Below are 57,500 nucleotides of genomic sequence, written 5' to 3'. Positions count from 1 at the left end.
AGAGGGATAGATAGAGGGATGGATAGAGGGATAGAGGGATAGATAGAGAGATAGAGGGATAGATAGATAGAGGGATAGATAGATAGAGGGATAGATAGAGGGATGGATAGAGGGATAGAGGGATAGATAGAGAGATAGAGGGATAGATAGAGGGATAGATAGATAGATAGAGGGATAGATAATTGATGCTTCTCCGCATCGTGTTGAGGATCTGTGATTCTCTCCGTGGTTTGCTCTTTTCCTGTAGAGATAAATGTGGGGTGCAGGGAGCCCCCCATCCACGTCGCCCTCGTCTCCTCTCTCTTTTGTCCGCTCAGATTGCCGCTTGTCGCAGGATAATTTGCCGGCGTCTGCGGCTCATTGTCTCCGGTGTTCTATTGTCAGGGTCAGGGGCAGCACAGGTAGACCGCCTGTTCGGATGTGAGTGATGTGTCGGGGGCTTGCTGCTGCCACCTGGCATTGACCTGTGCCATCTCTGCATCTCTGTGTGTTGATTTCCACCATTTACATTGGCACCTACTGATTATATCCATTGTTCTGGAATATTCCGGTGTCAGGGCCGTCTGCTGGTGTCTTGCATGGAGCATTTAAAGGGGAACTCCACCAACTGTTGATGACAAAGTCACCATGTGCTGTCCATGCAGGAGGCATGCTGGGGGAGAGAGGAGCCCAATATAAAGGTTATCATCCTGCCAATCACCAGGCGCAGACTGGGCACATTTGCACTTTAGGACTCTTGAAAAGCTGCGTGACTGATGTGCTGAGGGACCGTGACCAGAAGAGCAGTCAGAGGGTCGTCTGTATCAGGCATCCAGGATCAGAAATAACAGACTGAGACATAAAATATAGCATGCAAGACAAGGCCATTCACAATTGGACGTAGGACAGGCGAGTACAATCTGTTACTTTCCCCAATAATGGCTGATAACAGGGAGTAATAGATTGTAGTCACCTTTCCTACAGTCTCCTCCCCCAGTAATGGCTGATAACAGGGAGTAATAGATTATACTCACCTGTCCTCCAGTCTCCTCACCCAGTAATGGCTGATAACAGGGACAAATAGATTATAGTCACCTGTCCTACAGTCTCCTCCCCCAGTAATGGCTGATAACAGGGAGTAATAGATTGTAGTCACCTGTCCTACAGTCTCCTCCCCCAGTAATTGCTGATAACAGGGAGTAATAGATTGTACTCACCTGTCCTAGTCTCCTCCACCAGTAATGGCTAATAACAGGGTGTAATAGATTATACTCACCTGTCCTACAGTCTCCTCCCCAGTAATGGCTGATAACAGGGAGTAATAGATTGTACTCACCTGTGCTACAGTCTCCTCCCCCAGTAATGGCTGATAACAGGGAGTAATAGATTGTATTCAACTGTCCTACAGTCTCCTCCCCCAGTAATGGCTGATAACAGGGAGTAATAGATTATAGTCACCTGTCCTACAGTCTCCTCCGCCAGTAATGGCTGATAACAGGGAGTAATAGATTATAGTCACCTGTCCTACAGTCTCCTCCCCCAGTAATGGCTGATAACAGGGAGTAATAGATTGTATTCACGGGTCCTACAGTCTCCTCCCCAGTAATGGCTGATAACAGGGAGTAATAGATTGTATTCACCTGTCCTACAGTCTCCTCCCCCAGTAATGGCTGATAACAGGGAGTAATAGATTTTACTCACCTGTCCTACAGTCTCCTCTCCCTATAATGGCTGATAACAGGGAGTAATAGATTGTACTCACCTGTCCTACAGTCTCCTCCCCAGTAATGGCTGATAACAGGGAGTAATAGATTGTACTCACCTGTCCTACAGTCTCCTCCCCAGTAATGGCTGATAACAGGGAGTAATAGATTATACTCACCTGTCCTACAGTCTCCTCCCCCAGTAATGGCTGATAACAGGGAGTAATAGATTATACTCACCTATCCTACAGTCTCCTCCCCCAGTAATGGCTGATAACAGGGAGTAATAGGCAGAGAAGACTATAGCTGCTCTTCCTCTTTAAATGCCCGTGTTGGTTTTCTCGGCGGATCGGTGGGATCGGCGTTTGATCACCGCTGGCGCTGCGGGACGATCGTTTTTGATGATTTTGTGTTCCTGAATCCTTTGATCGGGGATAATCTGTGCAAACATTAATATTCTCGGTTCTGTGTGAGTCGTGCGCGGTGATGTCAGGACGCCGGCGGTGGAAGGGCTGGAAGTAATTGTATGTCCATTGTATGTTCCCTTTATGTGGGACTGAATGACATTAACACGTAGGCAGTGTGCAGCGGTATTATGTAGTATGACACGATTATAGGTTTATTATATGGCAGCATTACATGGAGAAGATACAGCAGTGTTATCTGCAGAAGGCGTAGCTATGTGACAGTGAATGGCAGCACTATATAGGAGGTATAGCAGCATTACATGAGCACTGCGTTATAATACCGCCATACAGTGTTCACATATGAGTAGTGTTTAGCTGTTTTGTATCAGCTCTTTATGGCTGTGTTATATGTGTTGTGTATAGCAGTATTATATATAAGGTAGGTTTTTGTCATGTAAAGAATCCTACCAAGAAGAATATTTTCTGAACTCCCCCCTTAATGTCTCCAATAATCTGTACAAACTGAAATATGTTCTGGTGGAAAGATAAAAATAAAGAGATAGACAGCCCCCGAGTCCAGTGCTGCCTCCACCGGGCCTCACTGTGGGGAGGGGGGTCTCCTGTGTATAGATAGACAGCCCCCGAGCCCAGTGCTGCCTCCACCAGGCCTCACTGTGGGGAGGGGGGGGTCTCCTGTGTATAGATAGACAGCCCCCGAGCCCAGTGCTGCCCCCACCAGGCCTCACTGTGGGGAGGGGGGGGGTCTCCTGTGTATAGATAGACAGCCCCCGAGCCCAGTGCTGCCCCCACCAGGCCTCACTGTGGGGAGGGGGGGGGGTCTCCTGTGTATAGATAGACAGCCCCCGAGCCCAGTGCTGTCCCCACCAGGCCTCACTGTGGGGAGGGGGGGGTCTCCTGTGTATTGATAGACAGCCCCCGAGCCCAGTGCTGCCCCCACCAGGCCTCATTGTGTGGGGGGGTCTCTTGTGTATACATAGACAGCCCCCGAGCCCAGTGCTGTCCCCACCAGGCCTCACTGTGGGGAGGGGGGGGTCTCCTGTGTATAGATAGACAGCCCCCGAGCCCAGTGCTGCCTCCACCAGGCCTCACTGTGGGGAGGGGGGTCTCCTGTGTATTGATAGAGCCCCCGAGCCCAGTGCTGGCCCCACCAGGCCTCATTGTGTGGGGGGGTCTCTTGTGTATACATAGACAGCCCCCGAGCCCAGTGCTGTCCCCACCAGGCCTCACTGTGGGGAGGGGGGGGTCTCCTGTGTATAGATAGACAGCCCCCGAGCCCAGTGCTGCCTCCACCAGGCCTCACTGTGGGGAGGGGGGTCTCCTGTGTATTGATAGAGCCCCCGAGCCCAGTGCTGGCCCCACCAGGCCTCATTGTGGGGAGGGGGGTCTCCTGTGTATTGATAGACAATCCCCGAGCCCAGTGCTGCCCCCACCAGGCCTCATTGTGTGGGGGGGTCTCCTGTGTATAGATAGACAGCCCCCGAGCCCAGTGCTGTCCCCACCAGGCCTCACTGTGGGGAGGGGGGGGTCTCCTGTGTATAGATAGACAGCCCCCGAGCCCAGTGCTGTCCCCACCATGCCTCACTGTGGGGAGGGGGGGGTCTCCTGTGTATAGATAGACAGCCCCCAAGCCCAGTGCTGCCTCCACCAGGCCTCACTGTGGGGATGGGGGTCTCCTGTGTATTGATAGACAGCCCCCGAGCCCAGTGCTGCCTCCACGAGACCTCACTGTGGGGAGGGGGGTCTCCTGTGTATTGATAGACAGCCCCCGAGCCCATTGCTGCCCCCACCAGGCCTCACTGTGGGGAGGGGGGTCTCCTGTGTATTGATAGACAGCCCCTGAGCCCAGTGCTGCCTCCACCAAGCCTCACTGTGGGGGGGGGGGTCTCCTGTGTATAGATAGACAGCCCCCGAGCCCAGTGCTGCCTCCACCAGGCCTCACTGTGGGGAGGGGGGTCTCCTGTGTATTGATAGACAGGCCCTGAGCCTAGTGCTGCCCCCACCAGGCCTCACTGTGGGGAGGGGGGTCTCCTGTGTATTGATAGACAACCCCCGAGCCCAGTGCTGCCCCCACCAGGCCTCATTGTGGGAAGTGGGGGGTCTCCTGTGTATAGACAGCCCCCGAGCCCAGTGCTGCCCCCACCAGGCCTCACTGTGGGGAGGGGGGTTCTCCTGTGTATTGATAGACAGCTCCCGAGCTCAGTGCTGCCCCCACCAGGCCTCACTGTGGGGAGGGGGGGTCTCCTGTGTATTGATAGACAGCCCCCGAGCTCAGTGCTGCCCCCACCAGACCTCACTGTGGGGACGGGGGTCTCCAGTGTATAGATAAATGTCCCCGCCGAACCTAGTTCTGCCCCCACCAGGCCTCACTGTGGGGAGGGGGACCTCCTGTGTACAGATAGACAGCCTCCGAGCCCAGTGCTGCCCCCACCAGGCCTCACTGTGGGGAGGGGGGTCTCCTGGGGAGGTGCAGTGGAGCTTTTGCCCCTTTTGGAGCTATTGACAACGTCCCCCTCGGTCTCATCAGACAGAACACGTTCCCCACCTGCTTTTGGACGACCTGATGAAGGTTTTGGGACTTGTAGGTTTTCCTTTGAAAGTAAAGGCTCCTTCTTACCTTCCCCCACAGGCCAAACATATGACGCGTATGGGAGATTGTTGTCACATGCAGGACACGACCAGGACTGGCCAGAATTTCCTGCAGCTCCTTTAATGTTCCTGTCACCTCCTGGACCCCTTTTCTTGTCTTTTCTTCAGTATTGAGGGTGTCCTGTTCTCGGTGATGTCACTGTCCTGACAAATGTAAGCCCCTTCTGGATGACGTCCTCACAGGGTCCAGGGTAGATCTACCGTATTGCCTGGAAATGTTTTTGTCCCCGTCTCCTGACTGACAACTTTCCACAGTGACATCCTTTGCTTTGTTGTCAGCTGTTTATGGACCAGAAAATGTCAGGAAAATCCTCCGAGAGCAGCGACACTTTCTCTGGGGTTAATCAAAATCACTGTAAATGGCGACGGCCGATTCTGAACACAACCATATCCCCAATTATAGGAGGGTGTGAACACTTATGCAACCGCATTATTGTAGTTTTGTTATTTTTATTTCCCCCATCACAATGATTTCAGTTTGTTTCTTACTGGATTTGTACAGATTCTGGGCGACACTAAAGGGGGACAAGTCCGAAAATGATTATTCATGGTTGGATTTTTTTTTCTTGACAAAAACGTATATTTTTTGTGAGTTTGTAAATACTTTTTATATCCACTGTAGCTGTATTATATGTGTACGGCTGTAGTATAGGAGTAGTATACAGTACTATTATATGGGTAGTGTTATAGGAGTATTATAGGAATGGTGTATTGCAATATTGTATGAGCAGTGTATGGCTATATTATAGGAAGAGTATATAGCTATATTATAGGCGTAGTGTACAGCTGTATTATAGGAGTGGTGTATAGCTATATTATATGAGCAGTGTATGGCTGTATTATAGGAGTGGTATATAGCTATATTATATGAGCAGTGTATGGCTGTATTATAGGAAGAGTATATAGCTATATTATACGAGCAGTGTATGGCTGTATTATAGGAAGAGTATATAGCTATATTATAGGCATAATGTACAGCTGTATTATGGGAGTAGTGTATAGCTATATTATATGAGCATAGTATGGCTGTATTATAGGAGTGGTATATAGCTATATTATATGAGCAGTGTATGGCTGTATTATAGGAGTGGTATATATCTATATTTTATGAGCAGTGTATGGCTGTATTATAGGAAGAGTATATAGCTACTGTATATTATAGGCGTAGTGTACAGTTAGCTGTATTATAGGAGTGGTATATATCTATATTATATGAGCAGTGTATGGCTGTTTTATAGGAGTGGTATATATCTATATTATATGAGCAGTGTATGGCTGTATTATGGGAGTAGTGTATAGCTATATTATAGGCGTAGTGTACAGCTAGCTATATTATAAGAGTGGTATATAACTATATTATATGAGCAGTGTATGGCTGTATTATAGGAGTGGTAAGTAGCTATATTTTATGAGCAGTGTATGCCTGTATTATAGGAAGAGTATATAGCTATATTATACGAGCAGTGTATGGCTGTATTATAGGAAGAGTATATAGCTATATTATACGAGCAGTGTATGGCTGTATTATAGGAAGAGTATATAGCTATATTATAGGCATAATGTACAGCTGTATTATGGGAGTAGTGTATAGCTATATTATATGAGCATAGTATGGCTGTATTATAGGAGTGGTATATAGCTATATTATATGAGCAGTGTATGGCTGTATTATAGGAGTGGTATATATCTATATTTTATGAGCAGTGTATGGCTGTATTATAGGAGTGGTATATATCTATATTTTATGAGCAGTGTATGGCTGTATTATAGGAAGAGTATATAGCTACTTTATAGGCGTAGTGTACAGCTAGCTATATTATAAGAGTGGTATATAACTATATTATATGAGCAGTGTATGGCTGTATTATAGGAGTGGTATGTAGCTATATTTTATGAGCAGTGTATGGCTGCATTATAGGAGTGGTATATATCTATATTATATGAGCAGTGTATGGCTGTATTATGGGAGTAGTGTATAGCTATATTATAGGCGTAGTGTACAGCTAGCTATATTATAAGAGTGGTATATAACTATATTATATGAGCAGTGTATGGCTGTATTATAGGAGTGGTATGTAGCTATATTTTATGAGCAGTGTATGCCTGTATTATAGGAGTGGTATATATCTATATTATATGAGCAGTGTATGGCTGTATTATAGGAGTGGTGTATATCTATATTATATGAGCAGTGTATGGCTGTATTATAGGAGTGGTGTATATCTATATTATATGAGCAGTGTATGGCTGTATTATAGGAGTGGTATATATCTATATTTTATGAGCAGTGTATGCCTGTATTATGGGTAGTACGTGGTTTTGGTAGTTGAGCACCACATGGCACTATTATTTGGGCAGGATGAATATCTGTTTCTCAGATCTTTATTTCAGAAGGCTCCAAATCCTTGATGCTTCATATGAGAATCCGCCATAAAACCAGGAGGCGCCAATCTAGCTTAAAGCGGAGGCGCGCACGAAGCAGCATCCTCCATGCATATAATTACACTCTTCTATCTTCTCCCATCTATTTGATGTCAAGGGTAGGAACAAAGATGTCCTCTCATCTCGCAGATCTGATCCGTCCTCGTCTGTACTCTCTTCTCCTGCATCATTTGATGACGCCATTCGCCTTTTATACCGAGACAAGATACCAGGAAAATGCAAAGACGTGACCCAAACTGCAGCGTTCGGGGCGTCATGTGCGCCGGGGCCTGGTGGCAGCGCACAATCTGCACCACATCTGCATTGGACCACGCCATTGTACCAGTGGTGACCATGTTACACCAGGCACGACCACACGGAGGCACGAGGCACAAGGTGTCCCTTTACTGTAAAATGGAGCAACTGTGCCATATGGAGAACTCTATACACTCTAACTAGGCCGGAGCCTTTACACTTTACTGACAGTATCCCTGAAAACACTACATGGAGTATTGAGGCACGAGGCACCAGAAGTCTCATCTCCTCATAAATCGGCCAGACCAATAAAATTGAGCCAGACCACTTACTACTGCACGTGGGGTCTCTGCGGTGAGACACAAGGGGAAGTGTTATGTACTCTGCCACTTCTCATCCAGCACTATTCTGCCCACGCAGTTGTAGTTTTGGATGCTGATGTGCCTCAATGCAGTACGGAGCCACCAGGCCATGAAGGGAGATGACTAGATACGCCGCCACATACTGTATATACTACCGCAGAATATGTTCTTACTGGCGCTATACGTGATTTTGAGGCACGAGACGCCTCATTATTTATTTTATTGGAGGATTGCAATGTCAGGAAGTGCGGAGATGAAGGTGAGTGTCTTCTTAACGGTGCAGCGCACACCGCCGCTGTCTGCCGTCCTCCTCCTCCCGCCCGGCCACTGACAGCCTCCTTGACAAGCTTCGCCGTGTATTACTCCTTCACTTGGGCGCTTGATGCCTTTCCCGTTGCTTGGCTGATCGTCCGGCTCCTGTAATAACAGCTTTGCCCAGCATGTACCGCCTAATAGTCTCGGGGAGTGGCGTGATGGCGGTGTCAGGGAGCAGCGGGGGTCCGCCTTAACCCTTCACGCCCTGCCCGCTCCTGCAGCGCTAAAAGCTTCTAACATTTATCGAAGATAACAGTGCCGTGTCCATCTGCACCCAGTATGACCGCCGGGGGCAGCGATAATGACGCACATAGTGACCAATATATATACTGCACAAAAATCACGACAAGCTGACGTGCGCCCACCATGAGAAGAGTGACACCTAATATATTAGAGAGAGATATCCTGCAGATATATATTGTCACCCCCTACAGGGCCTGTAAAGGGTGTTCAGCCTGGTTTAACCTAATAAATAATTGGAAAAAAATTACGTGGGGTCCGCCTGATTTTTGATTACCAATAAAAAATAAAGCAGACAGCTGGAGGCTGGTATTATCAGGCTGGGGAGGCCCATGGTTATTGGTGACTTCTCAGCCTAAAAGTCGCAGCCCGCAGCTGCCCCTGAAGTGGCGCATCAATTAGATGATACATTTCTGCCATTTTGCCCGGCTCTTTCCTATTGCCCTGGTTCGGTGGCAATTTGGGTAATAGTAGTTGAAGTTGATGCTAGTAATGGAGAAGCGGCTATCAGACACCCCCAATACTAACCAGTCCCCCCGTAGTCCAGGGAATATGACGTAGTCCACAAATGGAAACCTAAAAGACATAAAAACAAGACACCGTCCCCCGGTCACCAGTTGATTAGAAAGAAAAGTTCCAAGGTCCAATGTAGTCCAGTGATTCCCATGATGTTCCACGAATACCTGGATCAAAGTCTATAGAGCCACAGAACGAGGCTCCATAGACTTTGAGCAGCACTCAGTCCTGGCTCACACTGCACTCCATGAGACTCTGGACACGGATGAGCGGTAACGTCAGGAACTTCACTGCTCATCACTCTGATGACGTCACAGCTCATCAGCAGCCCCGGACTAGCTGCTACTCAAAGTCTATGGCGCCTGAGAATGAGGACAGAACGAGGCTCTATAGACTTTGAGCAGCACTCAGTCCTGGCTCACATTGCGCTCCATAAGACTCGGGACACAGATGAGCAGGAACGTCATAGCCCATCAGTGTCCTGGGACTGGCTGCTGGGAACATAGCCTTATGTATTTAGTATATGGCTGTATGATAGAGGCACAGTATGGTATTATTATATTTATTGTATGGCAGTATGATGTCAGCACAGTACAGTATTATGTATTTAGTATGTGGCTGTATGATATTGGCACAGTACGGCATTATGTATTTAGTGTATGCCAGTATTATGTCGGCACAGTACAGTATTATATTTAGTGTATAGCAGTATGATGTTGGCACGGTACAGCATTATGTATTTAGTTTATGGCAGTATTATGTCGGCACAGTACAGTTATTTTATATTTAGTGTATGGCAGTATGATGTAGGCACAGTACGGTATTATTATATTTAGTGTATGGCAGTATGATGTCGGCACAGTACAGTATTATGTATTTAGTATATGGCTGTATGATGTAGGCACAGTACGGTATTATATTTAGTATATAGCAGTATGATGTCAGCACTGTACGGCATTATGTATTTAGTGTATGGCAGTTATGTCGGCACAGTACAGTTTTTTTATATTTAGTGTATAGCAGTATGATATAGGCACAGTACGGCATTATGTATTTAGTGTATGGCTGTATGATATAGGGACAGTACGGTTTTATTATATTTAGTGTATGGCAGTATGATGTCAGCACAGTACGGTATTAAGTATTTAGTATGTGGCTGTATGATACAGGCACAGTACGGCATTATGTATTTGGTATATGGCAGTATGATGTTGGCACGGTATGGTATTATGTATTTAGTGTATGGCATGTTATGTCGGCACAGTACAGTTGTTTTATATTTAGTATATGGCAGTATGCTGTCAGCACAGTCCAGTATTATATTTAGTGTATAGCAGTATGATGTAGGCACAGTACGGCATTATGTATTTGGTATATGGCTGTATGATGTAGGCACAGTACGGTATTATGTATTTAGTATATGGCTGCATAATGCAAGCACAGTACGGTTTTATTATATTTAGGATATGGCAGTATGATATCAGCACAGTACAGTATTATATTTAGTGTATAGCAGTATGATGTTGGCACAGTACGGTTTTCTTATATTTAGTGTATGGCAGTATGACGTAGGCACAGTACAGCATTATGTATTATGACAGTATGATGTAGGCACAGTGCAGTATTATATTTAGTGTATAGCAGTATTATGTAGGCACAGTATTATGTACGTAGTATATGGCATTGGTACATATTGTATGACCGTGCTGTGTGCATATTATATGCACAGTGTATAGCAGTGTTTTTTATGTGAACACTGTGGCACTATAATTCGCCCCATTTCTCCTCTGCATTTCAGGATGCGTCTCTGAATTAACCCTTACTATCGGCGACTCAGCTTCTGGCATTTTAGGGTGGTGGGTGCAGGTACACGTGAGCAGGAGGGGATGGCAGCCCCAGAAGTACAGAATCCAGGGCCATATGGGCCAATATGGAGGCGCTGGCAGGAGGCATCACAGGGGCTCCGTGCCACCAGCAAAGAAGGCTTAACCCTTAGTGTCCTGTATAAGCTTTCTATTCAGTCACTAGGTTAACCCATGCATTGCCAGGCTACGGCAGAGGAGGCACACACTGCCATAGGTAAATAATGAATGACGGGAGGGACAGGTCACACGCAGAGCAATCATGGATCCTTCCAGCAGACAGATGGATCCTACTCACTGACAATGCGCCACGCTCCATCATCTCCTCTGCCTGCTCCGCTGCGCCACATATCACCCGCGCCACTCTCCATATGGTGCCAACCGCAGAACAATTACCAGTCGGCGTGAGATACAGTGTAACAATATAAGTGTAACAGAGCTGATATACGTCACTGCCTGTACACACCGGCCCACATTCACTGTGCTCTCTGCAGTGTTACATAGGACTGCAGGTGACATCTACTACATTATCTGTACTCAGAGCTATCACTGTGTTATCTGTGATGTTACATAGGACTGCAGGTGATATCTACTACATTATCTGTACTCAGAGAGATATCACTTATCTGTGGTGTTACATAGGACTGCAGGTGACATCTACTACATTATCTGTACTCAGAGAGATATCACTGTGCTCTCTGCAGTGTTACATAGGACTGCAGGTGACATCTACTACATTATCTGTACTCAGACCTATCACTGTGTTATCTGTGATGTTACATAGGACTGCAGGTGACATCTACTACATTATCTGTACTCAGAGAGATATCACTGAGCTCTCTGCAATGTTACATAGGACTGCAGGTGATATCTACTACATTATCTGTACTCCGAGAGATATCACTGTGTTATCTGTGGTGTTACATAGGACTGCAGGTGACATCTACTACATTATCTGTACTCAGAGAGATATCACTGAGCTCTCTGCAATGTTACATAGGACTGCAGGTGATATCTACTACATTATCTGTACTCCGAGAGATATCACTGTGTTATCTGTGGTGTTACATAGGACTGCAGGTGACATCTACTACATTATCTGTACTCAGAGAGATATCACTGAGCTCTCTGCAATGTTACATAGGACTGCAGGTGATATCTACTACATTATCTGTACTCCGAGAGATATCACTGTGTTATCTGTGGTGTTACATAGGACTGCAGGTGACATCTACTACATTATCTGTACTCAGAGAGATATCACTGAGCTCTCTGCAATGTTACATAGGACTGCAGGTGATATCTACTACATTATCTGTACTCCGAGAGATATCACTGTGTTATCTGTGGTGTTACATAGGACTGCAGGTAACATCTACTACATTATCTGTACTCAGAGATATCACTGTGTTATCTGTGGTGTTACATAGGACTGCAGGTGATATCTACTAGATTATCTGTACTCAGAGATATCACTGTGTTATCTGTGGTGTTACATGGGACTGCAGGTATACGATGTTTGCAGCGCTCCGTGTGCCGGGGGTCTCCTTTAAGTCCTCGGGCCGGTGTTCCTCCTGTGAATTCCTGTTTCTGAGCAGTTAAGTAGAAAATGGTCTCCTCTTCCCCTGGAGTCGGTGAGCAATCAGGCGAGCGCCACACAACAAACACTTGACTGCTCTCACCTGCACTGATCGCCTCTCAGGGGTGAAGAGCCGGGATGTGCCGCCACACAGCGAACATCAGACTGTGTGGGTGACGGCGGCTGCAAGTGCTCACATAAGAGCGTCCACATACCGCCATACAGTGCACACATAAGAGCATCCACATACCGCCATACAGTGCACACATAAGAGCATCCACATACCGCCATACAGTGCACACATAAGAGCATCCACATACCGCCATACAGTGCACACATAAGAGCATCCACATACCGCCATACAGTGCACACATAAGAGCGTCCACATACCGCCATACAGTGCACACATAAGAGCGTCCACATACCGCCATACAGTGCACACATAAGAGCATCCACATACCGCCATACAGTGCACACATAAGAGCATCCACATACCGCCATACAGTGCACACATAAGAGCCTCCACATACCGCCATACAGTGCACACATAAGAGCATCCACATACCGCCATACAGTGCACACATAAGAGCGTCCACATACCGCCATACAGTGCACACATAAGAGCGTCCACATACCGCCATACAGTGCACACATAAGAGCGTCCACATACCGCCATACAGTGCACACATAAGAGCATCCACATACCGCCATACAGTGCACACATAAGAGCATCCACATACCGCCATACAGTGCACACATAAGAGCATCCACATACCGCCATACAGTGCACACATAAGAGCATCCACATATTGCCATACAGTGCACACATAAGAGCATCCACATACCGCCATACAGTGCACACATAAGAGCATCCACATACCGCCATACAGTGCACACATAAGAGCATCCACATACCTCCATACAGTGCACACATAAGAGCATCCACGTACAGCCATACAGGGCACATATAAGAGCGTCCACATACCGCCATACAGTGCACACATAAGAGCGTCCACATACCGTCATACAGTGAACACGTAAAAGTTTCTGCATAACAACAGTGCACACATAAGAGTGTCAGCATACCATGCACACATAAGTGTCCGCAGACCGCCATTCAGTGCACATATAAGAGCACCCTCATACCAGAATATAGTGCACATATAAGAGCGTCAGCATACCACCATAAAGTGCACACATAAGAGCGTCCACATACCACCATACAGTGCACGTATAAAAGTGCCCACATACTACCATATAGTGCACACATAAGAGTGCCAGCATATCACCATACAGTGCACACATAAGAGCGTCCGCAGACCGCCATACAGTGCACACATAAGAGTGCCAGTAAATTATCAGTTTTCTCTGGTTCACACTCCTGTTACTCATCAGCTCGGTTAATTCTTCCAGGCTACATTACTGCCTCTCGTTTTCGTTCCTGACCTGGCATCCTATTTTTTCCAGCCCGCTCCACCGGCCAGCAGCCACTCTGTGGACGCCACCCTGCATGCATGATTGTCTGCACTGCTCCTCACCCCATGGCTGGCCGCCACTGCCCTGCATGCCCCTGATTGTCTGCACTGCTCCTGCCCCCATGGCTGGCCGCCACTGCCCTGCATGCCCCTGATTGTCTGCACTGCTCCTGACCCCATGGCTGGCCGCCACTGCCCTGCATGCCCCTGATTGTCTGCACTGCTCCTGCCCCCATGGCTGGCCGCCACTGCCCTGCATGCCCCTGATTGTCTGCACTGCTCCTGACCCCATGGCTGGCCGCCACTGCCCTGCATGCCCCTGATTGTCTGCACTGCTCCTGCACCCATGGCTGGCCACCACTGCCCTGCATGCCTGATTGTCTGCACTGCTCCTCACCCCATGGCTGGCCGCCACTTCCCTGCATGCCCCTGATTGTCTGCACTGCTCCTGACCCCATGGCTGGCCGGAACTGCCCTGCATGCCCCTGATTGTCTGCACTGCTCCTGCCCCCATGGCTGGCCGGAACTGCCCTGCATGCCCCTGATTGTCTGCACTGCTCCTGACCCCATGGCTGGCCGGAACTGCCCTGCATGCCCCTGATTGTCTGCACTGCTCCTGCCCCCATGGCTGGCCGGAACTGCCCTGCATGCCCCTGATTGTCTGCACTGCTCCTGACCCCATGGCTGGCCGGAACTGCCCTGCATGCCCCTGATTGTCTGCACTGCTCCTGACCCCATGGCTGGCCGGAACTGCCCTGCATGCCTGATTGTCTGCACTGCTCCTCACCCCATGGCTGGCCGGAACTGCCCTGCATGCCCCTGATTGTCTGCACTGCTCCTGACCCCATGGCTGGCCGGAACTGCCCTGCATGCCCCTGATTGTCTGCACTGCTCCTGCCCCCATGGCTGGCCACCACTGCCCTGCATGCCTGATTGTCTGCACTGCTCCTCACCCCATGGCTGGCCGCCACTTCCCTGCATGCCCCTGATTGTCTGCACTGCTCCTGACCCCATGGCTGGCCGCCACTGCCCTGCATGCCCCTGATTGTCTGCACTGCTCCTGACCCCATGGCTGGCCACCACTGCCCTGCATGCCCCTGATTGTCTGCACTGCTCCTGACCCCATGGCTGGCCGGAACTGCCCTGCATGCCCCTGATTGTCTGCACTGCTCCTGCCCCCATGGCTGGCCGGTACTGCCCTGCATGCCCCTGATTGTCTGCACTGCTCCTGACCCCATGGCTGGCCGGTACTGCCCTGCATGCCCCTGATTGTCTGCACTGCTCCTGCCCCCATAGCTGGCCGCCACTGCCCTGCATGCCCCTGATTGTCTGCACTGCTCCTGCCCCCATGGCTGGCCGCCACTGCCCTGCATGCCCCTGATTGTCTGCACTGCTCCTGACCCCATGGCTGGCCGGTACTGCCCTGCATGCCCCTGATTGTCTGCACTGCTCCTGACCCCATAGCTGGCCGGTACTGCCCTGCATGCCCCTGATTGTCTGCACTGCTCCTGCCCCCATGGCTGGCCGCCACTGCCCTGCATGCCCTTGATTGTCTACACTGCTCCTGCCCCCATGGCTGGCCGGTACTGCCCTGCATGCCTGATTGTCTGCACTGCTCCTGACCCCATGGCTGGCCGGAACTGCCCTGCATGCCCCTGATTGTCTGCACTGCTCCTGCCCCCATGGCTGGCCGGTACTGCCCTGCATGCCCCTGATTGTCTGCACTGCTCCTGACCCCATGGCTGGCCGGTACTGCCCTGCATGCCCCTGATTGTCTGCACTGCTCCTGACCCCATAGCTGGCCGGTACTGCCCTGCATGCCCCTGATTGTCTGCACTGCTCCTCACCCCATGGCTGGCCGGTACTGCCCTGCATGCCTGATTGTCTGCACTGCTCCTGACCCCATGGCTGGCCGGAACTGCCCTGCATGCCTGATTGTCTGCACTGCTCCTGACCCCATGGCTGGCCGGTACTGCCCTGCATGCCCCTGATTGTCTGCACTGCTCCTGCCCCCATGGCTGGCCGGAACTGCCCTGCATGCCTGATTGTCTGCACTGCTCCTGACCCCATAGCTGGCCGGTACTGCCCTGCATGCCCCTGATTGTCTGCACTGCTCCTGACCCCATGGCTGGCCGGTACTGCCCTGCATGCCTGATTGTCTGCACTGCTCCTGACCCCATGGCTGGCCGGAACTGCCCTGCATGCCCCTGATTGTCTGCACTGCTCCTGACCCCATGGCTGGCCGGTACTGCCCTGCATGCCCCTGATTGTCTGCACTGCTCCTGACCCCATGGCTGGCCGGTACTGCCCTGCATGCCTGATTGTCTGCACTGCTCCTGACCCCATGGCTGGCCGCCACTGCCCTGCATGCCTGATTGTCTGCACTGCTCCTGCCCCCATGGCTGGCCGCCACTGCCCTGCAACCACCGACACTGCTCCACTACACCGGGCAGCTGCCTGCAAACGATAACTCCCAACATCCACTGATCCTGTCGTCTGTCCTGTCCCCGGGAAAGCTGGGTGGTGACCACCATGGGCTCAGAGCCGGGCCCCGCCTCCCTGGACCCTCAGTATGGAGATAAGCGGCGTATAGAGGTGACAGCCACTTATCTCCCCTGCAGCGGCAGCGCTCAGCGGAGCGGAACAGACGCGGTAATATGGAGCTGGCGAGGAGGGTTGTCAGCCAGATGATGACTGTATTATGTCTGCCGGCAACGTAACCATACATCGGACATATTAATGGCTCCCATGTATATGCATGAGCGCGGAGTGCTGCCTCAGCAGGCGACAGCATGGCGGCCATAAGGCAAGCTGCTGCAAAACCCTCACTGTATGGAGACGGAGATTTCCCAAACGGAGAAATAGGCGCCTGTTCCTTTAAGCATAATGTAAGTAATGTGTGAGTCAGCCGGGAGCACGCTGTATGGATGGAGGTTGTCAGGACGCAGAGATGTGCACAAGGTCACTTATCCCCGGTAGCCGGTGTCCTCCGCTCCCCTCACAGCAACGTCTGTCCGTGTGTATCCGTCCATAATAATGTCCTATATTATACCAGGCGCTGTCACTCATCTACCAGCGACACTGTATTCCTGCAGGACACGGATAACCGCACACCAAAGGGTTAAAGGGTATATAGTGCTGGAGCGTTATACGAGGGGCTGATATCAGTGCTGGAGCGTTATACGAGGGGCTGATATCAGTGCTGGAGCGTTATACGAGGGGCTGATATCAGTGCTGGAGCGTTATACGAGGGGCTGATATCAGTGATCAGTGCTGGAGCGTTATACGAGGAGCTGATATCAGTGATCAGTGCTGGAGGGTTATACGAGGGGCTGATATCAGTGATCAGTGCTGGAGCGTTATACGAGGGGCTGATATCAGTACTGGAGGGTTATACGAGCGGCTGATATCAGTGCTGGAGCGTTATACGAGGGGCTGATATCAGTACTGGAGGGTTATACGAGGGGCTGATATCAGTGCTGGAGCGTTATACGAGGGGCTGATATCAGTACTGGAGGGTTATACGAGGGGCTGATATCAGTGCTGGAGCGTTATACGAGGGGCTGATATCAGTACTGGAGGGTTATACGAGGGGCTGATATCAGTGCTGGAGCGTTATACGAGGGGCTGATATCAGTGCTGGAGCGTTATACGAGGGGCTGATATCAGTGCTGGAGGGTTATACGAGAGGCTGATATCAGTGCTGGAGCGTTATACGAGGGGCTGATATCAGTACTGGAGGGTTATACGAGGGGCTGATATCAGTGCTGGAGCGTTATACGAGGGGCTGATATCAGTACTGGAGGGTTATACGAGGGGCTGATATCAGTGCTGGAGCGTTATACGAGGGGCTGATATCAGTGCTGGAGCGTTATACGAGGGGCTGATATCAGTGCTGGAGCGTTATACGAGGGGCTGATATCAGTGCTGGAGCGTTATACGAGGGGCTGATATCAGCGCTGGAGCGTTATACGAGGGGCTGATATCAGTGCTGGAGCGTTATACGAGGGGCTGATATCAGTGCTGGAGCGTTATACGAGGGGCTGATATCAGTACTGGAGCGTTATACGAGAGGCTGATATCAGTGCTGGAGCGTTATACGAGGGGCTGATATCAGTGCTGAAGCGTTATACGAGGGGCTGATATCAGTGATCAGTGCTGGAACGTTATACGAGGGGCTGATATCAGTACTGGAGGGTTATACGAGGGGCTTATATCAGTGCTGGAGCGTTATACGAGGGGCTGATATCAGAGCTGGAGCATTATCCGAGGGGCTGATATCAGTGATGGAGCGTTATACGAGGGGCTGATATCAGTGATGGAGGGTTATACGAGGGGCTGATATCAGTGATCAGTGCTGGAGCGTTATACGAGGGGCTGATATCAGTGCTGCAGCGTTATACGAGGGGCTGATATCAGTGCTGGAGCGTTATACGAGGGGCTGATATCAGTGCTGGAGCGTTATACGAGGGGCTGATATCAGTGCTGGAGCGTTATACGAGGGGCTGATATCAGTGCTGGAGGGTTATACGAGGGGCTGATATCAGTGCTGGAGCGTTATACGAGGGGCTGATATCAGTGCTGGAGCGTTATACGAGGGGCTGATATCAGTGATGGAGCGTTATCCGAGGGGCTGATATCAGTGCTGCAGCGTTATACGAGGGGCTGATATCAGTGCTGGAGCGTTATACGAGGGGCTGATATCAGTGCTGGAGCGTTATACGAGGGGCTGATATCAGTGCTGGAGGGTTATACGAGGGGCTGATATCAGTGCTGGAGGGTTATACGAGGGGCTGATATCAGTGCTGGAGCGTTATACGAGGGGCTGATATCAGTGCTGGAGCGTTATACGAGGGGCTGATATCAGTGCTGGAGCGTTATACGAGGGGCTGATATCAGTGCTGGAGCGTTATACGAGGGGCTGATATCAGTGCTGGAGCGTTATACGAGGGGCTGATATCAGTGCTGGAGCGTTATACGAGGGGCTGATATCAGTGCTGGAGCGTTATACGAGGGGCTGATATCAGTGCTGGAGCGTTATACGAGGGGCTGATATCAGTGCTGGAGCGTTATACGAGGGGCTGATATCAGCGCTGGAGCGTTATACGAGGGGCTGATATCAGTGCTGGAGCGTTATACGAGGGGCTGATATCAGTGCTGGAGCGTTATACGAGAGGCTGATATCAGTGCTGGAGCGTTATACGAGGGGCTGATATCAGTGCTGAAGCGTTATACGAGGGGCTGATATCAGTGATCAGTGCTGGAGCGTTATACGAGGGGCTGATATCAGTACTGGAGGGTTATACGAGGGGCTTATATCAGTGCTGGAGCGTTATACGAGGGGCTGATATCAGAGCTGGAGCATTATCCGAGGGGCTGATATCAGTGATGGAGCGTTATACGAGGGGCTGATATCAGTGATGGAGGGTTATACGAGGGGCTGATATCAGTGATCAGTGCTGGAGCGTTATACGAGGGGCTGATATCAGTGCTGCAGCGTTATACGAGGGGCTGATATCAGTGCTGGAGCGTTATACGAGGGGCTGATATCAGTGCTGGAGCGTTATACGAGGGGCTGATATCAGTGCTGGAGCGTTATACGAGGGGCTGATATCAGTGCTGGAGGGTTATACGAGGGGCTGATATCAGTGCTGGAGCGTTATACGAGGGGCTGATATCAGTGCTGGAGCGTTATACGAGGGGCTGATATCAGTGATGGAGCGTTATCCGAGGGGCTGATATCAGTGCTGCAGCGTTATACGAGGGGCTGATATCAGTGCTGGAGCGTTATACGAGGGGCTGATATCAGTGCTGGAGCGTTATACGAGGGGCTGATATCAGTGCTGGAGGGTTATACGAGGGGCTGATATCAGTGCTGGAGGGTTATACGAGGGGCTGATATCAGTGCTGGAGCGTTATACGAGGGGCTGATATCAGTGCTGGAGCGTTATACGAGGGGCTGATATCAGTGCTGGAGCGTTATACGAGGGGCTGATATCAGTGATGGAGCGTTATACGAGGGGCTGATATCAGCACTGGAGCGTTATACGAGGAGCTGATATCAGCGCTGGAGCGTTATACGAGGAGCTGATATCAGCGCTGGAGCGTTATACGAGGAGCTGATATCCGTGCTGGAGGGTTATACGAGGGGCTGATAGTGCTGGAGGGTTATACGAGGAGCTGATATCAGTGCTGGAGGGTTATACGAGGGGCTGATATCAGTGCTGGAGCGTTATACGAGGAGCTGATATCAGTGCTGGAGCGTTATACGAGGGGCTGATATCAGTGCTGGAGCGTTATACGAGAGGCTGATATCAGTGCTGGAGCGTTATACGAGGGGCTGATATCAGTGCTGGAGCGTTATACGAGGGGCTGATATCAGTGCTGGAGCGTTATACGAGGAGCTGATATCAGTGCTGGAGCGTTATACGAGGGGCTGATATCAGTACTGGAGCGTTATACGAGGGGCTGATATCAGTACTGGAGCGTTATACGAGGAGCTGATATCAGTGCTGGAGCGTTATACGAGGGGCTGATATCAGTGCTGGAGCGTTATACGAGGGGCTGATATCAGTGCTGGAGCGTTATACGAGGGGCTGATATCAGTGCTGGAGCGTTATACGAGGGGCTGATATCAGTACTGGAGCGTTATACGAGGAGCTGATATCAGTGCTGGAGCGTTATACGAGGGGCTGATATCAGTGCTGGAGCGTTATACGAGGGGCTGATATCAGTGCTGGAGCGTTATACGAGGAGCTGATATCAGTGCTGGAGGGTTATACGAGGAGCTGATATCAGTGCTGGAGCGTTATACGAGGGGCTGATATCAGTGCTGGAGCGTTATACGAGGAGCTGATATCAGTGCTGGAGCGTTATACGAGGGGCTGATATCAGCGCTGGAGCGTTATACGAGGGGCTGATATCAGCGCTGGAGCGTTATACGAGGGGCTGATATCAGCGCTGGAGCGTTATACGAGGGGCTGATATCAGCGCTGGAGCGTTATACGAGGAGCTGATATCAGTGCTGGAGCGTTATACGAGGAGCTGATATCAGTGCTGGAGCGTTATACGAGGGGCTGATATCAGTGCTGGAGCGTTATACGAGGAGCTGATATCAGTAGTGAGCGATATAAGAGGGGCTGATATCAGTGCTGGAGCGTTATACGAGGGGCTGATATCAGTGCTGGAGCGTTATACGAGGGGCTGATATCAGTGCTGGAGCGTTATACAAGGAGCTGATATCAGTGCTGGAGCGTTATACGAGGGGCTGATATCAGTGCTGGAGCGTTATACGAGGGGCTGATATCAGTGCTGGAGCGTTATACGAGGGGCTGATATCAGTGCTGGAGCATTATACGAGGGGCTGATATCAGTGCTGGAGCGTTATACGAGGGGCTGATATCAGTGCTGGAGCGTTATACGAGGGGCTGATATCAGTGCTGGAGCGTTATACGAGGGGCTGATATCAGTGCTGGAGCGTTATACGAGGAGCTGATATCAGTGCTGGATCGTTATATGAGGGGCTGATATCAGTGCTGGAGCGTTATACGAGGGGCTATCAGTGCTGGAGCGTTATACGAGGGGCTGATATCAGTAGTGAGCGATATAAGAGGGGCTGATATCAGTAGTGAGCGATATAAGAGGGGCTGATATCAGTGCTGGAGCGTTATACGAGGGGCTGATATCAGTGCTGGAGCATTATACGAGGGGCTGATATCAGTGCTGGAGCGTTATACGAGGGGCTGATATCAGTGCTGGAGCGTTATACGAGGGGCTGATATCAGTGCTGGAGCGTTATACGAGGGGCTGATATCAGTGCTGGAGCGTTATACGAGGAGCTGATATCAGTGCTGGATCGTTATATGAGGGGCTGATATCAGTGCTGGAGCGTTATACGAGGGGCTGATATCAGTGCTGGAGCGTTATACGAGGAGCTGATATCAGTGCTGGATCGTTATATGAGGGGCTGATATCAGTGCTGGAGCGTTATACGAGGGGCTGATATCAGTGCTGGAGCGTTATACGAGGGGCTGATATCAGTAGTGAGTGATATAAGAGGGGCTGATATCAGTGCTGGAGCGTTATACGAGGGGCTGATATCAGTCACATATGTAATGTCTGGAGGTTATATCAGTGTCTCATCATACTGAAATGGCTGATAACGGAGTAATAGATTGTACTCACCTGTCCTACAGTCTCCTCCCCCAGTAATGGCTGATAACAGGGAGTAATAGATTGTAGTCACCTGCACATCACAGTACCCTTGTTTGGCCTTTATCCTGAGGCTCCAGATATTATTCCTATCTCTCATTATAGTAATTATATCTCTGCCTCTAAGAGAAAAAGTAAGAGGAAAGACAGTGCACCCTAGCACAGAGGTGATCTGTCATCTCCAGACCCCTCTGTCCTCCTCCAGACCCCTCTGTCCTCCTCCTCCAGACCCCTCTGTCCTCCTTCCTCCAGACCCCTCTGTCCTCCTTCCTCCAGACCCCTCTGTCCTCCTTCCTCCAGACCCCTCTGTCACAAACCACCGGGGGGGTCACTCAGAAATCCCCCGCGCTGGCTACCAGTACGTCACAATCGGGGGGTAACAAGTGGGGGTCACCCCTCCTTTATACCTCCCGACCGACAGACAGAGCACGTGACGCGCTCTCTAGCGCCCCTCTTATAGTCAGGCCAATTATGGAATTGCCCGACAATAAGCAAGGAGGCCGCTATACTACTTATGCCGATTATTGAAGGGTCCCCGGTGAGAGTAAGGTATATATTCCCCCGACCTCCGCGGGCGGAATATATAAAATCTCCCCGAATCTCACTGGCCTCCCCACAATAATCCTTGGCACAATTCGCTGCCACCAACCGATTTACGGTAACTATTAGCCGAACACACAGACGTGGGATTCAAGATCGAGATAACAGAACAGCCCAAGATTAATTATATAATTTAATCAGCCTAAAGCACACTAGAAACTACAATATATACAATAGGGAATCTACAGAATATACATATGTCAGAGCACAGTTACAGATAAAGCATGGTTTACAAACAGGTATGCAAATTCAATCAGTTACCTTGTGCGTCTGGCCACAGGGGGGCGCTGTAGACCAGGTTTCCAGGAACTCCCACAGATGTTTCTCACACGTGACCCCCAGCGAAAGAACACTGGAAAATGGCCGAAGTAGGGTTATCAACCTGGGCAGATCCAGGTCCCCTCCTACCTTAGTGACCTCACAGGGAAGCACTGCCACTCCCCCTGCATGGATCAGAATTATCCAGCAAAGGGGATATTGGCCATAACTTTGCCTGGGAGCGTCGTAGGCGGACGCCAATGCTCTCATTGTGACAGTTATGAATTTAGCTACAGAACGAGGGGACTCATGACCTGTCTGCCAGTTCCCCATTGGCTGATATCACGCCTGGGGCATTTCCCAATGTCCTGCTCCCATAAAAAGGGTGTGCCGGCATCGTCCGCATGCGGAGACACCATTTTTATGGTTGCCATATTTATCGGAAATATGGCTTGCGAGATATGAACCATTTTTACTGGAGTCGTTCTGTCTAGCTAGTTCCATAGCCTTGCTAATGAGATACAACTCTTGTTACAGGGTGACGGCAGGGAGTCATCCTGTGTCCATTGTTCCCACACCACCTCATTTCCATATCACAGGACATGGCCATGGAGGTGTAAGTGGAACACTGAGAACAAGAAGGGAGGGGGCACTGCCAGGGAGTGATGAGGGATTATGACTGGAGTCATAATTCATCTTCATATCCCGGGATTTGCCTCACACCTCCCCCCTTTTGAGGGCGCTAGGGGGCAGCACACTCCGGTGTTCCCCCGTGCGCCCGTCCGCGACCTCTCCTTGTCGGGACAGCCCGTCTGCGTTACCGTGGTCACGGCCCCTTTTGTGGCGAATGGTGAAGTTGTATTGCTGGAGCGCAAGGCTCCATCGCAACAATCGCCCATTCGTCCCAGAGACGGTGTGCAACCAGCTGAGGGGATTGTGGTCCGTCTCCACGATGAAGTGGCGCCCGTATAGATAGGGTTGCAGACGCTGCAGGGCCCACACTATGGCCAGGCACTCCTTCTCCATCGTGGAATAGGCAACTTCCCTTGGTAACAGCTTCCTGCTCAGGTACAAGACTGGGTGCTCTTGGCTCGCAGAGTCCACCTGGCTGAGCACCGCACCGAGGCCGAAGTCACTGGCGTCGGTCTGTACTACAAACGGCCGCGTGAAGTCGGCTGCCTGTAGCACGGGCGGGCTGGACAGGGCGTCCTTTAGGGCCTGGAAGGCTGTCTCGCAGTCCATTGTCCAATCGACTGCAGAGGGCAGCCTCTTCTTGGTGAGGTCCGTCAAGGGCTTTGCCAGGCTACTATAGCGTGGAACAAACCTCCTATAGTACCCGGCGGTCCCCAAGAAGGACATCACCTGCTTCTTGGTCCTGGGGGTGGGCCAGGATGCGATGGCTTCCACTTTCTCAGGCTCGGGCTTCAGTGTTCTCCCACCTACCCGGTGACCGAGGTACTGGACCTCGCTCATGGCCAGCTGACACTTTCCCGGCTTGATGGTCAAACCTGCCCGGTGGATCCGCCTGAGCACCTGTGCTAGATGCTCTAGGTGGTCCTCCCAGGTGGGACTGAAGACGGCAATGTCCTCCAGGTACGCGGCCGCGTACCCTTCAAGTCCCTTGAGCAGGGTGTTGACCATCCGCTGGAAAGTGGCAGGGGCATTCCTCATCCCGAATGGCATCACCGTGGACTCGTACAGTCCAAATGGGGTAATAAAGGCAGAGCGTTCCCTGGCCTTGCGAGTCAGGGGGATCTGCCAATATCCCCGGCTCAGATCCATGATGGTCAGGTACTGAGCCCCGGCCAACTGATCGAGCAGGTCATCGATGCGTGGCATTGGGTACGCATCGGCGACCGTGACCGCATTGAGCCCCCTGTAGTCCACGCAGAACCGAGTGGTTCGGTCCTTCTTAGGGACGAGGACTACAGGCGAGGCCCAAGCGCTGTTGGATGCCTGGATCACCCCCAGCTTCAGCATCTCGTCAATCTCCTGGCGCATGTGTTGCTGCACCTCCAGGGAGACCCGATATGCTGAACGCCGGATCGGGGGATGATCCCCAGTGTCCACGTGATGGACAGCCAAGTCAGTCCTTCCGGGCTGGTTGGTAAACAACCCCCGGAAGGGGAGGAGGGTGGCCCACAGCTGGGACCGTTGGTCTTCCAAGAGCTGGTGGCCAACCTCCACATCCTCAATGGATCCGCCTGCCCTAACCTGGGCTAGCATATCCAAGAGGGTTTCCGCTTCTCCCTCCTCGGGCAGGTTGCACACGGGGAGCGCACATGCCTCCCGCTCATGATGTGCCTTCATCATGTTCACATGGAAGGGCTTCCGCCTTCCACGGGCAGGGTCCAGGGTGACCAGGTACGTTACAGGGTTGAGCTGCTGGTACACGAGGTATGGGCCTTCCCAGGCTGCCTGAAGCTTGTCCTGTGGTACGGGGACCAGTACCCACACCTTTTGACCCACTTGGTAGGTCCTCTCACAAGCGTTCTGGTCGTACCAACGCTTCTGATCGGCCTGGGCTTGAGCCATATTGTCGTGTACCAGTTGCGTCAAGGCCTGCATTTTGTCCCGGAAGCGCATGACATACTCGATAACCGACACTCCAGGGGTGGCCAAATCCCCTTCCCAAGCCTCTTTCACCAGAGCCAGGGGGCCCCGCACACGTCGCCCGTACAGGAGCTCAAACGGTGAGAATCCTGTTGAGGCCTGTGGAACCTCCCGGTAAGCAAATAACAGGTGTGGGAGATACCGCTCCCAGTCACGCCCATGGGAGTCGACCAACATCTTAAGCATCTGCTTTAAGGTGCCATTGAACCGCTCGCACAGGCCATTAGTCTGTGGATGGTACGGGCTGGCCACCAGATGTCGCACCTGGACTTGCTTACAGAGGGCCTCCATCAGCTGGGACATGAATTGGGTCCCCCGGTCAGTGAGCATTTCCTGGGGAAAACCCACTCGGGAGAAAATCTCCAGCAATGCGGTGGCCACCTTGTCAGCCCGAATGGACGACAAGGCCACTGCTTCTGGGTACCGGGTGGCATAGTCCACTACCGTCAGTAGGAAGCGTTTCCCGGAGCTGCTGGGGATGGCCAGCGGGCCGACCAGATCCACAGCCACCCTCCTGAAAGGCTCATCGATGATTGGCAGAGATACTAGTGGGGCTTTGGGGCGTGGCCCCGCCTTCCCCACTCTCTGACAGGTTTCACACGAACGGCAGTAGGCAGCCACATCGGCCCCCATTTTTGGCCAGTAGAAATGCTGGTTTAACCTGGCCTTGGTCTTAGCGATCCCTAGGTGTCCGGCCATCGGAATCTCATGTGCGATCCGCAACAACTCCGTCCGGAACGGATAGGGTACCACCAACTGTCGGTCCCTGGGCCACGCCTCCGGTGAACCCTGCTGGACCGTGGCCCGGTACAGCCGTCCTTGGTCCCAGACCACTCGCTCCGGGTCCGAGTCCGAGGGAGGCTGTGCCGCCTGCTCCTTAAGAGCTTTCAGGCTGTCGTCAGCTTCTAACGCTGCCTGAAACCCCTGACTAGATGTGGCCAGAATCGACGAGACTGTCACATCTTCAGTCAGTACCCCGGGACCTGTGTCCTGGCCTCCACCTGACTCGGCTGCCACTTGGTCAGAAGGGGAAGAGCTATCGGACCTCCGGGAGGCCCCTTGGCTTCCAGCACTCTCACTGCGGGTGACAGCGGCCACAGCCGCTGCGACCGTGGGTCGTGCCTGCTCCTCCTCCGTTCCTGACCAAGTCGCCGGTTCAGGCAGACCTACCTGGCTTCCTGACACCCCGGTTGTGGGGGAACCATGCACCGAGATCTTACCTGGGAGCACTTCCGCTCCTGGACCGGCCCCAATCTCACCTGCCTGTTCCCCTCCTGCAGCAACAGAACCCCGCTGTGAAATCTCTGGGGACCCCACATTTGCTGTGGTAGCCCCCACCCCACACACTGGTCCTCCCCCTGCAGCACCCTGCTCTCTGCTTATCCCTGCAGAGGGCAACAGATCCCAGCTCACAGGCTGGTTACTTGTAGAGGCATTGTCACACCTTTCTCTGACCCCCTCCCCTGTCACAGCTGCAGCTGAGTGTGTGTCTATGGTGTCTATGCAAGCAGAAATATCAGAGTTCACTCCCTCCTCCCTTACATCATTCATAGATAACACATTAACATTGTTAGGAGTCATGTCAGTACGGGCTGAAGGTTCAGCCCTTGGGGGGGGCCCAAACTGGGAGGTTATCTGCCCCAAATCTGTCCCAAGTAGCACGTTTGCAGGGATCCGATCAGTTACCCCCACCTCCCTCACCCCCCGCCCTGCGCCCCAGTCCACATAAATGTCAGCAACAGGCAGCGCCGGGTCAGTGCCTCCAATCCCGGAGACAGCGAGGGTTTTTCCAGGGATCAAGTCTTGGGGGGACACCATCTCAGGCCGCACCAGAGTCACCTCCGAGGCGCTGTCTCGCAGTCCTATGGTCACAGACCGGCCGACGGTGACAGGTTGGAAGCTGTCCAGGGACCTACCACCACCCCCACCCACACAATACACCTTGGGCGGCCCTTGGGACGGGGACGGAGCCGGGGCCTCGGGACGCTGAGGGCACATGGCCTTGAAGTGTCCAGGTAGGTTGCACTGGTGGCACCGTCTTGGTTCCGCCACGGGCCTGGAGAGGGGAGTTGAGGGGGACACCCCCTGCAGTCTAGGGGCAGGTGGGGCAGTCGCAGAATTCATCTTACCCCCTCTCCAGGTGCTGCTGGTGGCCGCTCTCCTGGCCTCAGGGGCCCGGTTGTTGGTGTAGTCATCGGCAAGGGCAGCTGTAGCCGTGGACCCCTTTGGCTTCTGGTCTCGGATGAACTGGCGGAGATCCTCAGGGCAGTTCCACAAGAGTTGCTCCGTGATGAACAAGTCCAGGATCTCCGGTCCGGTGGAAAGCTGCAGGCCTTGGGTCCAGTGGTCGGCAGCTCGGGCAAGTGCCCGCCGGTGGTCAGCCCAGGAGTCCTTTGGTCCCTTCTGTAGGCTCCGGAACTTCTTGCGGTAGGACTCTGGAGTGAGGTTGTACTGTTGGATCAGGGCCCGCTTGATGGTGTCGTAGCCCTGATCTGCCTCAGCAGGCAAGTCCCCAAGGATATCCAGGGCCTTACCCCTTAAACGGGGGGTCAGGTATTTGGCCCACTGGTCCTTGTCCAGATGGTGCTGCAAGCAAGTCCGTTCAAAAGCAGTCAAGAAAGAGTCCAAGTCTCCATCCTTCTCCAGCACTGGGAAGTCCTCAACACGGACCTTTGGAAGTTTGGTGTCTTGAAGGTCACGTGTGGCTGATGAGGGCCGGAGCTGAGCTAGCTGCAGCTGGTAGTCACGCTCTGCCTGGCGCTCTTCACGCGCTGCCTGCCGCTCCGCAGCCTCAGCCTCACGCGCTGCTTGCCGCTCTGCCCTGCGCTCTGCCAGGAGTCCCTTGTAGCCCTCCTGGTCTCCAGCCTGGAGAAGGGCCATAGCCATTTGAAGAAGGCTATCCGAGCCTCCCAGGCTCGGTGGAATGGCACGTGGTGATCTGCGGCCCGCTGCGGAGCCTGGTGATTCACTGTCCCTTGCAGAGCGGAGGGCTGGCATCTGGCTCGTTGAGGACCCTTGGGTGAGCTGCTCCTCATCTTGTCCATAATTGCCAGCTTGTGCGCTGTCCTCTGCAGAACGGTTTTCTGGCGTCGAGCTCCTGGAGGACTCGTGGGCAACCTCCTCATTACTGCCCACAGCACCGTCCTCCCTCTCTTCGGCTCCTGCTTTAGCATTGGCCAGTTGCATAGCTCTGCTCCTGGTGCCATCAGCCATTCTTGCAGACTTTTGGTCACTGACACAGAACTGACACCTGATGCCTCCACACACCTTACAGTATCTGCACTCTGACACTCTAGTGTTGAGCTAGTCTGAAGACCCCAGCAGCCACAGCTGCTGCAGGCAGTCTTTAGTGTCTGGGAGTATGGGTCTCACACTCACACACACTATTATCTCGATCCCACCGCTATGCCACCAATATGTCACAAACCACCGGGGGGGTCACTCAGAAATCCCCCGCGCTGGCTACCAGTACGTCACAATCGGGGGGTAACAAGTGGGGGTCACCCCTCCTTTATACCTCCCGACCGACAGACAGAGCACGTGACGCGCTCTCTAGCGCCCCTCTTATAGTCAGGCCAATTATGGAATTGCCCGACAATAAGCAAGGAGGCCGCTATACTACTTATGCCGATTATTGAAGGGTCCCCGGTGAGAGTAAGGTATATATTCCCCCGACCTCCGCGGGCGGAATATATAAAATCTCCCCGAATCTCACTGGCCTCCCCACAATAATCCTTGGCACAATTCGCTGCCACCAACCGATTTACGGTAACTATTAGCCGAACACACAGACGTGGGATTCAAGATCGAGATAACAGAACAGCCCAAGATTAATTATATAATTTAATCAGCCTAAAGCACACTAGAAACTACAATATATACAATAGGGAATCTACAGAATATACATATGTCAGAGCACAGTTACAGATAAAGCATGGTTTACAAACAGGTATGCAAATTCAATCAGTTACCTTGTGCGTCTGGCCACAGGGGGGCGCTGTAGACCAGGTTTCCAGGAACTCCCACAGATGTTTCCTACACGTGACCCCCAGCGAAAGAACACTGGAAAATGGCCGAAGTAGGGTTATCAACCTGGGCAGATCCAGGTCCCCTCCTACCTTAGTGACCTCACAGGGAAGCACTGCCACTCCCCCTGCATGGATCAGAATTATCCAGCAAAGGGGATATTGGCCATAACTTTGCCTGGGAGCGTCGTAGGCGGACGCCAATGCTCTCATTGTGACAGTTATGAATTTAGCTACAGAACGAGGGGACTCATGACCTGTCTGCCAGTTCCCCATTGGCTGATATCACGCCTGGGGCATTTCCCAATGTCCTGCTCCCATAAAAAGGGTGTGCCGGCATCGTCCGCATGCGGAGACACCATTTTTATGGTTGCCATATTTATCGGAAATATGGCTTGCGAGATATGAACCATTTTTTACTGGAGTCGTTCTGTCTAGCTAGTTCCATAGCCTTGCTAATGAGATACAACTCTTGTTACAGGGTGACGGCAGGGAGTCATCCTGTGTCCATTGTTCCCACACCACCTCATTTCCATATCACAGGACATGGCCATGGAGGTGTAAGTGGAACACTGAGAACAAGAAGGGAGGGGGCACTGCCAGGGAGTGATGAGGGATTATGACTGGAGTCATAATTCATCTTCATATCCCGGGATTTGCCTCACACCCTCTGTCCTCCTTCCTCCAGACCCCTCTGTCCTCCTTCCTCCAGACCCCTCTGCCCTCCTTCCTCCAGACCCCTCTGCCCTCCTTCCTCCAGACCCCTCTGCCCTCCTTCCTCCAGACCCCTCTGCCCTCCTTCCTCCAGACCCCTCTGTCCTCCTTCCTCCAGACCCCTCTGTCCTCCTCCTCCAGGCCCCTCTGTCCTCTCCTTCATCCAGACCCCAGATCTCCATCTCACCCAATATCTGCCATGAGTCAGAAGACCCCCATAGACATTAGGTGGTTGACCACTGCCCCTCATTAACCAGGTTGTAGATGTTGCTCACACACCGGTTATTGTGACTGGCGTTTGGCCATTCTTTGGGGGCGGTTCTGTGACTACTCAGCGTCTGTCTCGGCTCCGCCCCTGATTTTTATATCCGGATCAGTAGCTCTGCACCATGTGAAGGTCAGATGAAGCCCCCGCCAGTCACATGACCCATCCCCCTCCTCCAGTATAGCGCCCATTAGATACATGCCCCAAGATCTATTCAGAACACCATTCTCGGCCTATTCCAATAATCCGGCACCTCAGTCTACTAATCCGTATTCCAGACACGTCCCGGGCAGAAAACTAAAGACGCCATCGTCACCAATCACAGCCCTCAGCGTTTCCGAGCTTCTCAGAAAACCGCCATCATGTGACCGCGGTGTGAATATACGTCCATGTATCTTCTGTCAGGGCCGGGGGGATCTAAGGATTGGGGGGATCAGGACGAGGGATGAGCCACAGAGAAGCTCCGTCCTGCCGGGTGCAGACGTCTGCGAGGATGGATGGGGGAGGGGATTTGCGCAGAGACATCAGCGGCCGCATGTAGATTTGTTGATGTGGAGGAAAGGTAACGATATCGATGAAGAGACAGCAGACGTGACAGCTCAGCGGCGGGCGCTGACAGCCCCCCGACTAATGAAACATGTCACATGGAGACATATGGCGGCCACCGCCTGAGTCACACGCGCCGTACGCCATCCTTTTAGGGAAAGAGACCCCCGCTCTCCTGTCTGACAGCTCCAGCGTCTCCACCAGAGCCCTGCAGGGACAGCTCCTCCAAAACATGAAGGCTCCCGCCGAGACGCCGCCATTCTCGCTACTTCCCTGGAATACCGTCACCGTATAGCGGGGTCAGAGGGCGCGGCGGTGACAACCTGATATTTTCACAGTTGTCAGAGAATACATTGGAAGAATGCAAGTTACGTGCGGCAGTCAACATCAAACATGCTGTCCATCCCGCTGCGGACCCTCGCGGTCTTCAAACTTATCCAGCATTGGGGGGGTCACATGAGTGCGCGTGGGATAACACGGCGATAGCGTCCGCCATATTGTCTGGGAGAGCCGCCTATAAACTTGTAAGGTTCCCCCTGGAGGATATCCGCAATGTATTGGAAACAATGTAGCAAGCAAGGCAGCTTCCTGATTGGCTCAGAATGACCAGGTTACTCCTCCCACTCATTGGTTAGGTAGGGGCGTACACCAAACAGGGACGGCCCCCTAGGATCCTGGAGTCATCATTTAAATATCACCTAACCCCCAATGCAATCTTCAAATGCTTCTCCTGCAAATGCTCCAGGGCCCCTTCTACCCCAGTTTCTAGATGCATCGTCTCAGGGCCTAATCCTACAGGTCCTGCCCCATCGGGCGGCACGGTGGCTCAGTGGTTAGCACTGCAGTCTTGTGGTGGCTCAGTGGTTAGCACTGCAGTCTTGTGGTGGCTCAGTGGTTATCACTGCAGTCTTGTGGTGGCTCAGTGATTAGCACTGCAGTCTTGTGGTGGCTCAGTGGTTAGCACTGCAGTCTTGTGGTGGCTCAGTGGTTAGCACTTCAGTCTAGTGGTGGCTCAGTGGTTAGCACTGCAGTCTAGTGGTGGCTCAGTGGTTAGCACTGCAGTCTTGGTGGCTTAGTGGTTAGCACTGCAGTCTTGTGGTGGCTCAGTGGTTAGCACTGCAGTCTTGTGGTGGCTCAGTGGTTAGCACTGCAGTCTTGTGGTGGCTCAGTGATTAGCACTTCAGTCTTGTGGTGGCTCAGTGGTTAGCACTGCAGTCTAGTGGTGGCTCAGTGGTTAGCACTGCAGTCTTGGTGGCTCAGTGGTTAGCACTGCAGTCTTGTGGTGGCTCAGTGGTTAGCACTGCAGTCTTGTGGTGGCTCAGTGGTTAGCACTGCAGTCTTGTGGTGGCTCAGTGGTTAGCACTGCAGTCTTGTGGTGGCTCAGTGGTTAGCACTGCAGTCTTGGTGGCTCAGTGGTTAGCACTGCAGTCTTGTGGTGGCTCAGTGGTTAGCACTGCAGTCTTGTGGTGGCTCAGTGGTTAGCACTGTAGTCTTGTGGTGGCTCAGTGGTTAGCACTGCAGTCTTGTCGTGGCTCAGTGGTTAACACTGCAGTCTTGTCATGGCTCAGTGGTTAGCACTGCAGTCTTGCAGAGCTGGGGTCCTGGGTTCAAATCCCACCAAGGACACCATCTGCAAGGAGTTTGTATGTTCTCCCCGTGTTTGCGTGGGTTTCCTCCGGGTTCTCCGGTTTCCTCCCACACTCCAAACACATACAGATAGGGACTCTAGATTGTGAGCCCCAATGGGGACAATGTTCCTGATGTATGTAAAGCGCTACGGAATATGTTAGCGCTATATAAAAATAAAGATTTGATTTTTTTTTTTTTATTCAGCATCTTTACACCCCCTACTGGTTCAGTGTCTGCCATGATGCATTATTGGAGTTTAGCAGAATTGTGAATGCAGCTCTGGATGTGACAAGAGCTCTTGCCTGATCAGTTGTACCCTTTCTCTTGCAGAGGACCAGCTGCGGTTACATCCTGTGCACAGTGCTGCTGTCGGTCGCCGTCCTGCTGGCGGTTACCGTCACCGGTGCCGTCCTGTTCATGAATCATTACCACGCCCCATCCACCGAACCCCCACCAGTGATCACCACCAACATGGAGGATCCCAACGCGCTGGTCACCATTGAGAGGGCGGATAGCTCCCACATCAATATATTCATCGACCCCAATTGCCCCGACCCGCTGCCGCGCCTGGACGGCTTTCAGTCCTCCCTGATGTCCGCACTGGCCGACCATGACTCAGAGATAAAAGCGACAGTGGGCAAGGAGCGGGCGCTGCTCTCCGGACTGGCCGACCAAGTGTCACAGATGGTATCACAAGTGTCCCGGCAGCGAGCGGACTGGGAGAGCCTGCGGAAAGGGCAGAGCGGACTGGTGTCCGAGCTCGGGGCGCTGCAGAGCGAGCAGGGGAGACTCATACAGGTAACACCCCAATAATCTCCCAGTCATACCAGCCAGTATGGCCGCCCCCAATACAAGTCAGGTGCTGTCCCTTTAAGTGACTATGATGCCCAAGTCACACGGGATGAGAAGCGGCAGCATACACGCGGAGATGCTTGGCGGCGCTTGATGTAGAACACATGGCTATGCTGGCGCACTGCACACATGCAGAGCCGTGCCAACAAGAGTCTGGCAAGAGCACAGGGTACAGTCTTCAGTAAAATGCCAAGTGATCGCTGCTGGCTGTGAGGGCAGGGTCTCAGAAGAGCAGAAGGAATGGCAGCGACACGTGCATAGGGGCATGGATAGGCATACAGTCAGGGGAAAAAGAGCACTAGTCACGAGGGCGGAGCATGGCAAAGTGTGGGGGAGGAGCTTTACAGTGACACTAGTCATGAGGGTGGAGCATGGCAGTGTGTGGGGGAGGAGCTTTACAGCAATACAAGTCACGAGGGTGGAGCATGGCAGTGTGTGAGGAAGGAGCTTTACAGCGACACTAGTCATGAGGGTGGAGCATGGCAGTGTGTGAGGGAGCAGCTTTACAGTGACACTAGTCATGAGGGTGGAGCATGGCAGTGTGTGAGGGAGGAGCTTTACAATGACACTAGTCACGAGGGTGGAGCATGGCAGTGTGTGAGGGAGGAGCTTTACAGCGACACTAGTCATGAGGGTGGAGCATGGCAGTGTGTGGGGGAGGAGCTTTACAGCAATACAAGTCACGAGGGCGGAGCATGGCAGTGTGTGGGTGGAGCTTTTCAATTAAATCAGTCACAAGGGTGAAACTTAATGGTGTGTGGGGAGGAGCTTTCTTCTGACTAGTCATGTGGGTGGAGCATGTCGCTGTGTGAAGGCAGAGCCGGTTATTTTACGGATCATGTCTGTGTGTTGCATGTAACCAGGGGGCAGTGAGGACACGATGTCATACTCCTTCCGCCCTCTTCTGTCCCCTCCAGCTTCTGTCTGAGGGTCACAGTCACGTGGCGCAGCTCGTCAGCTCCGTTAGTGAAGTCCTGGACTCGGTCCATGGAAGATCCCGCGGGAAAGGAGATCTCCTACGGTCGCCAGTGAAGAGCGCCAGGTCACGAGGCTGCACCAACGGTAAGACTCCATCATTGCTCGCTCTGCTTTCACTCTGGCAGGGAAGGTGTGCTGTGTTCATCCTGAGCCTCTTGGTGCATGAATAGAACTGCAAAATGCAGGGAAGACTGACACAGAGCGCAGTAATGGAGAAGTGCGGGGGATGTGCAGCGGGATGTGGTGGGTGTCTATTGCACACTGCTCGCTCCCTCCCCGGCCTGCACATTACTGTACCCTGTATATACAGGCGCTCGCTCCTTCCCCGGCCTGCGTATTACTGTACCCTGTATATACGGGCGCTCGCTCCTTCCCCGGCCTCCGTATTACTGTACCCTGTATATACGGGCGCTCGCTCCTTCCCCAGCCTGCGTATTACTGTACCCTGTATATACGGGCGCTCGCTCCTTCCCCAGCCTGCGTATTACTGTACCCTGTATATACGGGCGCTCGCTCCTTCCCCGGCCTGCGTATTACTGTACCCTGTATATACGGGCGCTCGCTCTCTCCCCGGCCTGCGTATTACTGTGCCCTGTATATACGGGCGCTCGCTCTCTCCCCGGCCTGCGTATTACTGTACCCTGTATATACGGGCGCTCGCTCTCTCCCCGGCCTGCGTATTACTGTACCCTGTATATACGAGCGCTCGCTCCTTCCCCGGCCTACGTATTACTGTACCCTGTATATACGGGCGCTCGCTCCTTCCCCGGCCTGCGTATTACTGTACCCTGTATATACGGGCGCTCGCTCCTTCCCCAGCCTGCGTATTACTGTACCCTGTATATACGGGCGCTCGCTCCTTCCCCAGCCTGCGTATTACTGTACCCTGTATATACGGGCACTCGCTCCCTCCCCGGCCTGCGTATTACTGTACCCTGTATATACGGGCGCTCACTCCTTCCCCAGCCTGCGTATTACTGTACCCTGTATATACGGGCGCTCGCTCCTTCCCCGGCCTGCGTATTACTGTACCCTCTATATACGGGCGCTCGCTCCTTCCCCAGCCTGCGTATTACTGTACCCTGTATATACGGGCGCTCGCTCCCTTCCCGGCCTGCGTATTACTGTACCCTGTATATACGGGCGCTCGCTCCTTCCCCGGCCTACGTATTACTGTACCCTGTATATACGGGCGCTCGCTCCTTCCCCGGCCTGCGTATTATTGTACCCTGTATATACGGGCGCTCGCTCCTTCCCCGGCCTGCGTATTACTGTACCCTGTATATACGGGCGCTCGCTCCTTCCCCGGCCTGCGTATTACTGTACCCTGTATATACGGGCGCTCGCTCCTTCCCCGGCCTGCGTATTACTGTACCCTGTATATACGGGCGCTCGCTCCCTTCCCGGCCTGCGTATTACTGTACCCTGTATATACGGGCGCTCGCTCTCTCCCCGGCCTGCGTATTACCGTACCCTGTATATACGGGCGCTCGCTCCTTCCCCGGCCTGCGTATTATTGTACCCTGTATATACGGGCGCTCACTCCTTCCCCAGCCTGCGTATTACTGTACCCTGTATATACGGGCGCTCGCTCCTTCCCCGGCCTGCGTATTACTGTACCCTGTATATACGGGCGCTCGCTCCCTTCCCGGCCTGCGTATTACTGTACCCTGTATATACGGGCGCTCGCTCTCTCCCCGGCCTGCGTATTACCGTACCCTGTATATACGGGCGGTCGCTCCTTCCCCGGCCTGCGTATTATTGTACCCTGTATATACGGGCGTTCGCTCCTTCCCCGGCCTGCGTATTACTGTACCCTGTATATACGTGCGCTAGCTCTCTCCCCGGCCTGCATATTACTGTAAACTGTATATACGGGCGCTCGCTCCTTCCCCGGCCTGCGTATTACTGTACCCTGTATATACAGGCGCTCGCTCCCTCCCCGGCCTGCGTATTACTGTACCCTGTATATACGGGCGCTCGCTCCTTCCCCAGCCTGCGTATTACTGTACCCTGTATATACGGGCGCTCGCTCTCTTCCCCGGCCTGCGTATTACTGTACCCTGTATATACGGGCGCTCGCTCCTTCCCCGGCCTGCGTATTACTGTACCCTGTATATATGGGCGCTCGCTCTCTGCCCGGCCTGCATATTACTGTGCCCTGTATATATGGGCGCTCGCTCCTTCCCTGGCCTGCGCATTACTGTATCCTGTATATACGGGCGCTCGCTCTCTCCCCAGCCTGCGTATTACCGTACCCTGTATATACGGGCGCTCGCTCCCTCCCCGGCCTGCGTATTACTGTATCCTGTATATACGGGCGCTCGCTCTCTCCCCAGCCTGCGTATTACCGTACCCTGTATATACGGGCGCTCGCTCCCTCCCCGGCCTGCGTATTACTGTATCCTGTATATACGGGCGCTCGCTCTCTCCCCGGCCTGCATATTACTGTACCCTGTATATACGGGTGCTTGCTCCTTCCCCAGCCTGCGTATTATTGTACCCTGTATATACGGGTGCTCGCTCCTTCCCCGGCCTGTGTATTACTGTACCCTGTATATACAGGCGCTCGCTCCTTCCCCGGCCTGCGTATTACTGTACCCTGTATATACAGGCGCTCGCTCCTTCCCCGGCCTGCGTATTACTGTACCCTGTATATACGGGCGCTCGCTCCCTCCCCGGCCTGCGTATTACTGTACCCTGTATATACGGGCGCTCGCTCCTTCCCCGGCCTGCGTATTATTGTACCCTGTATATACGGGCGCTCGCTCCTTCCCCGGCCTGCGTATTACTGTACCCTGTATATACGGGCGCTCGCTCTCTCCCCGGCCTGCATATTACTGTACCCTGCATATACGGGCGCTCGCTCCCTCCCCGGCCTGCGTATTACTGTACCCTGTATATACGGGCGCTCGCTCCCTCCCCGGCCTGCGTATTACTGTACCCTGTATATACGGGCGCTCGCTCCCTCCCCGGCCTGCGTATTACTGTACCCTGTATATCTGGGCGCTCGCTCCCTCCCCGGCCTGCGTATTACTGTACCCTGTATATCTGGACGCTCGCTCCCTCCCCGGCCTGCGTATTACTGTACCCTGTATATACGGGCGCTCGCTCTCTCCCCGGCCTGCGTATTACTGTACCCTGTATATACAGGCGCTCGCTCCCTCCCCGGCCTGCGTATTACTGTAACCTGTATATACGGGTGCTCGCTCCTTCCCCGGCCTGCGTATTACTGTACCCTGCATATACGGGCGCTCGCTCCCTCCCCAGCCTGCGTATTACTGTACCCTGTATATACGGGCACTCGCTCCCTCCCCGGCCTGCGTATTACTGTACCCTGTATATACGGGCGCTCGCTCCCTCCCCGGCCTGCGTATTACTGTACCCTGTATATCTGGGCGCTCGCTCCCTCCCCGGCCTGCATATTACTGTACCCTGTATATACGGGCGCTCGCTCCTTCCCCGGCCTGCGTATTACTGTACTCTGTATATACGGGCGCTCGCTCCATCCCCGGCCTGCGTATTACCGTACCCTGTATATACGGGCGCTCGCTCTCTCCCCGCCCTGCGTATTACTGTACCCTGTATATACGGGCGCTCGCTCCCTCCCCGACCTGCGTATTACTGTACCCTGTATATACGGGCGCTCGCTCCCTCCCCGACCTGCGTATTACTGTACCCTGTATATACGGGCGCTCGCGCTCTCCCCAGCCTGCGTATTACTGTACCCTGTATATACGAGCGCTCGCTCCTTCCCCGGCCTGCGTATTACTGTACCCTGTATATACGGGCGCTCGCTCCTTCCCCGGCCTGCGTATTACTGTACCCTGTATATACGGGCGCTCGCTCCTTCCCCGGCCTGCGTATTACTGTACCCTGTATATACGGGCGCTCGCTCCTTCCCCGGCCTGCGTATTACTGTACCCTGTATATACGAGCGCTTGCTCCTTCCCCAGCCTGCGTATTACTGTACCCTGTATATACGGGCGCTCGCTCCTTCCCCAGCCTGCGTATTACTGTACCCTGTATATACGGGCGCTCGCTCCTTCCCCGGCCTGCGTATTACTCTACCCTGTATATACGGGCGCTCGCTCCCTCCCCGGCCTGCATATTACTGTACCCTGTATATATGGGCGTTCGCTCCCTCCCCGGCCTGCGTATTACTGTACCCTGTATATACGGGCGCTCGCTCCTTCCCCGGCCTGCGTATTACTGTACTCTGTATATACGGGCGCTCGCTCCCTCCCCGGCCTGCGTATTACCGTACCCTGTATATACGGGCGCTCGCTCTCTCCCCGCCCTGCGTATTACTGTACCCTGTATATACGGGCGCTCGCTCCCTCCCCGACCTGCGTATTACTGTACCCTGTATATACGGGCGCTCGCTCCCTCCCCGACCTGCGTATTACTGTACCCTGTATATACGGGCGCTCGCGCTCTCCCCGGCCTGCGTATTACTGTACCCTGTATATACGAGCGCTCGCTCCTTCCCCGGCCTGCGTATTACTGTACCCTGTATATACGGGCGCTCGCTCCTTCCCCGGCCTGCGTATTACTGTACCCTGTATATACGGGCGCTCGCTCCTTCCCCGGCCTGCGTATTACTGTACCCTGTATATACGGGCGCTCGCTCCTTCCCCGGCCTGCGTATTACTGTACCCTGTATATACGAGCGCTTGCTGCTTCCCCAGCCTGCGTATTACTGTACCCTGTATATACGGGCGCTCGCTCCTTCCCCGGCCTGCGTATTACTGTACCCTGTATATACGGGCGCTCGCTCCTTCCCCGGCCTGCGTATTACTGTACCCTGTATATACGGGCGCTCGCTCCTTCCCCGGCCTGCGTATTACTGTACCCTGTATATACGAGCGCTCGCTCCTTCCCCAGCCTGCGTATTACTGTACCCTGTATATACGAGCGCTCGCTCCCTCCCCGGCCTGCGTATTACTGTACCCTGTATATACGGGCGCTCGCTCTCTCCCCGGCCTGCGTATTACTCTACCCTGTATATACGGGCGCTGGCTCTTTCCCCGGCCTGCGTATTACTGTACCCTGTATATACAGGCGCTCGCTCCTTCCCCAGCCTGCGTATTACTGTACCCTGTATATACGGGCGCTGGCTCCCTCCCCGGCCTGCGTATTACTCTACCCTGTATATACGGGCGCTCGCTCCCTCCCCGGCCTGCGTATTACTGTACCCTGTATATATGGGCGCTCGCTCCTTCCCCGGCCTGCGTATTACTGTACCCTGTATATACAGGCGCTCGCTCCCTCCCCGGCCTGCGTATTACTGTACCCTGTATATAGGTGCGCTCGCTCCTTCCCCGGCCTGCGTATTACTGTACCCTGTATATACGGGCGCTCGCTCTCTCCCCGGCCTGCGTATTACTGTACCCTGTATATATGGGCGTTCGCTCCCTCCCCGGCCTGCGTATTACTGTACCCTGTATATATGGGCGCTTGCTCCTTCCCCGGCCTGCGTATTACTGTACCCTGTATATAGGTGCGCTCGCTCCTTCCCCGGCCTGCGTATTACTGTACCCTGTATATAGGTGCGCTCGCTCCTTCCCCGGCCTGCGTATTACTGTAACCCTGTATATACGGGCGCTCGCTCCCTCCCCGGCCTGCGTATTACTGTACCCTGTATATATGGGCGCTCGCTCTTTCCCCGGCCTGCGTATTACTGTACCCTGTATATACGGGCGCTCGCTCCTTCCCCGGCCTGCGTATTACTGTACCCTGTATATAGGTGCGCTCGCTCCTTCCCCGGCCTGCGTATTACTGTACCCTGTATATACGGGCGCTCGCTCTCTCCCCGGCCTGCGTATTACTGTACCCTGTATATATGGGCGTTCGCTCCCTCCCCGGCCTGCGTATTACTGTACCCTGTATATATGGGCGCTCGCTCCTTCCCCGGCCTGCGTATTACTGTACCCTGTATATAGGTGCGCTCGCCTCCTTCCCCGGCCTGCGTATTACTGTACCCTGTATATACGGGCGCTCGCTCCTTCCCCGGCCTGCGTATTACTGTACCCTGTATATAGGTGCGCTCGCTCCCTCCCCGGCCTGCGTATTACTGTACCCTGTATATAGGTGCGCTCGCTCCTTCCCCGGCCTGCGCTTTAGATGAGCGCTCGCTCCCTTCCCCCTTTGCTGATTCTCGTAGTGTGAAGCCAGAATACTGCGACTCCTGGTAGTTCTGCCATCTTGACAGCATCATAAATCTCGGCGCCCGCGTCCTCCGCCGCGCTCTAACATTTTCAAGGGAATTTTTTTTATGAGTTAATCTGCGCATTTGACCAGGAATGGAATTATCCGGCACCGCGACTCCGAGATGATGAAAACACTTTCCGCCTGGCACTGTATAACGCCGCCACTTTATCCACAGGGTCCAAGCCGCGAGACTGCTATGACATCTTTATGAGCGGGCAGCAGGAAGATGGCGTCTACTCCGTGTTCCCCATTCACTATCCCAACGGGTTCCAGGTCTACTGTGACATGACCACGGATGGAGGCGGCTGGACGGTGAGTGCTGAAGGAGAGGTACATACCATCTACTCTGGTCACATCCAAAGCTGCAGACATAACTCTGCTACATGATCACATCTTATACTCCAGTCACATCCAAAGCTGCAGACACAACTCTGCTACATTATCACATCTTATACTCCAGTCACATCCAAAGTTGCAGATACAACTCTGCTACATGATAGTGTCATACTCCGGTCACATCCAAAGCTGCAGACACAACTCTGGTACATGATAGTGTCATACTCCGGTCACATCCAAAGCTGCAGATACAATTCTACTACATGATCGCATCTTATACTCCAGTCACATCCAAAGCTGCAGACACAACTCTGCTACATTATCACATATTATACTCCAGTCACATCCAAAGCTGCAGACACAACTCTGCTACATGATAGTGTCATACTCCGGTCACATCCAAAGCTGCAGATACAATTCTACTACATTATCACATCTTATACTCCAGTCACATCCAAAGTTGCAGATACAACTCTGCTACATGATAGTGTCATACTCCGGTCACACCAAAGCTGCAGACACAACTCTGCTACATGATAGTGTCATACTCCGGTCACATCCAAAGCTGCAGATACAATTCTACTACATTATCACATCTTATACTCCAGTCACATCCAAAGTTGCAGATACAACTCTGCTACATGATAGTGTCATACTCCGGTCACACCAAAGCTGCAGACACAACTCTGCTACATGATAGTGTCATACTCCGGTCACATCCAAAGCTGCAGACACAACTCTGCTACATGAGTGTCATACTCCGGTCACATCCAAAGCTGCAGACACAACTCTGCTACATGATAGTGTCATACTCCGGTCACATCCAAAGCTGCAGACACAACTCTGTTACATGATCGCGTCTTATACTCCAGTCATATCCAAAGCTGCAGACACATCTCCATGATCCAATCTTATACTACAGTTACACCCAAAGCTGCAGATACAATACCATGGCCAATCCTTAAGTAAGGAGTCTCAGGCTCCTCCTCTGCAAATTCCAAGAGCCGCAATAATCATCATCTGACCTCCCAGGTACATTAATTGGCCAAATGGCTCCTCCTGGGCGGGGCGACTGTGGCGAGTTATTTTCCACCCTGATCGACGGCGGCCGGGTTCTCGGATCATGTAGTGCTGTGATTACCTGGCAGCCAGACTGGCTTGCAAAGTCTCCTTAAGGAGAATAGTGTTCCCCCGTGGTCCCCACATAGCTTTCTCATGAGCCAGATCAGACACCCCCATACTTTGCACTGACGAGGGGCAAGCACCCCGAAACACCGTGTCTGCAAATTGGGATTCTGATCTGGCTTATATATCCTGAGTCATATTTCAAAGGATTGTTGAAAATCCACTTGTGACTTTTAGGATCGCTACTTCCAATAGGTGGCGCTGTGCTAGAGTTTGTCTCCTTTACTGGAGAGACAATGTGATTATAACGAGCAGTCAGTGATTATAAGGACTCTGGAGACTCCGCCCATGAGTAGATCGGCCCCGCCCCTGCCTAGGTTGTCTGGTGATGATAAGGTTAATACAAGACACGTCTCCTGTTTCTCTTCCTACTGACGCATTCCTTGTGATACACAAGACTCAGATCTGAACTTTCACCACAATATAATTTATAAGATTACAGCTTCCTCTATTGTCACCGCCCCCGCAGAGCGCGTCACCGCCCGCCCGCCCCCCCCCCCCCGCAGAGCGCGTCACCGCCCCCCCCCCCCCCCCCGCAGAGCGCGTCACCGCCCCCCCCCCCGCAGAGCGCGTCACCGCCCCCCCCCCCCCCCGCAGAGCGCGTCACCGCCCCCAAACATTCCACATCTTCCTACATGATTGACATTTATTGTTCTGTCGGCAGAGATTAAATATTAGGGAGTAAAATGTCGCCTCGTCCGATGTCAGTGACTTCATCAGCAGAATGTACACAGCAGCCGCGCTAAATAAATAGCACTGGAAGGCGAGGAGCGTCGCGGCCTCACAGGCAGCGAGCACAGAGGGGAGAAGTGTGATCACAGCCCCCAGAGCAGCGAGCACAGAGGGGAGAAGTGTGATCACAGCCCCCAGAGCACCGAGCAAAGAGGGGAGAAGTGTGATCACAGCCCCCAGAGCAGCGAGCACAGAGGGGAGAAGTGTGATCACAGCCCCCAGAGCAGCGAGCACAGAGGGGTGCAGTGTGATCACAGCCCCCAGAGCAGCGAGCACAGAGGGGAGCAGTGTGATCACAGCCCCCAGAGCAGCGAGCACAGAGGGGTGCAGTGTGATCACAGCCCCCAGAGCAGCGAGCACAGAGGGGAGCAGTGTGATCACAGCCCCCAGAGCAGCGAGCACAGAGGGGTGCAGTGTGATCACAGCCCCCAGAGCAGCGAGCACAGAGGGGAGCAGTGTAATCACAGCCCCCAGAGCAGCGAGCACAGAGGGGAGCAGTGTGATCACAGCCCCCAGAGCAGCGAGCACAGAGGGGAGCAGTGTGATCACAGCCCCCAGAGCAGCGAGCACAGAGGGGAGCAGTGTGATCACAGCCCCCAGAGCAGCGAGCACAGAGGGGAGCAGTGTGATCACAGCCCCCAGAGCAGCGAGCACAGAGGGGAGCAGTGTGATCACAGCCCCCAGAGCAGCGAGCACAGAGGGGAGCAGTGTGATCACAGCCCCCAGAGCAGCGAGCACAGAGGGGAGCAGTGTGATCACAGCCCCCAGAGCAGCGAGCACAGAGGGGAGCAGTGTGATCGTGGCCTCCAGAGCAGCGAGCACAGAGGGGAGCAGTGTGATCGTGGCCTCCAGAGCAGCGAGCACAGAGGGGAGCAGTGTGATCACAGCCCCCAGAGCAGCGAGCACAGAGGGGAGCAGTGTGATCACAGCCCCCAGAGCAGCGAGCACAGAGGGGAGCAGTGTGATCGTGGCCTCCAGAGCAGCGAGCACAGAGGGGAGCAGTGTGATCACAGCCTCCAGAGCAGCGAGCACAGAGGGGATCAGTGTGATCACAGCCTCCAGAGCAGCGAGCACAGAGGGGAGCAGTGTGATCACAGCCCCCAGAGCAGCGAGCACAGAGGGGAGCAGAGTGATTACAGCCCCCAGAGCAGCGAGCACAGAGGGGAGCAGTGTGATCACAGCCCCCAGAGCAGCGAGCACAGAGGGGAGCAGTGTGATCACAGCCCCCAGAGCAGCGAGCACAGAGGGGAGCAGTGTGATCACAGCCCCCAGAGCAGCGAGCACAGAGGGGAGCAGTGTGATCGTGGCCCCCAGAGCAGCGAGCACAGAGGGGAGCAGTGTGATCGTGGCCCCCAGAGCAGCGAGCACAGAGGGGTGCAGTGTGATCGTGGCCCCCAGAGCAGCGAGCACAGAGGGGAGCAGTGTGATCACAGCCCCCAGAGCAGCAAGCACAGAGGGGAGCAGTGTGATCACAGCCCCCAGAGCAGCGAGCACAGAGGGGAGCAGTGTGATCACAGCCCCCAGAGCAGCGAGCACAGAGGGGAGCAGTGTGATCACAGCCCCCAGAGCAGCGAGCACAGAGGGGAGCAGTGTGATCACAGCCCCCAGAGCAGCGAGCACAGAGGGGAGCAGTGTGATCGTGGCCTCCAGAGCAGCGAGCACAGAGGGGAGCAGAGTGATCACAGCCCCCAGAGCAGCAAGCACAGAGGGGAGCAGTGTGATCGTGGCCCCCAGATGTTACTGCAGCTTTTAGGGAATACACAGACTGGTGATATGTGACCCCTCCTGGCTCCTCTGTCGGGCTGCGGGGGGGATTTACCACATACACTCATAGTGGGGTAGAAACTGGGGGTCTCTCTATTATTGCACAGAAGGGGTTAATATCCCTGTAATATCGGGTGGGCTGGCGGCTCAGGAGCACATTAATATTTCAGCGCCTCGGCCCGTGGACCGGCTTATTTTGCTTTAGGGGAGGATTCATATTTAATGATGAACAAACAAACAAGTATGACCCCACGCCGCACCCCCGCGCCCGACGCCGCTGATCACATCAAAGCGTCCGCTCCTGCTCGGCGGTCACCTCTGGTACCTCAGCGCTCGGCGGTCTCTCATCTCACCCTCCTCGCTGCAGCAGAGTTTGGGGGGTCTCCTGTGGAGCGAGGGGATATAATCAGATAAAACTTTGTGACTGTAAAATCCCATTAGCAGACAGTCCGGCCGGTGTGACTGTGAGCGGGTGGAGTTGCCCTTTAAGTGTCCCCCTCGCCCCTCCCCCGCCCATCGTCTTGGTTTTAGCGCGTCTTCCTTCAGCCGCACAAGGTTGGATCGGATTAGGCTGGGACACCTGTGCGATGGAATCTGCCCCCCAACCCGCGGCCGCGACAATCTGCTGGGACGCGGGCGCCGATGTCAGACACATTAATGCGCCATAAACCTTTAACCCTTTCTCCCCCTCCCCCGAGATGTAATCTCCACCGTCCCCGAGCGCGCAGCAACGTTCGATAAATCACGAGAACGACCGCCTCCGCCGCCACCCGCCATCGCCAGATTACTTTCTCTGATAGATGAAGAGTCTCTTCGCTCCGGGAAATCTCCGATCTGTAATTCCCCGCGCGGCCATGCGGAGACGGATCAGGCAGAGCGCGGAGACAGCGCATGAAAAATACAGACCGCTGGTAATGGGCCGCCACGAGGAGCCGCGCCACGCTTATCCTGTCATGTGATCTATCATTCACTCCGCCGGCGATCCTTCATAGGAGATGATCCACGTGTATCACAGAGATATCCAGCAGCAGCTATTGTCTATGTTATCAGCCATCCTCCATGTGACTTCTGCAGCTGGACGCTTTTAATAAACCAATAACTAATCAGTTCAGGGAGGGTTAATGATTTCGGGGAGGTGCGAGGCGGCGCGTACCTCATTACCGGTGAATCTCATTGCAGGTGTTCCAGAGACGAGAGGACGGAACGGTCGACTTCTTCCACGGGTGGGAACAGTACAGGGACGGATTCGGAAAACTGACGGGAGAACACTGGCTGGGTAAGAAACCGCGAATTCACCATAATGACCACAGTCACATCCAGCGCGGCCCCATCATCATCATCATCATTAGTGCTTAAAGGGCCAGTACCGAGATTGTAACTGCGAAAGTAATATGAGGAGTCGCTGATAACAGAGAGTAATAGATTGTACTCACCTGTCCTACAGGCTCCTCCCCCAGTAATGTCTGATAACAGGGAGTAATAGATTGTACTCACCTGTCCTACAGTCTCCTCCCCCAGTAATGTCTGATAACAGGGAGTAATAGATTGTACTCACCTGTCCTACACTCTCCTCCCCCAGTAATGGCTGATAACAGGGAATAATAGATTATAGGACAGGAGAGTACAATCTATTTCTCCGTTATCAGCCATTACTGGGGAGGAGACTGTAGGACAGGTGAGTACAATCTATTACTCCCTGTTATCAGCCATTACTGTGGAGGAGACTGTAGGACAGGTGAGTACAATCTATTACTCCCTGTTATCAGCCATTACTGTGGAGGAGACTGTAGGACAGGTGAGTACAATCTATTACTCCCTGTTATCAGCCATTACTGGTGGAGGAGACTGTAGCACAGGTGAGTACAATCTATTACTCCCTGTTATCAGCCATTACTGTGGAGGAGACTGTAGGACAGGTGAGTACAGTCTCCTCCCCCAGTAATGGCTCATAACGAAGAAATAGATTGTACTCACCTGTCCTACAGTCTCCTCCCCCAGTAATGGCTGATAACAGGGAGTAATAGATTGTACTCACCTGTCCTACGGTCTCCTCCCCCAGTAATGGCTGATAACAGGGAATAATAGATTGTACTCACCTGTCCTACAGTCTCCTCCCCCAGTAATGGCTGATAACTGGGAGTAATAGATCGTAGGACAGGTAAGTACAGTCTCCTCCCCCAGTAATGGCTGATAACAGGGAGTAATAGATTATACTCACCTGTCCTACAGTCTCCTCCCCCAGTAATGGCTGATAATAGGGAGTAATAGATTGTACTCACCTGTCTTACAGTTGCCTATGCTGGGAATGGTTGATAACAGTGAGTAATAGCATTCTCTGCACATCTCTTGGGTTGGGGGTGGAGCGAGCACTGTGCAGTGTATCCCCCGTCGGCCTCTTCTCGGCCTCCTCCATCCCTAGTAACAGGAGAGGAGCGGTGGTCCGGGCCTCATTGGCCGCTCAGTGATGGGGGATGGGGCCGGGAGACGCTGAGATTTGCATTCAGCCTTTTCCCGATGTCCTCATTAAGATGGTGACTGTGGAGCCGGACCCCCGCGCGGGGACCTCTGCGCAGACAGCGATGACTGCAGAATGAGAAAGTCTTCAGGAGTAGACAGCAGATAGTGGGGTATAACTTGCGGTGCTGTGGGGGGGGGGGTTGGAGTAGACCGTGTCCCGGGGGTCCGGGGTCGATGGGTGCAGAATGAGAAAGTCTTCAGGAGTAGATAGCTCCAGACGACGGCAGATAGCGGGGTATAACTTGCGGTGCTGGGGGGGGTGGACCGTGTCCCGGGGGGGTCCGGGATCGATGGGTACGGTGACCTTTGCCCCTTCCATCCTAGGCCTCCAGCGTCTCCACCTGCTGACCATGCAGACACATTACCAGCTCCGCATCGACCTGGCCGACTTCGAGAACTCCACGGCTTACGCCCAGTACAACACGTTTGGGGTGGGTCTGTACTCCGTGAACCCCGAGGATGACGGCTACCCGCTCACCGTGTCAGACTACTCCGGAACGGCAGGTAAGCCCCTCCTCAGTAGTCAGAGCCCCATGAACGTTCCCGCTCCTCCGTTGACTCCATGCGCCTTCTCTCCTCAGGGGATTCCTTGGGTAAGCACACGGGGATGAAGTTCACCACCAAAGACCTGGACAACGACCACTCGGAGAACAACTGCGCCAGCTTCTACCACGGGGCCTGGTGGTACCGCAACTGCCACACCTCCAACCTGAACGGGCAGTACCTCCGCGGGCACCACGCCTCCTACGCCGACGGCATCGAGTGGTCTTCATGGACTGGCTGGCAGTATTCCCTCAAGTTTACAGAGATGAAGATCCGTCCCCACCGGGAAGACAAGTGATCGTCTCTCCTTTCTTGGACTTTTCGTTCCATTTTTTTTACAGGTGTGGGGGGAGGGTGTTGCGGACTTTTTGGGGGGGGATTTCCTGAACTTTGCAATGCTGGTTGGCACCAATGCACACGATATCCACTTGATGATGTTCCAGGATGGATCTTCCTCCATGTCGCCCCTTGGTCATCCGTCTACCCAACCGTCCAGTGATTGACTATGGCCTGACCTCTGCGTGCTCACTACTCCCCCAACGTCCTGGGTGCAATGATTTTTAATATTGTTCGTCGTCCGGATAACTCCTTGTATGTGGCTGGCATCTCCCCCTTTGACAAATCGTCCACCCTGTGAATCCGGACCCCGGTCACTGCCCCCGATACCTCGCACTATGATTATCCCTGTACATCGTCTTCACCTCTGACATTCCCACAAAATACATTTTGAACCTGAGTTCGAGGGGGTACAACAAGGTCTCCAAGGAGCAGAGACAAGGAAAAGCTGGGGGGGGGTACAACAAGGTCTCAGAGGACCAGAGATGAGGAAGACACTGTTGGGGGGGGTACAACAAGGCCTCCGAGGAGCAGAGACGAGGAAGACTATGAGGGGGGAGGGGGGGGCGACAACAAGGTCTCCAAGGAGCAGAGACGAGGAAGATGCTGGGGGGGGATACAAGTTCGCCGAGGAGCAGAGATGAGGTAGACACTGGGTGGGTGCAACAAGGTCTCCAAGGAGCAGAGGACTAGGAAGACGCTGGGGAAGGAGGGGGTACAACAAGGTCTCCGAGGAGCAGAGATGAGGAAGACGCTGGGAAGGGGGGGGTACAACAAGGTCTCCAAGGAGCAGAGATGAGGAAGACGCTGGAGACGGGGGGGTACAACAAGGTCTCCGAGGAGCAGAGACGAAGACGACGCTGGGGGGGGGAGGTACAACAAGGTCTCCAAGGAGCAGAGATGAGGAAGACTCTGGGGGGGGGGGAGGGTACAACAAGGTCTCCAAGGAGAAATGATGAGGAAGACTCTGGTAGGGAGGGCACAACAAGGTCTCCAAGGAGCAGAGACTAGGAAGACGCTGGGGGGGTACAACAAGGTCTCCGAGGAGCAGAGATGAGGTAGACACTGGGGTGGGGGGGTACGACAAGGTATCTGAGGAGCAGAGACAAGGAAGATGCTGGGGGGGGTATAACAAGGACTCTGAGGAGCAGAGATGAGGAAGATGGTGGGGGGGGGAGGCTACTACAAGGTCTCCGAGAAGCTGAGATGAGGAAGACGCTGGGATCCAGAAGTCTTGGCCAAAAATGCTTAATTAAGAAATTTGCACAATTGTTGCTCTTCAGGTTCCCGCTGATAATGGATGATCCGGGGAATCCACAATGGAAACTGCCGAGATTTCTTCAGGACTAGACGAGCCGTCATTATAACGGATGGTGAGACTTGGAGCCCCGTAGATCAGCGCTAATCCTGATCCCCCCGGCTGCGGCTTGTCATCCGCTGACAGCTCCCAGTCATTCCCCATATCATCACCGTAAAGTTTCCAGATATTTTTCTCGTCTCGGCGGATGACATTGACAAGTCTCGGTGGACAGCTGCTTAATACGGACATTTACCATCGGCGCGGGCTCCATTACCAAACACGAGGGGGAATTTACCCGGCGTCGCGCTGATTCGCCTCCGTGCTCCAGTGTTCACTCGCCGGATAATTACAGACAAAATACTAAAAAAAAGCATATTAGCGTCAGGTAGCTGCTCCTCTGGGAGAAAGCCGTCATATTTTTTGGGGACATCACAAATCCACCTCACGACCGCGCAGCCGGAATCTCGGTAATGAATCGCAGTCTCGCGGATGTCATTAGCGTCTTCCGGCCGTCAGTCTTCGCGTTCTCTGCTCCGTGGCGGCCAATATTGTAAACAAGTGTTTAGTAAATTAGAGGAACCCAGGCAGATATAACCTGGGACTTAATGGAGCGTAGCCTCGTTTGGTTGGTTACATCCAAGGAGCTGCATTAACCGGCGCCTCATTAAGACCCCATCCTGGCGTTGACGAACGTCCCCCCCCTCCTTCATCTTGACAAGTAAAATAATTTGCTTTTAATGTCTTGGTTAAATGAGCATGAAGATGTGCGAGGAGCCATATCCCAAAATGAGCGCCCGAAACGGCGGTGTCTGCTGTCCCCAGCAACGGGGGACCGAGGGGGCTTCATATAAATGAGGTCAAGGTGGGGGGTGTACATATATATAAATAAGGGAGTGGGAGGGGATCTTTACGGTACAGGGGGGGGGTTGAGGAAGAATCAAGACGCAGATGGAAGGAAGGAGACAGATGGAGAAGAGAGCTGCAAAGAGACGGGAGGAGGATGGGAGTGGTAATGAATGAAGACGAGATTGAAGAACAATCACCACCATCGTCTTCACAAAAGAGGAGGTCCGGGGGTCCGAGCTGCAGGTGGAGTAGTGGTCTATAAAAGGTGCAGGAGGTGAGGTCCAGGGATGGAAGCGCAGGTGGAGGAGAATTAGGTTTCTGTGTTCATAGTGTAGAAGTTACACTGAGGCGCGAGGGGGTACAGGGTGCCTCAAAAATGAGTCATCAGGGAGGCGCAGGTGGAGGAGGATTTAGTTTCCAATATTGGAAGCAGCATTGAAGTGGGTATGGGGCCAACCTAGGGGGGCCGGGGAATTGAAGCGGATATGGGGGCCAACCGAGGGGGCCGGGGAATTGAAGCGGGTATGGGGGCCAACCGAGGAGGCCGGGGAATTGAAGAGAGTATGGGGGCCAACTGAGGGGGCCGGGGAATTGAAGCGGGTATGGGGGCCAACCGAGGGGGGCCGGGGAATTGAAGCGGGTATGGGGCCAACCGAGGGGGCCGGGGAGACAGGACCCAGGGTCGCTGTGCAGCTGGAGTAGAATTTTGTGCCCCCCTGAAACCCCTGTTTACAGCAGAAACTAAACTCCCCACATTGACCCTCGTGGGTCGGGCAGGTGCAATGATTTGTGGGAAATGAGAAATGTGCGGACTTATTTCTGTTTATGACTTTTTTTATCGACAGTTTCAATGTTTTGAGAATTTCCCAAAATGAGATGAAAGAAAAAAAAAATAATAATTTTGTGTAAATTAAAGGTTCGTTAACAGAAAACGACGCAGATTTTGGAATCTTTTGTTTAGTGAAAACCTGGGAGATACAATCGTTCCCGGTGATCTCTGCGCTCCGCGTGGGCGGGGCTACCGTGTGATTGACAGCTCAGTCCTGTGCTACGGGATCTCTGTACCTGCAGAGCATGCTCAGTGTAGCGCATGCTGGGACATGTAGTGTCCGTACACGGTACAGAACACTACACAGCACAATGCAAAACACCAGACGGCACAGTACTAACAAAAGCCAGCAGAACAATGAATGCAGCTCTGGAGGTGACTGCAGTATAGAACATAATGGAGCTGCATGTGCTGAAGTCACCCGGGGCTGAGGAGGCAGGTGAATGAGCAGAGCCGAGACGCACAACTTACAGGAACGCAAGTGCTCCCACCAGCTAATGAGGGCGTTCTGCCGGCGTGGGTGCAAGCCGTGGGACATCACCCGGCTCCCATCTGGAGTGGATTAAGCTGCCAACGAGAAGAATCCTCTTCAGAAAAACTTCCAGGCAATGAATGAGCTGAGAGAGTCTTAATGCGGAAGAGAAATGTTCAAGAAGCCACTTATACGAGTCTCCGACTCCTCGACGGGAGCGAGTGCTGAGAAATATTGACAGAGCCATGAAAAGAAGGAAAATACTGGAGCACGAGAATAAACCGCACGATGGGAGTGATGGCGCCACCGGATCTACAGGGAGAAGGCGAGCCCTGAATTATAGGGAGAAGCTGAACCCCCCGACCCCGAGGGAACGACCTCAAAACCACGCAATAAAGTGATATCAGCGATAAAAGAGTTAATAGTCTATATCCACCATCAGAATGAAAGTGTATGAAGAGCGGAAATATGGAAATCCATAAAAGTATCTGGTGACCGCCCGTCTCCTCCATCCTCAGTGTTCAGTGACCGCCTGACTCTCCGTCCTCAGTGTTCAGTGACCGCCCGTCTCCTCCATCCTCAGTGTTCAGTGACCGCCCGTCTCCTCCGTCCTCAGTATTCAGTGATCGCCCGTCTCCTCCGTCCTCAGTATTCAGTGACCGCCCGTCTCCTCCGTCCTCAGTATTCAGTGACGGCCCGTCTCCTCCATCCTCAGTGTTCAGTGACCGCCCGTCTCCTCCATCCTCAGTATTCAGCGATTGCCCGTCTCCTCCATCCTCAGTATTCAGCGATTGCCCGTCTCCTCCATCCTCAGTGTTCAGTGACCGCCCGTCTCCTCTGTCCTCAGTATTCAGCGATTGCCCGTCTCCTCCATCCTCAGTATTCAGCGATTGCCCGTCTCATCCATCCTCAGTATTCAGCGATTGCCCGTCTCATCCATCCTCAGTATTCAGCGATTGCCCGTCTCCTCCATCCTCAGTATTCAGCGATTGCCCGTCTCCTCCATCCTCAGTATTCAGTGACCGCTCGTCTCCTCCATCCTCAGTATTCAGTGACGGCCCGTCTCCTCAATCCTCAGTATTCAGTGACTGCCCGTCTCCTCCATCCTCAGTGTTCAGTGACCTCCTGTCTCCTCCATCCTCAGTATTCAGTGATTGCCCGTCTCCTCCATCCTCAGTATTCAGTGATTGCCCGTCTCCTCCATCCTCAGTATTCAGTGATTGCCCGTCTCCTCCATCGTCAGTGTTCAGTGACTGCCCGTCTCCTCCATCCTCAGTATTCAGTGACCGCCCGTCTCCTCCATCCTCAGTGTTCAGTGACCTCCCGTCTCCTCCGTCCTCAGTATTCAGTGACCGCCCGTCTCCTCCATCCTCAGTATTCAGTGACTGCCAGTCTCCTCCATCCTCAGTATTAAGTGACCTCTCGTCTCCTCCATCCTCAGTGTTCAGTGACCGCCCGTCTCGTCTGTCCTCAGTATTCAGCGATTGCCCGTCTCATCCATCCTCAGTATTCAGCGATTGCCCGTCTCATCCATCCTCAGTATTCAGCGATTGCCCGTCTCTTCCATCCTCAGTATTCAGCGATTGCCCGTCTCCTCCATCCTCAGTATTCAGTGACCGCTCGTCTCCTCCATCCTCAGTATTCAGTGACGGCCCGTCTCCTCCATCCTCAGTATTAAGTGACCTCTCGTCTCCTCCATCCTCAGTATTCAGTGACTGCCAGTCTCCTCCATCCTCAGTATTCAGTGACCTCCCGTCTCCTCCATCCTCAGTATTCAGTGACCTCCCGTCTCCTCCATCCTCAGTATTCAGTGACTGCCCGTCTCCTCCATCCTCAGTATTCAGTGACTGTGACTGCCCGTCTCCTCCATCCTCAGTATTCAGTGACTGCCAGTCTCCTCCATCCTCAGTATTAAGTGACCTCTCGTCTCCTCCATCCTCTCAGTATTCAGTGACCGCCCGTCTTCTCCATCCTCAGTATTCAGTGACCGCCCGTCCTCCTTCGACCTCAGTATTCAGTGACCGCCCGTCTCCTCCATCCTCAGTATTCAGTGACCGCCCGTCTTCTCCGTCCTCAGTATTCAGTGACCTCTCGTCTCCTCCATCCTCAGTATTCAGTGACCTCTCGTCTCCTCCATCCGCAGTATTCAGTGACCACCCGTCTCCTCCGTCCTCAGTGATCGCCCGTCTCCTCCGTCCTCAGTGTTCAGTGACCGCCCATTTCCTCCGTCCTCAGTATTCAGTGACCACCCGTCTCCTCCGTCCTCAGTGTTCAGTGACCGCCCATTTCCTCCATCCTCAGTATTCAGTGACCACCCGTCTCCTCCGTCCTCAGTGATCGCCCATTTCCTCCATCCTCAGTATTCAGTGACCACCCGTCTCCTCCGTCCTCAGTGATCGACCGTCTCCTCCGTCCTCAGTGTTCAGTGACCGCCCATTTCCTCCGTCCTCAGTATTCAGTGACCACCCGTCTCCTCCATCCTCAGTGTTCAGTGACCGCGCGTTGCCTCTATCCTCGGTCAGACCTCTGACAAAGAACACAGTCTGAAACGCGTAGCTTCGTTTGTTGCTGCACTTTGTTTCCTCTGGGATTCCTTTTAATTTTTTTCATATTTTGCTATTTGGATTTTTTCCATATAACCTGTAATAAGGCCCAATTTGTTACTACATTGGAGCTGGATTTCCTTTTTTCCTATTGTTCCACACCCTGCAGCGTCTTGTCCTTGCTCCATAACAGGGAAGTCCTATTATGTGACCTGGCATTGTTCTATTTTACCGAATACTACGGACTGAGGCAACGGGCAATATAATTACTACAATACTGCTCCTATGTACAAGAATATAACTACTATAATACTGTTCTAATATAGAAGAATATAACTACAATAATACTGTTCCCTATGTACAAGAATACTACAATAATACTGCCCCCTATGTACAAGAATGTAACTACTATAATACTGCCCCCTATGTACAAGAATACTACAATAATACTGCCCCCTATGTACAAGAATGTAACTACTATAATACTGCTCCTATGTACAAGAATATAACTGCTATAATACTGCCCCCTATATACAAGAATATAACTACTATAATACTGCCCCTATTTACAAGAATATAACTACTATAATACTGCTCCTATGGACAAGAATATAACTAATATAATACTGCCCCCTATGTACAAGAATATAACTGCTATAATACTGCGCCCTATGTACAAGAATATAACTACTATAATACTACTGTTAGGGCCAGATGGACGGGTAGACCCTGGAGGTGGATCCACTGGGCCGAACTCCCGGATGAGGGAAAGGAGTCCGGTAGCCGGAGCACTTTAGGTAGCAGGGCAGTCCGTGCACTGGGAGAAAATGGAGAAGTCCCTGGGACCACGAGGTCACTGATGGTGGTCCGGGTGACGGAGCTCAGGTTCGGAAGCCGTGATGGTGTCAGGCAGGGTCCGGAACCGTTGGAGCGAGATGACGGGTCACCGCAGGGATCCGAGATGGTACGGACTGTCAGGATGGCAGATGGGCAGCGTTCGGGGTTCGAGGTACCGCAGGACCGGATGGCGATGCAGGATCGGCTCTAGAAGACAGAGAGGTAAGTATCTCACAGAGTACAAGGAGACCTGACTCCTAGCTTGGGAAAACACGAAGAACAGGCCCCGCTCCCTTGGACATTAACCCCCTATATACCCTGTACCTGTGTGCATCATTTCCTGTTAGTGGACACTGGCCCTTTAAGAAAGGGTCAGTGACCGCGCGCGCGCGCCCTAATGCGCATGCGCGCGGCCCAGGTGCCAGAAGCCAGGGAAGGAAGCTGAGAGGAGGACGCAGGGGAGCCGGCCAGGACCTGGGAAGCCGTCGGGCGCCGGGAGCGGAGACCAGGGGGCCTGGGAAGGACGGGCACCGGAGGCTGGAGAGCGGGGAGCGTGGCAGGTGAGCCGGGGAGCGGAGCTGAGGACCCGGGGAGCGGAGCATAGGACCCGGGGAGGGGAGGCGAGGACCCGGGGAGCGTGACAGTACCCCCCCCCCCCCCACGCCCCCCTCCCCGCAACCGGGACATGACGGCACGGATCAGAGGAGTGCCCACGTTCTCCCTGGGCTCCCAGGACCTATCCTCAGGACCATACCCCTCCCAGTCCACCAGGAAGAACTGCCGACCACGTACGGTCTTCATGGCCACGATATCTCTTACCGCATAGATGTCGTCCTCAGCAATAGGAGGAGGAGCCGGGCTGGCGGCAGCGGAGAAGGGACCAAGGACAACCGGCTTGAGCAGAGAGACGTGGAAGGAGTTGGGTATTCTCATTGTGGCCGGGAGCTGCAGTTTGTAGGAGACCTCATTGATCTTGCCGAGGACTTTAAACGGCCCGATGTAGCGAGGTCCCAGCTTGTAGGATGGTATCTTCAGTCGGATGTACTTGGAAGCAAGCCAGACGAGATCTCCCGGAGAGAAACACGGAGGATCTAGGCGTCTCTTGTCTGCGTGTCTCTTCATCCGCAGGGTTGCCCGTGCAAGGGACGCCTTAACTGAGTCCCAAATGGTAGTAAAGTCACGGAGTACTGCATCAGCAGCAGGGATGTCCAAGGACGAGGATACAGGCAATGGGACAGACGGCTGAAGTCCGTAGACGACATGGAAGGGAGAACTGGAGGAGGACTCACTGACGTGGTGATTATGGGAGAATTCTGCCCAAGGAAGAAGCGTGGACCAATCGTCATGATGGGCGTTCACGTAGTGACGTAAGAAAGAGGTCAATATCTGATTGACCCGTTCCACTTGGCCGTTTGACTGAGGATGGTAGGCCGAAGAGAAGTCCAGGGTCACTCCCAGATGTTTGCAGAGAGCCCTCCAGAAGCGGGAGGTGAACTGAGTTCCTCTGTCGGACACTATGTGTGATGGAAAGCCATGCAAGCGGAAGATGTGCTGTATATAGGCGTCCGCGAGTTCCTGAGCAGAGGGCAGTCCAGCCATAGGAACGAAATGGGCCATTTTAGAGAACCGATCCACCACGACGCATATGACTGTGTGTCCGGAGGACAAAGGCAAGTCCGTAATAAAGTCCATCGCTATGTGTTGCCAGGGAACTGAGGGTATGGGCAGAGGCAGAAGACGGCCGTATGGCAGGTGTTTGGGTGTCTTGTTCCTGGCACAGGAGGAGCAGGCAGAGACAAAAGAGGCGACGTCCGTGCGCAGGGATGGCCACCAGTAATGACGTACAATAGCGCTCCATGTTTTCTTCTGACCTGCATGACCGGCTGTTTTCGAGGCATGGCCCCAGTGTAACACTTTTTGCCTGTCAGTCTCAGAGACATAAGTCTTCCCAGGTGGTATCTGGGCCAGGGTGACAGGAGCCACCGGGATAATCTTACTTGGACAGATGATGGGTTGAGATGTCTCTTCCTCCTGTTCCACGGGCACGAAAGACCTAGACAAGGCATCAGCGCGTACATTCTTGTTCGCGGGTCGGAAATGAAGCTGGAAGTCGAACCGGGCAAAGAACAAGGACCACCTGGCTTGCCGTGGGTTCAGTCGCTGAGCAGTCCGCAGGTATTCCAGGTTTTTGTGGTCCAAGTAAACAATGACAGGGTACACTGCTCCTTCCAGAAGATAGCGCCATTCCTCCAGAGCCAGTTTGACCGCCAATAGCTCTCGGTCACCGATGGTGTAATTGCGTTCAGGCGCGGAGAAGCTCTTGGAGAAGAAACCGCACGTCACCATCTTCCCAGAGGAGGACTTCTGCATGAGCACTGCTCCGGCTCCCGAGGAGGAGGCATCCACCTCCAAGGTGAATTGGCGGTTTAACTCTGGACGGTGGAGTACAGGAGAGGAGGCAAAGGCTCGCTTTAGAGCGCCAAACGCGGCATCGGCCGCAGGTGACCAGTCCTTTGGATTAGCCCCCTTCTTGGTCAAGGCGGAGAGAGGAGCAGTCAGAGCCGAGAAGTGAGGA

At 53.4% G+C, this 57,500-nt stretch overlaps 1 protein-coding gene across 1 annotated transcript; it reads left to right on the top strand.

The window, feature by feature from the left end:
• Nucleotides 1-16,480: 16,480 nt before the first annotated feature.
• FIBCD1 (fibrinogen C domain containing 1) lies at nt 16,481-48,611 on the top strand. Its single transcript, XM_075332440.1, has 7 exons — nt 16,481-16,669; nt 32,973-33,440; nt 34,412-34,556; nt 40,861-40,997; nt 45,882-45,978; nt 47,544-47,723; nt 47,801-48,611. Exons 1-7 carry the CDS (start codon nt 16,574-16,576, stop codon nt 48,058-48,060), a joined length of 1,383 nt encoding a protein of 460 aa, XP_075188555.1. The 5' UTR covers nt 16,481-16,573; the 3' UTR covers nt 48,061-48,611.
• Nucleotides 48,612-57,500: the final 8,889 nt, after the last annotated feature.

Source organism: Anomaloglossus baeobatrachus, unplaced genomic scaffold, assembly GCF_048569485.1.
Source record: "Anomaloglossus baeobatrachus isolate aAnoBae1 unplaced genomic scaffold, aAnoBae1.hap1 Scaffold_3280, whole genome shotgun sequence".
In the NCBI taxonomy this organism is placed as follows: Eukaryota; Metazoa; Chordata; class Amphibia; order Anura; family Aromobatidae; genus Anomaloglossus; species Anomaloglossus baeobatrachus.
The sequence above is the reverse complement of the archived record's forward strand: the minus strand, read 5'-3'. Positions and strand labels throughout refer to the sequence as shown.

Excerpts from the sequence above, each read along its gene's own strand:
- FIBCD1 (XM_075332440.1), top strand. The coding sequence starts at position 16,574 with ATGGCGGCCATAAGGCAAGCTGCTGCAAAACCCTCACTGTATGGAGAC. Across the intron at positions 45,979-47,543 it reads GACGGGAGAACACTGGCTGG|GCCTCCAGCGTCTCCACCTG; the intron begins GTAAGAAACCGC and ends CTTCCATCCTAG. Across the intron at positions 47,724-47,800 it reads AGACTACTCCGGAACGGCAG|GGGATTCCTTGGGTAAGCAC; the intron begins GTAAGCCCCTCC and ends TTCTCTCCTCAG.